Source organism: Crocodylus siamensis, chromosome 2 (assembly GCF_052110815.1).
Source record: "Crocodylus siamensis isolate JL-2025a chromosome 2, ASM5211081v1, whole genome shotgun sequence".
In the NCBI taxonomy this organism is placed as follows: domain Eukaryota; kingdom Metazoa; phylum Chordata; order Crocodylia; family Crocodylidae; genus Crocodylus; species Crocodylus siamensis.
Window position 1 is genome coordinate 260,743,823 of NC_143396.1, and position 72,089 is coordinate 260,815,911.

A 72,089-nucleotide genomic window follows, 5' to 3' on the forward strand; every position below is an offset into this window, starting at 1 on the left:
TCCCAACCTAGCCATTTAAATACTCGGGATAACCACCCTTGTCCAATGCCAGAAACCACATTGACGTCTTGTGAGATTTTTCTAATTTGGGTTATCTGATTTTGTAGAGGGATAGAGACGTTGGGGATGGCTATACAGCACATATCCCTTGACAAATTTAAGTACTGGCACAAACCCCCTTGTTGTATTAACAGAGTATCAAGGGCCAATCGGTTTTGGATCATCATTTTTGACGTGGCCTGCATCTGTTGATCAATTAGTTCAAACCCAGTTGCGGTGTGATTAGCTAACAACTCGACCTGCTCAGACAGCTTGGCAAGGGCTATTCGGGCTTTTGCTATCGCATATCCCCAGAAAAATAACCCTTCGAAGGCCCAACTAAGGCCTTGTGCGGTTCACTCCCCATGTGTAAGTGAGCTTCACACTGGAGTAGTGGAGTGAGCATGGCGATGTAGGGCTGAACTCGGTGGGTGAGCGGTCGAAGCTTGTAATGGTGGGCAAAATGAAACAGAACTTAAAAAACACTGTAACTCCGTAAGTGTGGCCGGCAATGCAGTGTATAGCCTTCCGTCTGAGCACGCCCAGATGAGACCAAACGGTGCCGGCGTGGTTAATTCTGAGCATAGGCCTGGGAATGGAAAGGCGTGCCTTGCTCGTTCAGGCGGGCCAGACTGCCTAACAGGGGTTCTGATGCCATGGCAGGCGGCACTTGATAATATTGCCCGTAAGGTGAGGTAATAAAATCCAAACCACAAATCATTTCCCAAGGGGCCCAGTCGGGTCAAATCAACAGCCAGAGAGGCATCCCACTGAACTAAAGGAGTGGGTTTGATAAGAGGAGACAGGGTGAGTACCAGTACAGTTTTCTCACCATGAGGCATAAGGTCACGGTACCAGGGTGGAGTAATCAGATTAGGATCCCACATTAGCGACATATCGGGCCACGACCAATCGTTACCATGAGGGTGTATTCCCCAGGGGATGGCTGAACAAGCGCAAGGGGCTCCCTTCGCAAAGCAACCCTTACGAGGGGGGTCAGAGGAAAGATCTGCAAGGGTGAAATTACGGGGCCAGGAAAAATTAATGGAAGCAAGACCTCCGCTCATGGACACATTAATGGAAGTCTTCGGGCCTTGCGAGACTTGGGAAAACCAATCAGTTACATTAAATGATGATAGGTACGGGGTAAGGACGGGGTTCTCAATGGATATAGGGACCCGGAGGCATGCGGTTAACCCACTGCCTGTCCCACCATCCCCCGTGGCATTGACCCAGAGTGACAGCAGCTGTAATACTGTGTTTGTTGAGTGACCGGGCTCGGTAACCAGTTTGGCAGATAGCTTGGCAACATATATACAATATATACAGTACACAATCAGAGTCACTCGACTGTCCCTGGTTATCATCATCACGGTGTTTCATCGAGTCTGTTGCCTCCTGTGTTCGGGGTCGATCCAGGTTTCGTGTCGCCTCGAGTTGGACAAGACACGTTGTGGAGCTGATACACCTCCTCCCCGTCTGTGGTCCGACGTAAACCAAGGCTAGAAAATAAAACATAAACAAGACAGAACGGGAACTGTGATATAACTATTTACAAAACTACTCTAAGTGCCTATGGAGCAGCATTGGTGACAGATCGTCTGGCTAGCCAGTTGTGGTGGACTAATATGTTCTGCCCACTTTCTTCTAGCTCTGCCAGGTAAGAGTTCGGGTACTGTTCGGCTGCTTTTATTGTCCCTTTCAAAACTTTAGGATGTTGGTCTTTAGGGTCAGGTAAAGTGACCCAAACGAGTTCCGCTTGTTGAAATTTGGGTTTCCATGATTCGATGGGTTCGATGTCTCATTGATTCCATAATTCCTTCCCTGAGTTTAGAGTTGCCAATACGTCGTGATTAATTTTTGTCCAATTTCTGTAGCTTCCTTTCCCTTTCAAGCGTAGGGCCTCTTTGTATAGACCCACTGCTCTCTCCACCACCCCATTTGATTGGGGGTGGTACGGCAGATGATGGTGCCATTCGATGTTGTACAGTTTTGCGAATCTGTCTATAGCCACTGAGGTGAATGGGGGTCCTCCGTCTGATTGAATAGTGTTAGGAATTTGCCAAACTGCAAACACGCTTGTCAGGGCGGCGATCACAGCAATCGTGTGGGTTTTCTTTAGGGGCACTACTGTAACTTGTCAGATTCTAAGGTCAATGATGATCAATCCTTTGTTTGGGGTTGCGGCTCCAGGTAGGGGCCTAGTAGGTCCACCTGCCAAGATTTTCCAGGTGCGAAGGTCTTTGGATTAAGAGCGCCTTTAAGATTACTTGTTGGGTGGCACTTCTCCTTCACGCAGGCTTCACAGGCCTGTGTCACCCTCCTCCAGTCTACATGGGACCCATACTTTGGGTTGCCTTCTGATCCCTGATGCCACTTTTTATGGCAGACTCGGGGACCTGGGTGGCCCCAGTTCTGGTGAAGCCACATCAAATAAGAGTCCATGTACAGTTCATCACTGATATCTTTTGCGGCAAGCACACAATCAGTGCGGGTCGGATCTTCCAATAATTTATCAATGACATAATGGACAGGGTCCGTGTCGGGCTTATGTGACCGGGTATGCTTTATCAAGGGTAGCACTATAAAAGCAGAAAGTAGATCGTAACTCTCCCGCCATAAATGGACGTTCTCGGTTGGTGAAGCTGTACCTGTGACGATCTTATAGATGTATTGCAAGTCGATTGCCATAACGGGGATGGGAAGGGTCCCATCGTGATGCTTCAGGCAGTGATGCGCTAATTCCCGGAATCTTAGGAGTTCGTTCTTCTGGGCAGAGTCGTACCCAGGGTGGATTCTATAGTGGTGGCATGGTTTTCAATAGAACCCATAACTCCCATTCTCTCGGGTGGTGCCAACAGATGCCATCCACATTGGTGCAGTCGTTCCGTAAAGTGTAATATTCGAAACGTCGGTGGCAGTTGGAACTGGTGGTAAATCCTCGTGCTTCCAATTGTGCCAATGGTACAGATGATTTAACACAAGTGCACTCCATGTCGCTGATTCTCCTTGAAAACCCGGGTCCGGTCGATCATGCACTAATCTTGATAATAACATTGCTCCTATTGATCTTAGCTTTCCCCTTCCGACAGAAAATGATTCGGCTAGCTGAGCGGCCAGAAGAACTTTTCCCACCGTGCCATAGCAGTGTTGCGCGGCTTGAATAGTACGGTGTGCGATGTAAACTAGGTTTCCCTCGGAATTCTTCACTGTGGTGAAGAGATGCTCCTCGGAGAAACCAACCATTACTATCAATTCCGTGACGAGATCGTTGGCACGTAGGGAGGTACTCTTCACGGCAACTAGTAGCTCGTTCAGGGCCTTGGTGTCTCTCAAGGTCCATGGAACCTTTTGTCGTGTTTTTTCTCGGATTTGCTGTTAAATTCGTGCTAGTATTGGTAGGTATTCTGGTGTAATATAGTGTTGGAACCAGTTTAGCTTTCTTAGGAGGGATTGGAAGTCGGCCTTCGTCGATGGGATTTTATTTTCCCAGATGGTAATGTCGACTTTGTTGTGTGCTATCCCATGTCGTGTATCTTTTATGAAAGTCGTTCCTAGGAAATCGATGTTAGTAGATGGTTCAAGTTGAGATTTCTTCATGTTCACTACCCAGCCATCAGTGGTCAAGTGTTCCATGAGGTTTTTAGTGACTCTTTTCACGATGCCTCTTTCTTGCCCCCTGATCGCGATGTCATCAATGTAGCTCCAGATCTTTACTGCTTTGCTCTCTAGATTGTTCTTGGAGAATCTCCTTAAGCTATCGTTTATGGCTCTGGTGGCTAGCGCCAGAGCGTTGCAGTATCCTTGGGGACATACGTTCCACTTAAAGATTCTCCCCCCGATACACAAGTTCAAGTTCCCCTCGGTATCATGGATGGGGATAGAAAAGAACATATCCTTCAGATCTAAGGTGGTGCCCAACCACGGGCTGGCTTGATATTCTGCCATCTCCCAGGTGCTTTGAAGCAACGTGCAAGGTGTAGCTTGTGTTAGGGTTGTGCATCGCTTGTTTACTTCCCGGTAATCGACAAGTAAATGCACTTCGCTTGGTTTTCCTGGTTTCGAAATTCCCCATCCTGGTGATAACCTCATACTTGCGTGGACTGGGGTGATGGATTTCTGATCTATCAGCTGTGTCAGCAGTGCATCCAAAGGTTCACAGAGATGTGCCTCGTGGGAATAGGGGTATAGCTCCACAATGAGGTGGTCTTTAACGTTGGCTTATGCCGATCTTCGTTCGCTATAATGTTAATCGGTAAGGCATCCAAAACTTGATGTTTTAAGTTTAGAGCCCTTATTCCAGGTATTCCGAGGAGGTTAATGCCCCCCTATCACTGCGTCGAGTTGTTTTCTGTAATTCCTTATGAGGAATTTTACCCTACTTGTTGTTGTAACGGCATTCAGACCTTGCACCATCATTACTTTGTTCGTCTTCCTATAAGGGACGGATCGCTTTATGACATTCACTTGGGCTCCTGTATCTAATAGAAATTTCATGGGCATTGTATCGTCTGGTCAATCAGGATCCTGTATTTCGATTGTTGCGTACGGTCTCGGATCATGGTCATTGCCCTTTGTGTCGTTGGCTGCTACGGTGGCATCAACGTTAACATGCGAGCAGCTCGTCTCTAGATCAGTTTCTCAGTTTCTCTCTCTGGTTTCGTCACTTTCCTCCTGCACTTCCGCTTTTTCTCGGTTCAGATCTTCAACTGGTACTTTTCCAAGCATTTTCATTTTCCGTTCATTACATCGTGAGTCAGGGTCCGTTTTTCATTCGTTTCATTCGTTCTTCAGAATCATTAAATGTTAAGTCGCCAGTCACCGGACTGACACTGACAGCAGTTACTGGTTTTTTCGCTTTGTGGCATGTTGGTCAAATCCAAGTGCTCTCGCAAGGGCTTTCTGTCCTTCATCTTTTAGGGACCGGAGTTGTTCTTTTGTTAAACTGGATTTCCTGAGTAGGAATCCAAAAATTGCCCTTTCAGCCAGTGTTCTTTGTAGTGGCGAATATCTAAAGCAAGATGGTGAGCTTCAAGGTTGATGTCTCTGAGTCGGTAGTGAGTTCCGGGTTGGTGGTTGTCATTGATGCAATTGCTGATAATCTCAAGTTTTCGGTTGCTGGCTTGCCCATCGAGGATGAGTAGGAGAGTTCTTGATTGGATAGGCTGACGTTGTACTTGATTCTCCATCGATAACGGGGTACGCCATCTTTGGAGCCTTGGTTTTTATGGCTCCTTGTAGCTTATCCAGTTGACCCAATACATGTGCTACTGGGTCATTGATCAAGGGACTGAATAGTAATCTTGTGGTGATGTTCTGATTTCCTCCATATATTTCTGTTGCTGCTTCAATCGCTTCTAAAAGACAGGGTACGTCTCCAGAATTCGTGAGAAATCTGTGTGGCCAGGCTCCTTGGGCTTGAGCTGGAGTTAAGTTCAAGGCCTGTTGAGCCGGGTTCCAAGAAGCCTGATAACGGCGTAAACGAGGGCATTCACGTTAGCATGATTAGTTGCACCTTCATGCCAAGCATGGATTTTTCGCCGAAGGGCTTCAACCACTAATGCTGGTAACGGGATGGGTCAACAGTAATTCGCAAGAATCGGCGCGGGGTCAACCACTTTTCCCTTGCTCCAAGCTGTATTCCTTATCAGTTGCAAGGCTTCATCCTGGTCGATTGTCTCGTTTCCTGCTTCTACTATTAGCCTTCCTAGCCATACGATCGGTGTCTCATCAGATCGTATTCCTGTTTCTTTTCTTAATTAGTTCATTTCCAAACTTGTTCTGGTTCTTGTGGTTACAGTAATATGTGCTCCTTGGTCTTGAGGACCAGTCACTCTCTTCTGCACTGATATTGGAAGTGCAGTTACTAATTCAGGAGGTTGCTGTTCAGAGGCAGTGGATTTCAATGTGTTTTGTTCCTTTCTTATGGACATTCCTGTATCACTTTCACTGTCATTGTTTTCATTCATCCATACGTCCTCCAGGTGGCACGGTTTTACGTATGGTGGTGGTAACGCCAATGCTGTGGGCGGTGCTGTGGCCAGAGGCGGGCTCCAGGTGGACGGAGCTGACGCTGGCGTCAGCGTGGTTTTCGGCGTGCTCTTCGCTCTGCCAGAGCCGTCTTGTAATGGCGCCGCTGCCAAATTTTCAGCGGCGGCTCGGACAGCAGTTTCAAGCTGTACCACCAAGTCTGCGTTCTCTCTTAGTACCACAGCATATTCTCTAAAAAGGACATTGAGCATCTTGCCCTTTTTTCCATTTCAAGCCAGTCCATTTGGCCTTCCACCCATTAGCCTCCAAATTCTCCCTGAGCTGGATTAGCAGCTCGTGCCCCCTTAATCCCGGCATGAGGCTCGGACAGTTAGACTTGTCCAGAGGGGTGTCTTCTCCTCCCTCCTTCATGTATCTCACACACCAGGAAAATTCCTGGGCCGGGCTAGAACTCACTGCGCCTGAAAATTTCAAGCGGGCCAGGGATATGGACCTGGTCTCCTCCCTTGGGCGATAGACGGCCCGGAGGTCCTGCATAATGCAACCCAGAGATCCGGGGTTGAGCCTGAAGGCCCATTCCTTCCTGCTGGCACCGCAGAGGGACAGGTACCCATTAACCATTTCGGCGGCTGGATTGGTGGCCTGGTGGAACACAATATGTGCCCATAAGTTGTCCGGGTCGTTGTTCGGACAGCCTCCACTGCACCATGGCAGTTTCGTATCAGCTCAGACTCCAAGCCACCCATTGATCCTGTTTGTGACGCCATGTCGGGGAATCGAGCCCCAAGGTCACGGTTGGCCGAGGGTTTGGATCGAACAGGCAGGATTAGTGGCGAGGAGTCAGAGCGGCTCGGGAAACATGCTGGGCATGCTTGTCTGCCCTCTGGGGATTTTCCATGGCCTGTCTGCACATGTCAACGCTTTAACTCTGTGTTATCCAGCATTATATACAAATTGGGTTTTGACACATGTGAGCAGTAGCCCCTTCCCTCCCTTTCTTTCCTCTTCTCCCCACCCTCACTTGACATAGTAATGTAGATTGAAGTAAGCTATATGGGTGAAAGAGTCATGGGATGGCTTATGTTTCCTTTTGTGACACGCTGAGAGGATGAGATTTTATTTAAATATATATTTATGGAAAGCAGGATACATAAATTGCACAAAAGTCTAAGGTTAAGCTCGGGCTTGTTTTATTTTTCTTTATAAATCTTAGGGCTTCTTTTAGCTCCTCTGCAAGTTCACTAATGGAAAGGGAGATGCCAGGTACAAGTAGCCAGACTCTTAGGTCCCTGGAAACTGGTGTGCAGAACACAGTCTTGGAGTTCAAGGGTAATTTCCCTTGATGTAACTTAAATTCCCCCACAAGTTTTTGTGATGACATGCAGAAAATTAGGAGTCAGTTCCTAGTCCCACCCCTACCCCCTATCCATTCGTTACCTGGCACATAGTGAGCTATGGTAGCAGAGAAGATGCTCTTTCTACAGAAGGTGATACAATTCATAAAGTGTTTGTGATCCTTTAAAACATAACTGGAGATGTCCTATGTGATATTTACCATTAAACACTAGAAACTGATTGTAAAGAATTCAGACCCATATTTTCTAAATTTAGGATCTGAGGAATATTTCATCAGCTGAACCCTGGAATTGGAGATCTCAGTCAGAAGTGAGGTGCTCATTATGCTATGCCTATCTAAATACCGCAAAGATGTTCTTGGGAGATATATCAAAATAATGCATGAGAAAGCTTCACACTATTAAAAAGGGCACAGTTTTTTGTCATCTGAGATATGGGCAAGACTACCTATAAAATACAAAATGAATAAAAGCATACATTTTCTTGGCACACCTTTCCCTCTATAAACATAAATTTGGATCCCATTCATTATAATAAAAATGACAGAAGACATACAGAAATCTAGTAAGCTTCATTAATTCATTACATTCTGTTTGGCAATTGGTGTTAGTATTTTAAGTAGCCGTGGGTGGTCTACCATAGTTTAGTTTCAGTTCTCAAAGGCAGCTCTCTGTAGCTAAATTCTTCCAAAGTAAAAGACAACAAATAGATAGATATAGGCATATGCTAATTACAGAAAACAAATATCTAGCTGACGATCCCAAACACTGGAAGGAAAAAAAAATAAAAATAAGACTCAGCCAGTCTAGCATAAAAGGCCACCTAGCTAGAACTGAAGCTTCAGGCACTCTTGTTTCCTTCCTTTTCTTAATCACATCACTGAAGATTTTCTTAGTAAAGCCGTTTTTGGAGTCATTTGCATTCTCTTTGATCTCCTTGATCAATGGGGTTCACAGACTATATTTTTCTATCACCATGTTGTTTATGAATGTTGAATCTAAATGAGCTCAATTCCTGAGAAAATCCTTAGTAACTGATTGGAGTGATTGTAGCCAATACCACAATCATGGGACATTTCAAAGTGTAAATATCTGACAGGCCTTGATTCCATAGAAACTATCACTTAATAAATAACTCTCCTCTTTAGAACTCCAGAACAGGCATATTGGGTATTCAATGTCCACATTTTATAGACTGAATTTAACCAAGTTTGTATTGCCTTTTTAAAAAAATTGCAAAGGGTGCTCCCCACACATCTGGAATGATGGTTTTGATTATGGAAATAGTGCTTCAGCAGTGGGAGACCAAACATAGTTAGGTATTCTGATTAACACTAGGGCATGAAAAAGATCCAGCCCACTCATCCACTCAGAGCATAGGCAGCTGATAAACTATTTTTCTTTGTCTTTCCTGATGCTTAACCCTTTGCTTCTTCACTTCACATCTTTCTATATAGTATTTTGTTTCATGAAGTGATGAATGTATATCTTGGGATAGAAGCAGAATATTATCAAATAAGATGGTATTTTCTGTAAGTGCATATCTGTGTCTTCTAGAATATCGCACAAGTATAGGAGGAAGAAGAAAAATTATCAGGGTGACATTTCTGTACTGGTTGCATATTCCAAGCTAGATTGCCACTGATCTCCTTTGAAACCATTTTGTTTATTGTGATTTTAGAAGTAAACATGAAGATAAATCACCTGTACATTTGACTGAAAATTTTTCATGTACTTGCAGATTCAGTTCAAACTCTGACACACAGCTCAGACACTCAGTCATTAGTGGTATCCAGATCATATATATATATATACACACACACACATATATATATATAACAGCCACAGACTTCCTGTGTGACCATTGCCAACAACCCAAACAAACTCAATGAGAGGGGACAAATTCCCTCAGGTCTGGATACCATCACCTGCACTATTACCACTTCAGCCTATGAACTTATGGTCAACTAATGTGGATTATAAAAGACCAGTAGGGCAAATAATTCCTAGGTCTGAGGACCTTATACTCAAAATACCTTCCAACCATCAAAGATGATCTCTGATTAATCCAGGTCCTAAACCATTTAAGGATACATGGACGAAAATTGCACCTAAAGACAAGGAAGCCAGTACAGGTGATGACATATAGCTGTCACTTTTTTTTCCAAGGAGAGAGGCTGCTCAACAGAAAAGCAGCCTCACTTAACATTAGCTCATTTCCACATGGCTTTTTGCTGCACAGTTCACAGTACAATGACAGGATATTGCGTGACACCATGAATCTAAGGCTTAGGGATAGGGGTCTGTGGCAGTGCACCTTTGGTGCCTGCCACTTTAAGCACTGGAGCAGGCAGCTGGCAGGTGCTTGATTAAGGTGGCCATTTTCAAACTTAGGCAAATGGTGTTGGCTTAGAAATGGTATTTAAATATCTGTATTTTATGGGAATTGGCTTATAGATATATGCATTATCAGGGGTCAAGATAGGCAGCAGTAGTTAAATGGATTTCTTGGGAGATACACACACAGCTTCTCACGGCCCTGAAAGCGGACAGGCTGTCTAGTACATCAAGTCGAACAGATGGACACAGCCTGAGAATCAAGGGAGGCATGCCATAACACGAGATTAAAGCCTTCAAGGCAGACAGGTTGTCTAACACAACAAGGACACACAGTTTAGAAAGCAGCCTGGGAACCAGAAAAGTATGTACCATACTGTCCAAAAACACAAGATAAGTGACACCAGCAACAAGGCCTCAGAGCAGTGGCAGGGCCTGAGTCCCAGTTGTGGGAAAACAAACCCAATTAGGAGAAGACCCAGAATGCTATGTGGATGTGTGACCACACAGAGACAACCAACCAGAGATAGCTACAGTTGAAGTCATCAAGGAGGAAGGAGAATACAAAAGCAGAGACTTGATAGTAACTTGAGAGTCCCTTCCTTCGTCTCATCCTTCCTTATTCCTCCTCCTTCTCCACCCTGAGAGGGGTCCCCATCCCCATCTCCTGGGAAGGGACCCCAAAGCCACCATGGACTACAGGCATACCAGCAGCCCATGTCATGCACCCCATTGGAGGAGAGCTGTGGGCCTCAGCATCCCACCTTCAGACTGCTGACACCTAAGAGAAAGAGCCTCAGAGTAGAGCCTGCATCCTGGCCAGATGTACCTTGACTCTGATGAGAGCCCTAGATTGGGAGATATAAAATTGTTTGATTGTTTGTATTATTGCTTTTTTGTTATTATTCTGTATCAATAAATTCTCCTATTATCAACTGGCAGGTGTTGTGGTCAGTCTGAGGGCTGTACCCACCTGGAACAAAGGCATAAGGGCTGGATTCCCAAAATCCAGTGTCAACAGCAGGCAGAGGCAACAGTTTGCTGCTTGCAGCCGAGGGGTAAGGAGGTCTGGAGGGACTGCCCATGGCAGGTCAGTGTCATTCAAATGCCAGGACTGCTAACCTCCCCAGTGAAAGGTGGGTAGGGGTGCCTTAATATCCCTAGCCCCAACAACATTGGGGGTAAGAGGGCCAGGCATGTCTCTGAACACCTGAGCCCTAGGGGTGCAAGACCCCAGGAGACCCAGTAGCAGGTAGTGGGGCCAGGCATGTCCGTGGACACCTGAGCCCAGGGGGATGTAAAATTCCACATAGGCCAGAGTAAGAGGGCAGGACAGTGGCCCTGGAGAAGGTCAGTAAGATATTTAGTGGGCCTGCACAGAGTAGAGAGTGTCTTTATGAACCAAAGGGCTGTGTGTATGCAAGATGCAGAGTAGGGCTGAAAGCCAATCTGAAGGGCTGCATCGGGGGTGAACTGAGAAGGGCTGAAGGATGGCCAGAAGGGCAGCACACAGGCCAACCCCCACAAGACTGTGTTTTGTATTTGTAGAAGTACCCAGTGAGGGGCTAGGGTGAAATTAGCCCAATGTCTGGTGAATTGGCTGGTCACTACCCAGATGAGGGTCATGGGAGAGGCCCAAAAGGCTGCATGTCAGCCAGTCAAGGAGTGAAACTGATAAGCCTGATTGCCTATGGGAGCCACTCAGAGGAGAAGGGCAGAGTAAAGGAGGCCCACTATGCAGTAGCATGAAAGAGGCCTGGTGAGAGAGGGTGGAGTGCAAGAGGCCCCAGTGAGAGTGGGGTGGTATGAGTGAGGCTCAGAACAAAGCAACGCGTGAGATGCCTGACAGAGGACTAAGTTGGTCTGGCTTTAGGCTGAGAATACAATAAGACTCTGGATGCCAGCTGCGAGGCATGGGCCGCAGTGTAGGGACAGTGTGGAGCCATGCATTGTACCCCCTGGCATTGGGGCATTATAATGGGAGCCTCCTGTTTAGAACACAAGTTTATTAAACCAGCAAGTCATGGCAGGCACGTCTGGGTGGACTGCCCTACTTAGACAAGTAAGATCTTGGCCCTGGGATGACCACCTCTCACAGGACCAGATCCTCAACTAGCATAAATCGTCATCACTTCACAGTGAATGTGAAGTAAATGGATCTGTGCCAGTTTCAACCAGCTGAGAATTTGACACTTGGGATGTACGTGGCATTCAAAATGAAAAGAGCACTTCTGTAGCAGATTGAGCACAGTGTAATCTTATTCAAAGCCTGCAATGTGCAGTGCTGTGCATTTCCCACTGGTACTTGATTTAACAAGAGCTTGGTAAAGCTGCCAGGCTGGAATGGTATCCACTGCACTGTGACGGACATGCACTCCACCATTTGACCTCTTTCCCCCTTTTCCCTTATGTTGTGAACAGGATGCTCTTTATCTTGCTTTACATGATGATTGTTTCTCATCACGTAGCTTCAGAAAGCTGCAGGATGCAAGTGTCTTAAGAGAAGCAGTGCTGAATTGCAGCTGGAAAGTGAGAACAGAATGGTCAGCCTCAGCTATGAATATTATGAATGACTGCACTGGAAACCATGATAAATGGAACCAGCAGTTCACAGCTCTGTAACAGTCTACTCTAAGCCCTTGCACTTACTTGTACAGTAGGTTGGCTGTAGTTTGTATTAAAAAGCCTCTTTACTCCTGTATATATGTTATTAGCTGCATCTTCCAAAGGTACCTTTAATGTACTGAGCTGATTAGACCAATCCTTTGTCAATCTGTGGTTTTGAAAGCATTTCTTTGCTACACTTATTGTTTGACAGAAAGGATATCATTAGATCACTCCATGTTGTTAGGTGTTGATTGGAGTGTGCTTTCCAAGCTTTCCATTTTCCTGCTGAAATTTTACCATTTACAGTCTTAGGGCTTTTAAATCACATTCAGCATTCAAAACCACAAAGCCTGCTACTTTTTTACCAGGCTCTAATCAGTATTTGTCTGGATAATCTGTGGCTCCAAATCATAGCATGTACATGCTAATTACTGAAGGCACTCAGATACCTTGAGTGGGGAGGACATCTGCCCCTTGGTGTACAAGTGAAGGGGTCACTTTTTCCTATGATATATAATTTTTGCTTGAATGCTGACAAAACTTCAATTAATCAGTTGTATAGATACATGGGTCTCACTGGTGTCCGAGGTAAGGAAATGTAGTGTGCATATTCCTCCTCTGTTTTGGGGGGTCTTTTTTTTACAATTACTCCTTATCTGGGACATCCCCCCCCCACCCAATATTATCTTATCTCCTCTTTGTTAAGCTGATTTTCTATACTGTGCTCAGTGCCACAGGATCTAGGTAGGGAACTGAATATATGTAGACTAATAAGCCTCTCTTTATAAAACATGCTGTCTGTGCTTGTTGATATAATAATGTGATGATTTGGAGAATCTATGTAGTTTATGAATTCTGTTTGATACTGGGGATCCTCTCTATGTGTGTCTGCATCAAACTACAAACTGCATTTTGAATGCAAGGCTTAGTTGCCTTCTCTGCTCTCTTTTGCCTTCATATTGAAAGAAAACCCACAGGAAGTACCGTGAGGAATTCTTTCACGCAGCACAGAACTAAAAATACAGGGTCATTAAGTTTTGATTATTATTTGTTTAAATAGAGCAACGTACAACAAATAAATAGCTACACCTCTAGGCTATTTATTTTCCCTAGTCTGAAACATAGGGGGTGGTAACTAAGCAACATATTGTCTGGTAGGGGTTTAATTATCTGCTCCAAGAGTCACTCAACAAAAGAGGATAAAGGTTATAAAAGAAAGGGTCTTGGACGCTATTTCAGAAAGGAAGAGAAGATCAAGAACAGGGAGTTGACTGGAGGAGTGAGATGTCACGATTTGAAGGCGAGGCATGAGCTATAGTAGAGGGGCTTGGACTCCAAGGAACACTCTGAGCTGGGTGGAAACAACACATTAGACTGAGAAGAAAAAGGAGGCAGGAGAATGTAAGTAGGCATTCCTTGTTCTGTCCAGACATAGTTAGAGGAATCCTTCCAAAGCCCATGTGTTTATTTCCAGTGAGGTGAACAATAAATTCAGAATGCCCAAAAGCCCGCAAAAGGATATATTTAAGCTTCTAGAGGGGTCAGCAGTGGTCCTGGAAGCCTAAAGCAGCTGAACCATGAGATCCCATTTTCATGAATGGGTAAGAAGATATGCCACTTGAGAGTAATGGGGGACGCTTAGTTTAATGGGTTCCTAACACAGCAGTCTAGTGACTATCCCACTTGGGGGCTGTGTGACAAGTGAATAGTTATTTGCATTTATGTGAAACATCAAGCTCAGTGCCCTACTGTAAGCTCAAGCTCTCTCCATTTCCAATACCTTTTCTTAGTTGTACCATGAAGTATTGCATCATATTGCTTAGATATTATCATCTGAAATTGACACATGGTGCTGAAAATATTTAACAAAGCATCCTTTTAAACTTGCTGGATTATCCACTTAGAAACACATACCACGGAACCGTTCTGCATGAAAGAATGCAGAAATGTCACAGATACCAAACTCCTAGACTAGGAGAACAGGTATTTCCATAAGCTTGACAGAAGGCCATGTTCTGGGTCAGCCTATTCAAAGCATTTTTCATTGGATGTATAGTACAGTTTACTCTCTATATAAGAATCTTTTCTATTCAGGTAGTGTTGTTATAGCCTAATGGTGCATGAATTACGCAAGATGCAAGGATTTTGGGGGGTGATATCTTTTACTGGACAAACTGTATGGTTGGGATAAAGGCATTCTTCATCAAGCCTCTTTTGGGTGGATGGATACCTGATTGTCCTCCATGAGATAAGGAATATAGCAACACCTACCCTGATAACACATATACACTTCTAACAGGTTTGTGCACATGCATCACCAAAGCATGCCAGAAGTTTCAGGTTAGAATTTGATGCCCGGTTTAAAAGCTCTTATTAGAGTTTGTTAATGCCAGACAAACTTTATGGCAACTTTACAAAATCTGAGTAGTGTTTATTCAGATATTTCGAAGCACAAAAGGATGAATTCTGTAATGAGAATGCAAGACATATTTTCCCATAGTTTAGGAGTGAAGGTTTAGAGTGCTAACATCCAATCGGCATCTATCTCTAGCCTAGTTGAGCTGTGCCCCTTTAGGAACCCATGTCCAGCACCTCAAGCTGTATAACAAGTCACTATGCAGACTAGTCCCCATTTATTTCAACAGGACTAGTCAGAGGGAAAGTGATAAAAATATCACTCAAGGACCCTAAGCTTAATGGGCAATTAGGCTAACACAGTTAATGCATGGTAATTACTATAGCCAACACCTCCCAATGAGCTATATGGCTAACATCACATCTAGTTGTCTTTAATTCTGTAGCCTGAATTATCAGGCACCTATTTGCAGGTGGCCATTTAGAGATGGCCTTCAGCATAAGCCCAAAACAAGACTTACGCCCCTGGAGATACAGCAAAGTGCTCTAACTGCTTTGCTACCGTGGCCCAGCAAAGGAGCTACATGGCAGGGAAAATTTATTCCATTCAGAGTGCCACTGCTGAGGCTCTGGCTAGTGTTCAGAACTGCTGGGAAAATAACATTCAAATATTCAACTAACCTCACAGCTACTGTCCAGACCATTGCCTAAAATAATAGCTGTTCTCTGTTTGCATCAGTTCTGCAATATATTGGGGTCTCTGGAGCTGCATAAAGCCAAACGCCTGATGACTTTCCTAGATCAACCCTGTCCAACCTTTTCCCTCACAGAACTGGAACTCTTGTTCCATTGCAACATAAGAGACACAGGCAATAACAAGTTTTCAGCTGATCCCTGGCAAAGGGGTTTAAGTGTTGCAGTGGGTGATATGACAGTCCCTTACACTGGGGGTCATAGATCATGGATAAGAGGATAACAATAAAATAACCTCCAAGTAAGAGAGGATGTTTTTCTATTAAAATAACATTTGGAGAAAAAGGTTTCATGCTATGCACTGCACACACACAAACAACTAAAAGGCATTCTCTTCCCCAAAGGCTTAGAATCTGTATATATGATGAGATAGCAATAGAAGGATGAAAGAAGCAAACAAATGGATAAGCAGCAGAAGGTAAACGAGGACATAAGTTGTTTATTTACCAGGTTTGATTAAAGTAATTTTCAGGGCTTGATTTTAATCTTGGACCTGTTTCACTCCAGCATAATTTCCTTGGTTTCAGTGGACTTACATGATTTCCACTGATGTAATTGCCAGGCTGGCAGTGGCAGGGGAAGGTGTGCTCCCACGACCCGCTTTGGGGCTCTTCTGGAAACCTAGGCCTGGGCGGCGGGGGGGAGCCAGTGGTGACAGCAGGGTGTTGGGGATATACTTGTCTATGCCTGGCAGCCAATCAGGGTTGGCCTGAGTGCTCAGCTGTACTCAGCAGTCTCTGGCTGCTGGTAGAGCCTGTGGGGCCTACTGGGAAGCATGCAGGAGTGCCCCAACCTAGTAGCCTTGCCCAGTGCAGGCAGTCTGCTTGTCTCCATTCCGCTCATCACAGAGCAAACATGCATTCTGTTCACTCCCAGTTTAACCTACACCACTTCCAGAAGCCTGCATAGGTTTGACTGATTCTGCCTCCGGCTTTATGAATCTCTGTACCAAGCCTTAAAGATGTAATTAACTGTTTAATCACATGACAAGCATAACATTTGCCAGGGGTCTCTGGTTCTTAGAGTGCAAAGGACTTTACCTGGGCATCCTTTTTGAACCCTGTAACCATTTATCTGAAACCCAAATTATAAAGAAAAATCAGCATATCCATTTCTTCTTTTCATTTCTTCCAGGTGCACCAAATGATTTTCTGTGAGTGACATGCACTTCCTTCAAAATACCTGCATTAAAATCACTGTAAAAAGGAAAATAAACAGATAAAAAGAAAAATGCAGTTCTGCAGCATATTTGTCTTGAAGAGTAGATTAAATAAATGGCTTCACTGAAAGCTATCAAGCCTGAGCCATGTAAGACAGTAGAAATGAATATGCGTGTGTACAAAACATTGTGAAATCACACATTTTCCCAGCCACAGTTAGCAAGTACATGAATGGCTTAATTATCTTCCCACTTATACAAAAAGTTTAATAGAAGAGGCACTCAGAAAAATAAAAGTGAAACTCCAGATGCAATTACTAGACTTTATCTTTATCTCTCCAAATTGTAGACTGTTCCACATTGCATTTCCTTTCATCAATACATTAACTCATCACATGTATATTTTGCAAGGATTATATGTACAGAAACCAATCATTTATGCATCTGTTATGCCTCATGAACCACTTAAAATAAAATAAATTGACTTTACTTTAATCTGTGTTCTTAATTCACAAATTTCAAGCAACTTTTACAATCTACAGAACTGTAGAAAACTCAGATATAAAATTTACGTAATTTACATATATATTTTCAGTTATTCTTTTATAATCTATGCAATGTAATTATCAGTGCACTGCTATAGATAATTTCCCCATAATTTTCTTCCTCCTACATCATGCATTATAATCACTTTCATCCTCCATACCATGTGTGCTGGTATCTTCCTGCTCCCCCTCCACCCGGAGCTCAGACAGAAACTAGAATATATTAAATCAAGTGCAGAACTGGTTTTCATTTTTGTGGTAAACGTTTTTTATTACAAAGAAAATAGATTTTCAAGCGTGAACTCTAAGGTCTTGATTTGATTTAGCTTCATCAATTTACTTTCAAAGTCTTATCTTAACCCAAAATCCAGAGTCCAGTGCCCAGCCAGAGTACCCAGATCTATCGTTAGAGGCACAAGTGGATGGAGAGGGAAGCTCTACTGGTTTTATGACCCATGCCACCCCTATACTATATTGGGGGGAGGACAGAAGAATAAAGATAGACTCAGATACTCCACCCCACCTCTATTCCAGTTTGGCTAAACCGAGCGCTGTCCTATCCTTGCTGTTGCACTGTCTGTCCCATTCTGAGTTTCACATCACACAAAGAGTAAGCAACCTGGAAAAGCTTGGAGAGAGTCCAGAGGAGAGCCATGCACATGATCAGAGGGCAGGAGAACAGGCTTTATGATGATCAGCTGGGAGCCATGGGACTCTTCAGCCTGGAAAACCACAGGCTCAGGGAGAACCTGGTGGCTGCTGATAAGTTTATAAGGGGTGTACATTGAGATCCGGGGGAACGTTTGTTCACCAGAGCACCCCAAGGGATGACAAGGTCAAACAGTCACAATCTCCTCTAAGACCAGTTCAGGCAGGACATAAGGAAAAACTTCTTTACTGTCTAAGCCCCCAAGGCCTGAAATAGCTTGTCTCTAGAGGTGGTGCAAGCACCTACTCTGGACACTTTTAAAAAACCTTTGGATGTTTATCTTGCTGGGATCCTCTGACCCCAGATGACTTTCTGCCCCTGGGGCTGGACTCGATGATCTTCTGAGGTCCCTTCCAGGCCTAACATCTATGAAATCTATGAAACCTCTGTGCAGTTCATCATATTTAGTCCCTCAGAGATCCTGTTGACAGGGGACCTTTACATCAATGCATTAAGGGTTAAACTTGTCTGTGGATTTACAGTAGTGTTAGTGAAATGCATTCTTTTTAATAGGGTTACTCTGGATTTACCTCAGAACAATAGAACAGAGTTTGGCTCAATATTTTTCTGCTAAAAACATAAATGAGGTATTGTAGCTAATCAAAGAAATACCTGGGTATATTCATGTAATGTGTTGTCTTTGATTTACGAATATATATTGGTTCCATGAGAAACAACAGTAAAATATCACTTGTGGAGAAAAAGGGATAATAGTATGTTCCAAAATGTGCAGTCAAGTACAGTGTGTGCATAGATATATGTGTATCCCTAAAGCCACCCCATATTTGTGTTTTGCTGTTTTAACTTAAAATTTGCTATCCTCATTTTTTGCTCCTTCTTTGAACTTTTTATCAGTTGAGATCAGGAACAGATTACAGAGGGGTGGTGATAGAGGCCAGCTATGGCCATGCTGTGAGGAGTGGGAAGCAGTAGGGAGGAAGGGAATAACAGAGAACAGAGTGGAGCCAGGGAGGCATATGAGATGGTAGAGACAACGCATAAAGGGCAGTAAAGAGCACTTTGGGCCATGATGGAGTTTCTGGATGACCCATAACAGTTGTCCATGTGCTGGGATACAGGGAGAATTTCTATGCATGGCCAAACTGGCCTATAACAGCTGTACCACCCCAGCACCAGGTGCCTACCCCACCCTAGTGCTGGCAGTCAGCCCTGCTCAATTTAGTCATATTTGTGTCTGTCTGGAACTTAAACAGAACAATACAGCTCTACCTCCCTAGCATGTAAGTAAAACTTCTAGTTTCTTTTAAATTGGAGAAAAGGGTTCTAAGGCACATGGTTGACAGCCCAGAGGTTGCAAGTTTGAGGACATAGCAGAAGTGCTGGCATGGCCCCATCAGATTGCAATGAATCTGCAGATTCTGCTAAATACATGCTAAATACAAGGGCATGAAAAAGGAACCACACCACCTGCACCCCACTTTCAAAATTCAATATCTGCCCATGACTGAGATCACTGAACCTTCCTGTGGGCTACTGAGTTCCCCCTTATTTGTGTTTATAGCCTGATTCCATACTTGGTCTGGTTGGTTTTGTATTTTGATGTCAGTGGTTTATATAGAGAGTTTACTGTATGGGTTTGGATAAGTATTAAATAATTAAACAAATACATTTTTTTCTTCCATTCCCCTTCCATCTTCAGCTTCCCCAAACTACCACCTAACCTACTACAGGAAGGTAAATCTCTATTGGTAAGATCATTTCAAGATCCATTAGTGCACAGTCTTGGTAGAAGCAGCTTTAGGACTGATTAAAGGAGTTGTCTTCAGGAGAGGGTTAGAGTGTCTGAAAGGCTGGGTAGGGCCCTCTTTTTTTTGTCTCAACCCTTCCTGACACAAATGTTGAGGTCTGCAGGCTTCTTTCCTTTGCACTTTTCAGGGCCCATTAGCTGAATAGCTTCAGGCACCAGCCTTTCCCAAGGACAAATGCTGAGTAATGACAGCTGATGTCGACTGTTGTGTCCTTTGTATGTGGTGTTAAGATATCACTCATAGCTAAGGAATTTGACAGAAACTACTTCATTTCTTTTCTGATTTCTAACTGATCAGCACTGTATAGAATGAATTCTGTAAAACAATATGTGGTTGCAATAACCTTGTCTGGAAGCATCTTAAAGGAACAATTCCCTCCTCCACATGCACACCTCCTAAGACGCACGTCTTGTGCATCTATCACAATGTCTTTGTCTAATTGTCCAAATGTAATAGTTAAGAAAAGATTTTAAATGATACTGTTTAAATATATGTATATCCCAAAGGATGTACATACACACAGGCATGTGCAAGAATATTGTACAGAGAAATAATTCCCTTTTTCCCTCAAAAATGTGAAAAGTTAGAAGCTTCTACATTATACTCTCTGAGAGCATAGGATGAAATGTGCTAAATCCTGAATTGCTTCCAGCTTTAAGGTCCGGAATACTATGAGTCACTGGACATGAGAAAGGGCCCTTTAAAAAAGGTAAGATTCACTTCTTACCTCAGTGCATGTTCAACCTTTGCACATAAGCCTAGAAACTCATCATATTTTGGATTTTAAAACTGGCATTATGACTGTATTAAAACCTTGCTTAGGCCATTTTAGAGGTTTCTAATATTGTATTAGTTAAAATTTCCTTCTCTCCATGAGGTTATTGCAGTAATTATAGCACCTGGCCTTTACGGGCAGAGGAGAAAAGTCTTCCAGTCCCCCTTTTTTTTTTTTAAGCCCTTTAACACATTTATAAAATAGTTTTCTTTCTTTCCTGTACCATACATGGCATGTTAAGAATGTACAATCATGTGGTGTGGTATTATAATTGTATCAGTACCCACTTGGGACTGCTTATATATAACTCACTCCTGGTTTTGCCTCTTGTGAATAATACAGAGTGCGTCTACACATGCACCCGACTGTGCAGTTTATACTTGCTAAAGCAAGTACTAAATGACTGCTCAGTAACCACTAGTACTGAACAGTCCTGGCACCACATGGGTCATTTCTGGCCCTACGGTGCAGCAGCTTGTTCCTACTGTGCAGTAGTGGTAGCAACACTGTTCATTACGTTGCCATAGAGATGAGCTATGTTGCCATAGCTCGTAATTATGGCGATGTGGCTTTTCATGTAGCTGCACCCACAATCATCTCAAATTCATGCTGTGAAAGTTCTTGTTCCATATTTACTACATCTTTTACCATATTTACAACCTTATCCATAAGAAAACAGAGGCAGAAGCACAGAAAGAAACCAAAGAAGTAGTAGGGGCAGAGATATAAAATAACAACGAATGCCAGGAGCTAAATTGCTTTCATGAGATGCCTCCAATATAAAGGAACTTTCAACAGTTTGCAGAAGTCCATTTCATCCCAGTTAAGTGATTACTTTAATGGAAAAAGAGAACTTGGAAAGGTTATATTGTTTCAAAAGATGAATGAAGGATTCAAGAGAACCCAGTGAAATAATATTGTGTGTGACTGGTTTTATTATTGCTTCTGGGGAGAAGTTCTGTTTGGTTTGGAGAAGGTATTGCTGCAGACTTGCAGTCTCTGTTCTTTCTATGTATTGTATACACCATCAAAATTGACCAGGGTGCCTGTTATGTGGGACATTCGTCACCACAGAGTTGTGTGCACCACCTGCCTGACACAAAATGTTGTTTTTTTTACTGCAAGTAATTTAGACTAGAAATATTAAATCCTGAAATTGAGGGGACAACAAATTATAAAGTTATGCTAAATAAATGAATCCCTCTCCAATTCAAATGTCCCATAGGCATTTTATACTGTTTAATAAATACTGGGATCTGTGCCCTTTACTTAAGCACCTGCATATCAATAGATGTATGCCAATGATACCAGGCAGAATGGACAATCGGTCTGATCCAGTATGGCATATTTCTCTTCCTGGTACTCTGCCAAATGCATTTGCCTTTGAGCCAGAGAAAGTTCAAGAGTGCACAATATTTGAAGGCAGCCGCCAGCCCAAAAGAGATTGACAGACCTGCTAAAACCCCTTGATAGATTTAACAGGATTTCTCAGTCCCAGGTAGTGCATGGAGGGAGACTCACAGCAACGGTAGAACAGGAAAGGAAGTGCTGCACATTCAGTTATTCTTTGAGAGTTGAGATCAAGACCTAGCTCAGCCACCCATAACTGTCATGAGTAAATCTAACGTCTTCTTTCCTTTTATTCCCATTTGTCAGCTCAGCAGCAGTAATGGAGCTGACTGAAGTCTTGGTCTAGCTATACTGTAACCTTAATCACATAGGGCAAAATTCTGTCCCCTTGCCATGGCTGAATAGCTGAGCTTCATGCAGAGAGCTTTCCCAAAAAAGGATTCCCATAGAGGAAAGGAATACTCTTCAAGTTACAGTGGAGAGCTATGAGACTGAAGTAGGCTGTGCAAATCCTACAGCAGTGAATTACTTACTGCTGAAGCAGCATAGATGGGGAAGTTACTTAACTTTTACATGGGAAACCTGGGCTCTGGCTTTGTTATCAACCTGCTGGGTGACCTTGGACAAATTGCTTCATCTCACTGTGCCTCTCTTGTTTTTGCCATGTATGAAACAGGAACAAAAATAGAAATCTTTACAAAACACCTTGAGGTTCACTGATGGAAAAAGCTATTTAAAAGCTAGGTGTTTATATCATAATAGTTCTACAAATCTGCCTGGCATCTATAAGAAAATGTCTTTTTAAGAGGCTCTGTGATGTGACCCAGTAGAAAGCAGTCATGATGTGATGCAAAGGCTTGTGGTACAACATGTGGATCAGTTAAGACACAGAACTGATCTCAGTTTAAAATGGAATGAAGTAGACGTCTGTTGGACTCCTTGGTTTTGGGTCATTAGTGAACAACACACAATATAAGGATCAGGGCAAATTAAGGAATACCTGGAGTGGACTAATGAAGGAATTTAAAATGCTATCAGAATTGAAATTCTCTGAAACTGTAAAAGAAAGCTAAAGACAATTTAACAAGAGCTGTATTTGATGTCTTCTAGCAATGGGCACCAACAAAAGATACTGTTATTTCTGATAAGAGATGCAGGTGAGGCATCCAATATCCGTAATGCTTTTTTAGTTAACTTAGGCATAAGGAACTACCTATGAAACCACATTATACAAATCTGAGGAACAATTCAGGCAGAACAATGTAGGCAATACAAAAATGAAACGTAGCAAAGTCATATTTTTAATGGGAACCCCCCCCCCAAAAAAAGTTGTTTTACTTTTACTCTTGAAAACATAGAACTAAAGATGATCTGAGGCCGAAGAAGAAATTTTGTAATGTTGGAAAACTGGATCCTTGATGAAAGCAAGTCGTGATTGGAATCTGCAACAAAAATAGTCAGAAATATTACCGTAAGACTTAGAATTAACCCTTAACATACAGTTTGAATGTGTTGGTCAAAGGAAGTCACCCAGTGGAGAGAACAGCATATGGAATTACACATGCTGTGAAAAACAACACAATCCAAAACAATGTAGCATTGGGCTTAACAAAATGCAAGAACTGTAATGGATTATATCATTTAGCAAAAGTTTTCAAATGCTGGCAAGGTAGGAATAAGGCATAAACAAGAGACTGTAGACAACATCATTAGTTCAGAGGAATTTTTCATAGAAGCAAAGGACAAGCTTGCAAGAGAAAATGAATAGAATATTAACCTGAAAGAAAATGGGGCATTTTAAGTAGGACAAAGATGCACAAGACAATGTGATGCTAGAAATAGTGATATTAGTATGCAAGGAAAGGCTCTAAGCAGTAGAAGGTAAACAGCTAAAAGACAGAGCTTGCAGCAGTGAGCTTATTCCCAGAAAGCAAGTATATGAACTCAATATATGAGTAAACACCACACTGGAAAATATACAATTTTGAATAATACCAAAAAAAGGGCTTTAATTGGGTTAAAAACATACCATTCCTTTGTTTTCATTGCTGTCATTAGAGAAGCAGGGGACAGAACAACTGAGAACATATTTGAGGGTGTCGTCTTCTATGGTATAAAGATGGTCTTAATTGTGTGTGGAACAGATTGGAAAAAGTGTATCATACAGGTAAAGCTCCTAGGAAAATTCACTCAACCTGAGGTGAAGAGACAGGTAGAAAAGAGTTTCATACATTTATTTATAGGCTGATCTAGATAAAATTTGCCATAAACCATTTCTTGATATTGGCAACATAGACCTATCAAACCTATTGTAATGGAAGAACTGGAGACCTATTAGCTATTGTAATGGAGGAACTGGGGGGCAGTCTGCAGAGCTGTGCTGACTGTTGATTTGGACTGCAAGTCCATGAAACCCCCAGGGGGGCGAAAGGGGAAAAGCAAAAGGAAGCTTGAGGCTTAAGTAAAAGGGAAGAGCAGTGTGCACGGGGAACCTGGGCAGCTCTACACAGAGAAGCGCACAGTGGAGCTGGAGATCTCACTGGCTCAGTCAGCCAGGGCTGTGGACTAAAGGAACTGAACTTGGATTTAGGGGCAGCTGCAGGCTGCTGTTTGAGCACTCTAGAGACTACTTGTTTGGGGACATCTCTGGAGACGTGGGGAGGAAATTAAGGTGCTGAGAGTATGTTACCACAAGGTTGATGTTTCTTTATCTTTTACCTGTTCCCTTCCCTCCCTTATACCCTTTGGCTTGTGACCCTAATCCCTATGTTTTTTATATAAAAGTGGAAATTTCCTATTGCTTCTTGTGCCAGTTTCTGGGGCTGCAGGGTTGGCACACTATAAATGGAGGATATGTAAACTGAATACTAACAAGGGAGAAATAAAGTCATTACGAAAAACTTACTAAAGCATTTGGCAAAAGAGAAGTATAACAAAGTCCATATCTAAGTCATGTACATGTAAAGCCAGGAGTACAGAATATTTTCCTGTCTGAGGTGAGATACAGCCTGTGCCTGTGATTATCAGAGTTGCTGCTGAGGATGAAAACCTTCAAAAGTAATTATGGTTATAGTACAGGGTGCTTTGAACACCAGATGCCCAGGATCTGTTATCAGTTTAAGAGGAGTTCTTAGTATAGTTTAAGAGGAGGTCTTGTGTTAGATTTTGTTTTAAATATCCCAAGATGGTAAGTCCTAAAGTGTTATAAAAACCCATTTAGAGGGATATATAACTATCATTTTTAGATTGCTAAAATCTAAGAGATGTTTTATACAGATCTCAGTGATTTTGAGGATTCTGTTAAGGACTGTTATGCATCCCAAAAATAAAAGTCAAGCATAGGTCAAATCAAGTGAAAGAAACCCACATCAATAGTATAGGAAAAACTGGTACCCTAGAGCACAGTAGGAATATACTTATTCATGTTGGCAGAACCCCGCCCCCCGAAAAAACTTGTATAGACTATTATTCTTACTTCCCTGAGATAACCTTACTAAATGCTTTGAGAGCTATCAAATCTGTGTTTTCTCCTAGGCACACTATACCAGATAAGAAAAAATAGTTCCCTAGGACATGCAATGAAGTACGGGATGTAGACATATAATTGATAGTACTAATTGTTCTCAATCCAAAGAAATGGTATTCAAATAATAAAACTCCTACTTAAAAGACTTTGAAATCAGACATTGCTCCATATTTAGCACTGTTAAATTATAGAACATCACTAATGAAGTATGGGCTGTTGCCTGCTGATATTTTGTTAAACAAACAAATAAAAAGCAAAATGCCTGATGTCAGTGTTACTGGGGACTTACCAATATATTATGAGACAAATAAATAAAAACAATACTCCATAGGGTTTAGATCCATTGGAGCTGCTAGTATTTCATGAGAGTGGAAAACAACTGTTGCAGGTGTGTCACTGAATCATTAGAGGAGAACTTAGGGTCATAGGAAAATAGTGCTGGAAGAGACATCATTTACTCTGACACCACATCCAAGGCAGGATCATCCCAGGCAAGTGTATATCTAACCAGCTCTTGAAAATTTCCCCAGCTTCTCTATGTACCCTGTTCAGTGCTTAACCACTCTCATAGTCAGAAAGTTCTTCCTACTATGCAATCAAATTATTTTCTGTAGCAGTTGAGGCCACCGATCTTAGTCCTGCAGCCACAGAAAACAGTCTATCACTATCCACTTTACAGTCACCCTTGAAGCATTTGACCACTGATATGAAATCCTCCTTCAGTTTTCTCTTATCCACACAAAGAAGCTTTTCTTCCTAAGTGATATTTCCCAGGCCTCTGAACACTTTTGTCATAGAAATCATAAAAAAGTAAGACTGGAAGGGACCTCCATAGCTTATTTAGTCCAATTCATTGCCTCAGGCAGGATTAATCCCTCTATCAGTCTCTACTGGATTATTTCCAAACTGTCCACATCTTTCTTGAAGTGTGGGACCCAAAACTAGACACAATACTCCAGGCAAGGCCTCACCAGTGTTGACTAGAAAGGAAGAATCACTTCTCTTGACTTGCAAGAGACACTCAGGTAAATGAAACCCAACACACTGTTGGCTCATTCAGTTTACAGTACACTGTAATTCCCAGGTCCTTCTAGGATTGCCAGCTCTCTTGAATCTTTCCAGAACACCAGCGTGCCCACAACACACAACATGAACATGTCTGTGTGTTTGCGTATCTCAGTTACAGATTACGGTGTGCAGAATTATGTCAGGAAGGCAAATGTGCATTACTATTACATTTTAAAAAACTCACTGGGCCACTGTATAAATTGGATTCAAATGTTTAATATGTATTTTAATGAATGCTTAATATTCATCTCCTGGGTGACTTTCAGTAGTCTTCTGGAGATTTATATCTAATTCCTGGAGACTCCAGGGCAAACCTGGAGGGTTGGCAACCCTAAGTAGGGCTCCGTGAAACGGCACTGTTCCATCTCAACTTCAGTTTCAAGGTTTGAATAGAACAGTGTTTTGTTTCAAATTTCATTTTGAGTTGAAACAGCCTCACCGTTTCAACATTTCACCTGGCCATTTGATTTTGCTGTTTTGAGCTCAAAATGAGTTGAAACAGTGTTGAATCGAAACAGCCGGTGAAATTTCACACAGCCCTAATCCTAAATCCTTCTCTGCAGTACTGCAGCCTAGCCAATCATTCCCCAGTGTGCATTCCTACATGCAATTATTCCATCCCAAGTGCATGACTTGGCACTTGTTCTTGTTGAATTGATTTTGGACCATTTCTTCAGATCATTCTAGATCCTACCTTTTGAAATATCTGCAACTCAACCCAACTTGATGTCTGTGACAGGGTGGCCAAGACACCCTGCCACAGTCAAGTAAAGAAACGAAACTTACCGGAGGACTCTGAAGAAACCAAGCCAAGCTGAGGAGGGAAAGATGCCATGTCCCATCTAATTAAAGGAACCGGCTGGGGCTGTGGCAATTCAAAGGCTGCCACGGCAAGCCCAGCTGCTAGAGTTTGAGTCTGGGTGAAGGAAAATGGCACAGCAGACAGAAAAGAGAAAAACCACGTTGAAAAAGAAAAACAGCTGTGTCCAGAAGACAGTGAATCAGATGCTGCCATGGGGGACAAGGTGGGGAAGAAAGGGAATTTAAAGAGACACTGAAGGGACATCTGGGGTCAGCCCAGAGAAAAGGAGAGAGAGGTACAGATAAAAAGGACACCGAGAGAAGACAAGAATAGGAACCAATGCTGAGGTTTGGAGGAAAGCCTTGGTCCCCAGACTTATCTGAGGAGAGCCAGTGAAGTGATGGAGGTCACCACCCTGCTACTCGGTCCAGTCCCAAGTTGTAAAGAGAACTGCTTCGGGACCCTAGAAGGAAGAATAGATATGAATGAGATTACACCTCCAGGAGAGATGAGTCCATTTCAGGAATGAAGGTAAGGATGGGATAGAGAGACAGCTGTTTTGGGATCCGTGTGGGGAAGAATGGAGCAAGCAGCCAACTTAGCAGGAGACCCCCAACTAGGGGGCTCACAGGACTAAGACCAGACTCTCTGTCTAGTAGGCAAACAACAACAAGGCCGGAGGCTCTGGTGTGGTTAGGGCAGGGTTTGGGAATAGTGGAGCCCTGAAAATACAAGTGGACCTCTTGAGACTTTAACCAAGCTTTTGTCTCCCAAAGTGTTTAGTACCTCTCCAACCATCAAAGGCATGGCAGGACATGTTAAAGAGCAGAACATGATTGTTACAACAGAGACACAACTCGGCTCCAGGGAGCACAACCCTGCTCCCTTACAATGCCATATGCAAATTTGTTAAGTGTATACCAAATCTCACTGTCCAGATCATTAATGGTTTAGAATCATAAAAAGTTAGGGTTGGAAGGGACCTCAGGAGGTCATCTAGTCCATCCCCCTGCTCAAAGCAGGACTATCCCCAACTAGATCATCCCAGCCAAAGCTTTGTCTAGCTGGGTTTTGAAAACCTCCAATGATGGAGCTTCCACCACCTCTCTGGATCACCCAATCTAGGATTTTACTACCCTCCTAGTGAAAATATTCTTCCTAAAATCCAACCTAAACTTCCCTTGCAACAACTTGAAACCATTTCTTTTTGTTCTGTTAACTGCCATTACTGAGAATAGTCTAGCTCCATTCTCTTTCAAATGCCACTTCAGGTAGTTGAAGGCTGCTATTCAGTCCCATCTCAGTCTCCTCTTCCCCAGACTACATAAGCCCAGTTCCCTCAGTCTTTTTTCATAAGTCACGTCCCCCAGCATCCTCACCATTTTTGTTGCCCTACGCTGGACTCTAATATGTCCATATCCTTTCTGTAGTAGGGGCCCAAAACTGAACATAGTACTCCAGATGTGACCTCACCAGTGCTGAATAGAGGGGAATAATCACTTCCTTTTGTCTCCTAGCCTTCTGGGGAAGCCCACATAATACCTTATCCCTACTAGACATTTGAGTCATTGATGACTACTCTTTGAGTATCATCCAGCCAGTTATGTATTCATCCTTAGAGTACTTTTCTCGAGTATCTATTTCCTTAGCTTATTAAATGAGAATTTGGTGGGAGATAGCATTGAAAGCCTTGCTAAAGTCAAGGTACGCCACATGTCCTGCTCTTCATCTATCCACAGAGCCCATCACCTTATTAAAAAGGGAAATCTATTTGGTCAGACTTGCTTGGGACCCTAGCCGTACACAATCTATTGGAGTACCCTATGAACCACACCTAGGCATAACTTCTAGAGTGAGCGCCTGGTTTCTTAGATTCTGAGGTCTGGCCTTTTAGTCCCTGACACTCCTCCTATCCCCATTATCCATACTCACTTCAGAAACCTACTTCTGGCCTAGCTGCTGAAGAGAGACTTTTCCTCTTAAAGGGGATTTAGGGTACGCAGTGAAGCAGGCAGCTCTTTCTAAACAAAAACAGTATTTGTTAATCAATAGTAATACAGTGGACCACAATACCTAGATTAACTCCTAGATAGTCACTGTCAGGTAAATAGCTCCAACTGTTCTCTCAAGAGTCTCAGGCTCCTCTTGTCCTACCTTCCCTCTCTCCCCCCACTTCCTTTAAGACCATCAGTTTAGACAGCACTACCCTAAATCTTCAACTGCTTGGTCTTGAATCCATTGTCTGTTGGTGTATGCAGATCGGTTTGTTGCTTACAGGATGGTTCATTTTCCCTTAGGTGAGCAATTAGGCAGATCCTCCTAAGTCTGCTTCAAAGCACTCCAGCTCATCCAGGGAAACTGAAACTTAACATAACAGTTGAAATCATTATTTTAATATAATAAAAGCCTTATCATTCCCACCTGTCTGTCCATAATGCTCTGGGCCAACTGCTCATGAGCGTCTTGGAGCCTTAAGACAGACAGAAAGACAGGCAGAGGCAGAGGTGGGGGCAGCTCCCTGCTGCGCTCCCCGCTGTGCTCCCCACTCCGCTCCCCACTCCAGGCTGTGCTCCCCACTGTGGTGCGCACTGGGGGACCAGCTGTGTGGAGGTGTGGTTTGCTGCTGTGGGAGTGAGGTGCATGGCTGTGCAGGGGGGGCATAGAGCATGACAGCAGGGAGCCCCAAGAAGAGCGGGCATGGGGGCATGGACAATATGGCAGCAATACATGGCTGCAGGATGGGGCACCACTGCTACCCACTCCCTGCATGGTACCCTGTGGCAGCATGCAATGCCCCCTCTGGCACCACACCCCCTCCCTCCTCACATGGCTGCAAGTCACACCAACCCACACAGGGAGCACTAGCTAGCTGCTGCTGTGTGGGGTTGTGGTGTGTGGGCATACAGCCACAAGGTGCCACACAGGAAGCCATGGTGGGGAGCATGCCGCGCACAGCTCCAGGGGGCCATGAGGACAGTAGGCAGGGAGGATTGGGCAGCACACACCGGCTGCAGCATGCAGCCGCGGGGCATGGCACATTCTCCTGCTCTCCCCTTATGTGGAACCCTGTGCCCACACACCATGTCCTCCCACACAGAGCCACAAGCCATGCCCCCCATGTGCCATGCCCATGTCCACCCTGCACTGGGAGCACCTGCAAGGCTGTGGGTGGCAGGGTGTGCAGGAAGAGGGTGGGGCATGGTGTGCAGCTGCAGGGTGCTGCGTGGGGAGGGGTCATGTGGGATGCAGCTGCTGGACAGGGTGCACCCCCCCACCAGCCGGTTACAGACCATCAGGGGACATGGCATGCAGTTGCAGACAGCCCTGAGGGGAGTGAGCAGGGTGGTGCGGGCATCACCCACTGGCTGCAGCACATGGCCATGGGGTGGGGCATGGCCCCGATCTGCTCTATGCATGCCACACCGTCCCTGCGCTCCATGGCCCCCCCACATGGGGAGCACCTGCCAGTTGCAGCCGCAGGGTGCACACCGGACAATGGCAGTGCATGTGGCCACAGGCTGCCACAAGGGGAGCGGGCGTGGCTGTGCAGAGGTGTGGGTGGCTGCCGTAGGGGTGTGGTGCATGGTGCACAACAGCAGGGAGCCCCAAAAGGAGTGGGCACGGGGGGTGGAGACAACGCAGCAGCAACATATGGCTGTGGGGTGGGGCACCCCCCCCCCCACTCCCTACACAGTACCCTGCGGTAAAGCACAATGGCCCCTCTGGCATCACACTGAGCGTGGGCAGTGTCTGCCAGTTGTAGCACACTGCTGTGGAGTGAGGCCCTTCCTCACATGCCCAATCCCTGCACAGCTCCCTGCAGCTGTACACCACCGTCCCCTGAATGCCACGCTCCCATGCACCCTCTGCCACACTCCAGGGCCATGCCACATGTCAAATGGCTGCAGCTGGCAGGTGCTCTACATGCCTTGGCTGCTCCCTGTGCCAATCACCCCCTGCACCATGCATCCATTCACCACATCCCCTGTACACCCAGTGCCACCCCAGGGCCAAGCCCCACACTCCCCCCGCTGTGGACACTCCCCCTGCTGTGGACACTCCCCATTCCAGGTCCCCAGCCATGCACTGCCCTATGTGTCAGCAGGCACTCCCCACATCATAAGCTGCGGCCATGCAACACCCCCCACCCCCTGCACCACACCCCAGAGCCTCTCCTAATACAACATAGCCATCAAGTGTTCTCTGCACCATGGCCACTCGCCATGTCACACCTCGTAGCCATTCGCTATCTCACCCCCATGCAGCCTTGCACCAAGCCCCCTTGCTGGTCTCTGTCCCTGGCCCCCCTCTACCCCATCATTCATGACAGGCATTTTGCTAGTTGTAACTTAAACACATTTAACTCATAAATATGGTAACTAGTACCACAGTCTGTCACAAGGTGTATCATAAACCCCAGAGGCATACATGGTCATCTTCACAGTAGACATTTCACGTGGAAAAGCAGCTTGTCCTATCTCCACATTCCAGAAGTGAGGGAGTTAAAAGGACCAAGTCATCCATTATACCCAAGAAGGTATGAGAGATGGGTGGGCTGCCAGGACATGACACAGCCAGAAATAATAGGATTACTAGTAATAATAGGATTACTAATCGGAAAACATAGTGAAGATCCTTTTAGTAAAGTCCATACAATCATGCAAGGCATCTCAGAAAGTAATGTCTGTTAGTTTAGTTACTACACTAGTTATAAATTACTGAGTAACAGAGAATAAGTAATTCTGTATTATCCTAATAGTAATGGTTAATTTTTCATGTTGTGCTAGTGTAAGACTGAGATTGTACCCACAATGGTCCAGAAATTATGTGAGAGGCAACAATTTCTTTGGATAATATTGGAAAAGTTATATAGTTGGTTGAATAAAAGATATTACCCTAAGAAATTCTTGCCTGGGTTACTTTTTAGTATCTTTATATTTGTCTGAGGCCAAAAGGTATGGAGAACAGCATGCCGGAAAGAGTCTAGCTTGAGTCAGTTGGAACCAGCTGTTGGATTCTGTGGGAACTTGTGTTTTGCAGTGATGATCCATTCAGAAACTAAATGAAGCAGATCTCCATCAAACTCCTTGGATCTGATTAATTTCTAAACTGGCAACTGAATTTCTATCAAAGTAGAAGGGTAGTTGCAAGAAGGATTGGAGGGGAGGGTGATATTTTCTTTCAGAAGCAGATTTCTGGGTATGACACCCACACCTCTATGATTAATTAATGCTGATCCTCGGGAGAGGGTTGCCCATTATAGAAAAGTTTGGGCAAAAATCTTCAGTCCAGCTGATAAAAGCATTATACCTTCCTGAGCGCTCCAGCCTCTACTAGTGCTAACAGGCATCTGGAGTGCAGGTTGTGTTTTGCAGCCTCCTTCTGTCAATCATATCCAAGGTGTTTCCTTTCATTTATAGGAACAAAATTACTTATAAGAACGATCTTTATTTTCACAATAACTTTGAGAACAGTATAAACAAAAAGTGTTTCAAAATTGCCCAGCTGCTACAAAATATTCCATTGGCATTTAGAGAAAAAAATCTTGTTACTTCCTTTTGCCCAGCATCTGTAATAATATTTCAGTATGGTGCTGTTGATTCCAGACAACACTTGGTCTCATGGCCAGTTCTGCCATCCTTTCCTGAGATACCCTTGAGATGCTACACTAGTCTGAACCCGTATGGTCCTGGCAATTATCAGGCCTCTGATATACTGTGGGCAGTTCTACATGTGAAATTAGTGTGCCTGAATAAACTCTGTTACAGTTTGCACCTGAGTTTATTGCTCCTGGAAGCAACATTTACACATGTGCTCAGGACTTCAGCACATTGAGCTGAGGTGGTGCAGCCCCAGCTGGTAGGAGGCCAGAAGGTTCAGCCTGCCATCATGGAGCTGCTCCTGCCTCGCTTAATGTGTTACAGAGAGGCTGGCTGGGGCAAGCAGCCCCTGTACTGTAGCACCCTCATGCCCCAACCAGCCCTAGCAATGTGTACACATACATTGTGGTAGAGTAAATAACTCTGCTGTAGGATAGTACTTGTGTCAGGCAGCGTTATCCTGTGGTGGAGTTAATTAATCAACTCTGCAGAAAATAGCATGCGTAGATGCCACCAGTTGCACTTTATGCTTCCCTCTTAAAAGGATTAAAATAGGGCTACTTCTCAAGGAGCCAACAATATGTAGGTCAACTTTTGAATTAATATTGCAAAATGTGAAACACACAAGTCATTTGGAAATAAATATAACTTTACAAAATAGTTATTATTACTAGACAATTCCCTGTCAAGAATGATGGGGGGTGGGGGCTAGAGGCAGCTGGGGACAGGCTCGCTGTGCCTCTCCCCCACTGCTTCGGGACTGGGGCTGGGCTGCCCACCCTCTATCTGCTGGCCCTGCACCTCCATCGGCTTGGTTGCTGCTGCCTGCAGGGTCAGGGGGCCAGGGCTAGTGGCCCTGGCCTTGCCACAGGGGGGGCAGGTTTAGCGCACTGACTGGTTTGCCTCATCACCTACTGGAGGCAGGAGGGGCAGTTGGGGACAAATGCCAGGCTCACTCCTCCCACCCTGGCCCTTACTGCTTCAGGGCCAGGGATGATTCCCCCAACCGCGCCATGGGCCCAATGAAAGTACCTGGCATGCTGGATCTGGCCCATGGGCCATATTTTACCTGCCCCTGAGTTAGGCTCTTGCTCTGTTCTGGGGTCTTTTTGTTCTCTTTAGCATTTTTAGTATCTGAAAAGGTTTACTGAAGAACCAAAAAATAAAATTAAAAGATGTGAAATTCCTTCCCTCCTATCTCCTTTCATTAGTTTTCCAAGCATTTGATTAGATTGCCATCTCACTTATCTTAGAGCTGAACTGTACATTTCCTACCTATAGTTATAAAAAGAAACCTAAAAATTTCTGTGATCATAAAAATAGAAATGTTATTTCTTTTCCCTGTGTACATATTGCTAAATGCAGACTTTTAGTCTAAAATAGCATGCATTTTAGATGGATGAAAGATATTAAGAAAGGAAGATAGACTTTTGACTTTTTAGACCTTCATTGTATAAAAATAGAAAGGGATAAAAGTACATAACCCCACAGGAAGCTAGGCAGAAAAAAATGGATGTGGATCAGAAAGAAAGAATACAAGGTCTTCAGGTGAGATCAAAAAGTTACCCCTGTGTAATATATCTGAGAAATAACTGCCATCTCTGTAGAGTTCTTAGAAAATAAGACCTGCAGTACACAGAAAAGGTAAGATATACACATTTCAAGCTTCATATCCCATGACCTGAACCTGTGTGTGGTTCTGACGATCAGAATGCTAAATACAATTCATCCAGTATCTCTTGCTTAGTTTTAACTCCCCAAATGAATCCCAGTCATATACATACATATAACTGATGTACAGTTTTATTATGAATATTATATAATGTAACTGTATACAGTAAATGTATGTGTGTATATAATATATATTTTCTTGTTTAGATTTCAGTATAGTTGCAAATTTCTACTCCAAATACCAGCTTAATAGTGGTAGTTTAAGAGTACTCAAGAATGGTAAATTAATATGAAGATTAAAAAGATGTTTTTCACTTAATTAGTACATTAGTAAAGCCATAATTGCTCATCATCTGAGCTTTTTGCTTTTTATCGTCCTACTTTCACCTGCAGAATCTTACCTTCATCTCCATCTGTGAAAGATGCATTTAATCCTGGGAAACAGTCCGTGCTGTGTTTCACTGGTTGCTTTATGTAACATTAGGATCTACAGCAAAATGACCTACTGGACCTAGCAACTGGACCTACCTGGAACATTCAGCAGTACACTTGTTCTTTCTATTTGACCATACCTAGAACATCTGGCAGCACAGTAGGAACCTGCTTTCTTAATATACCTGAGTTTTAGCAGAACATCAGTTCTGTTTTGCTTGATTGTACCCAGAAAATTCAGCATGCAACAGATGTATTCAACCTGGATATCCAGGATATCCAGGCTGTGAAAAAAATCACCAGAAGCCACATTGTATTTGGATACTCTTGGCGCACTCTGTAGCACAGATGGCATGTTCCTCTTGGATGTACCTCGAACACTCAGCAGCACAGCAGGAGCACTCTACCTGTCTACATGGTGCATTCAGCAGCAATCAAATGGTTCAAAAAGTCTAAAAGTGCCCATCTCTCCTGTAGTATTTCTTTCAAGTTGTCAGCTTGTTATTTTGGACAATTTAGAATTATTTCTCCTGCATAAGAATGGCAGAGCCAAGCCAGACCAAACACTCAGTGCCAGCATGGTAGCAGTGTTTCATTAAAATGGAAATCTACAGGAGAAATAACAGTGGGATTTAGAGGGGCTGGTTTACCAGAAACCAGAAACTATTACAAATATTGCCTTGCAGCTCCACTGAAGAATAACATTATTTGTTGTCGCTCCATTTCTTTCATGTACTTATTTTACAACAGAAACAAAAAGGGAAGGGCAATTCTTAATAGACCTTATTATTATTATTATTATTATTGTTATTATTATTATTTCTACTTAGATAAATCCTGGGGTCCTAGCAAAACTGGCTGGCAACACAGTAGGACATGCATATATTAACATGGTAATCAGAAAGTGAGTGACACTCCAATTCAAATAACAGGATATTTGCCTAATTGATTTATTATTTAGGTGTACCCTTGGACATGCAAAAACTCCTATCTACCTGGTCTTTTTCTATTACATAGAAACATAAAGAAGTAAGGCTGGAAGAAACCTCCAGAAGATACCTAGTCTAACCCCCTGCCTGAGGCAAGATCATCTCTATCCAAACCATCCTGTACAAATCCATTATCTAATTTCTTAGCAAAACTTCATAGTCAACCCTGACACAGCACAAGACATAAACCCCTAAAACACTAAAGGTAAAGCATGGGGACCATAGTAGTCAATGCCTTGCTGCTGTAAAGGTTGCTAAAACAGATGCTCAAGAGATCCCAGAAATTACATTCTGAGGATACTTTTTTTCCAAAGCACCAAAGTGACTTGGAAGCCAGAGTGCAATCTGTGGAAGTGTGTTTGACACTATGGCAACATCTAGACAAGCACGGCCATTGATTTATCCAGGGGCAAGTAGCAATGGCACACTTTGTACCAGATACCACATGTCCATGCTCATCTGGACACAGACTTAGGAGCCACTTAAGGCTTGTCTACATGAGAAAATTATCTGGAATAGCTATCTGCAGTAGCTCTCCATATGGAAAATTTAATTCCAAATGAAAAGCAACTTAATCCCATAAATGTCCAAAAAAGCAAGTTATTTTATTCTAAATGAATTATACCAGAATGGCTATGCCAGGCAATTTCCCCCATGTAGATAAGCTCTAACTCACATGGAAAGTCAAAGTGTTTAGATTCCTTAATGCCTAAAATAACTTGAAGATGACAACTGGATTATTTTGACTTTGTTTTCTCTCTTTCGGTTTCTCACTTTTCTGAAGACAGACAGACTCCCACATTACATATCTTATGTGCTCTCTGTAATAGCAGTTGGCACAGAAATCCATTGTACAAGTCTCCTAAAGTCTCTGTGGCTCTTGTTTTGACCAGAATTGAGCACAGACCATGATTATGGGAATTAGTAGAAGCTGTGGGTGCTCAGCACATCTGAAAGTGACCCCCATGGATCTGGAAGTGCTGCTGGATTAAAAGGCATCATGTTTCCCCATGGCCAATGTTAGCCTTGTAGTATAATGGTCTAATCCTCACACACAACTGAAAGACAGACAACATTATGTGTTGGATACTATTCCCCTCCATCTCTGTGCACTTATTTGTCTGTTCTTACATTTTGATCCTTATATTTATTTTCAATGTTTTACCTAAATACCAAAAACAAAGAATCAGACCACAAAAACAAAATTAAACTAAAGCATTGACAATTTTGAAAATAAAACATTTTCTTATCCTTTTTCCACCAAGAAGAGACCTGGATTTTTTACCTAGCTTCATTTGGAATCCTAGGTTCATTCAATGAAATATGAGCTAGAAATCAATCAAAAAAGATTTTCATATGAAACTGTTCCCCCTCACCCCTCCCTCCCTTTTTCCAGTCAGTCCTGAAATGCTTTAACTGAGAAAAGGCTTCCTCGTGGGAGTTTGGCACTTCTGTTTCCAGCATCAAAACCCTTAAGAACAATTTTAAAATGTAGTTGACTATTTTAACCTTTTCCCCTCTTTTGTTTGGTTTTTACTAGCTTTGAATTCTGACCCAATATTGAGGTTAGTCCTTAATTTAATTGACATGACTCTTACTCCTAAAAGAACTCAACTTTCAACAAGGATCCAAGACAAAAAAAAAAGTCAGTGACCCAGAAATAGTTAACCATGAAAGGAATTAGCACCTGAATTTTGTTACCATATGTTTATCCTTATGTTTCCACAGCAATGCTATCAGCAGCATGGGACTTGTGTAATTTGAAGAGTGGAGGGTGATGAAAACAACACCTTTCTGTCCCTGGGACTATATTATCAACAAAGCACTTTGTAGGAAAAAAAATGAGACCCCTCTGACTAATCTGAATCCATTTAGCTATCACAAGAGAAAAAGAAATAAAGCTGTAAACAATCTCACAGACCATATACAAGTGATCTGTCTTCAAGGAGCTTAGATGACAAGACCCTATCTCATGAAGGCCAAATATTTTTGCTAGAACACACAGGCAAGCCTGTATATTCAAGTGCACTCATGGTTGTGTCTTTTCAGTCTCTCCAAGGTTGAGTCAATGCAAGCCTGTTAACTTCAAAGCCTATAACTGGTGTGAGTCATCTTTAGCAGAGCACTGAGTGTGGGAAATGCATACCAATGAGAGAAAATGGAGGAAAAGGGAAGGAAGTGGCTTGCTGCTAGAAATGGAGGCTTGTGACTGTGACTTTGGAAGACAGAGAAGGGTATAGTACAAATTGGAACATGAAGCTTGACAACGAAAATAGTTGCCTTTATTCACCAGCTTTCATTTAATCAAACACTAAGTGGCAATTACTGAGATGCAATAGGTACATTCAGTCTTTGACAACCCTCCTCCCCCTTCCAAACACTGTTTTTATATTCCATTTGTCTTGAAACACCTGATGCCTTTGTCACGTGAAACAACTATTACACCATATTATGTAACACAGTATGAAACAATCAAGTGTGCCATGAATGACTCCTTTATTTCCTGGTAATTTAAGATAGCTTTATTCAAACTCTCTAATATGTGCATGTGTGCGTGCACATACGCACACATACATACATGTGCTCTCCTCTCTCTCTCTCTATATATATATATATATTTTTTTTTTTTTTTCCAGAGAGACTGGTTCCATTATACTTGCAGCTACTGGTGATGTTATGTAGTATGAATATTTTCCAAACACCATGCAATTGATAACTGTCAAATCACCAGACTAATGTGTTTAGTTTATATGATACTTTTCCACTGAAATCATTCTGTCACTATATACAAGCATCATTTCAGTAGCCTTATCTGGAACAGAACTTTACTTGTAATACTTCAAAGTACACAGCAATACTATTCAGCCGATTAGGATAAGAAGTGAAGGATTGTTTTTTCCCCTACAGAAAGAGTGAAGGAAAGGCAGAAGGTAAAATTAACAAATTAGAAGCTGGCCATGATCATAGTGTTAAGCCCCCACCCCACTTTTATTACCAGTGTAAGGGGCTTTTTAATTGCCAGAGATGACTAGCACTTCAGAAAGATAGGAGTATAGGAGTGGGTGGAATGGGGTCATCAGGTGTAGTTCTCTGCTGTTGCAGATAACCATTCTATGTAAGTGCTTTCATGAACTGATTAAGCTACATTTTAAAATAAATTATTTTGTTTACAGTCACTCCTGGATGGATCCAAGATTTTCTAAAGGGGGTACAGAACATTGCCCCTTAGACCATGGGGGGGATGAGAGCAAGGTGTGGCTGGAGCACCCAGGTGAGTGGTGGACACTAGAGAGCTGGACAGGGAACAGGAGCATAAAGGAGGGCAGGGACTGGCCCCGCACCCCCTGTCAACACTGCTGCCTTTGTGCCTAACTGACCCAGGAGTAGGGGTGAGCAGGCAGAACCACTCCTGCTCTGCTCTTGCTATGAGCTGTGGAGAGCTGGGCTTGGTTGAAGACAGCAGCAGCAGCACTTAACTTCCTTCTTCCAGCCCCTGTTCACTGCTGCTCCCCCTCATTCCCCCTGTGTTCCCTATGTCTGGGAGCAGATGCTGGAGAGAGAAACTTGTACATTCCTGCTACTGAGCCCAGCTTCTTGCATAGACTCTCCCTGCAGCATGGGGCAGGCACAGAGCAGGAGCAGCTCTGGGGTTCCCTTGTATCCCTTAGCCTGGGATAGTGGTGGTGGTACATTTCCTCCTGGCCAACGGAGAGGAAAACTAAGTGAGAGAGGCAGAAGAGATCTGTGCATTGCTGTCTCTATCTTCAGTTGAGCAACAGAATGGGGCAAGGGTGCATCTGCACTGCTACACCTTTCCTGAATCTGCCCCTGCTCCTAATAGTACTTCACTGCTAAGATAATTACTTAATTTAGTTTCACTTTGACATCTTAGCAGAGAAAGCATTGCACTTCAAGCACTTATTCAGTAATACCTCCTGTTAAAGGTACCATATACTGTGTAATAAAGTGATTTCTCCATGTTGCCAGAACAGGTTCTTACACAAGAGAATAATTAAGCACATATTGGCACTGCAGCTAGCATCAAACAATGTGAAAACAAACTGCCCTTCCGAGTCTTAATATTCTGTCTCTAAGTGCTCCCTAGGTGTATTAACGTGTAATTAATATGCATATCATGCTGGAGCTATTAGTCCTGGGCACCTCAATAGAACGTGCACCCGGGACGGAGCACATTGAGCCAGGTCAGAGTAGCCCCAGCTGGCACAGGTCCCCAGGGGTCAGCCTGCCAGCCTGGAGCTGCTCTGACAAGATTCATCGTGCTGCAGAAGGGCTGGCTGGGGCCCAAGGGTGCTATGATGTGGACTTTGTGCCCTAGCCAGCCCTGTCAGTGTCTACACCTGCATTGCTGTACACTCAAGAACTCCCTACTAAGATAGTGCTTGGCCTTACAAGTACTATCCTATGATAGAGCTTATTAGTTTCCTGTGGCCTAAGAGGGCTGCACATGCACATGCACATGCTGAAATGTTTACTGTGGAGCTAATTAATTAGCTCTGCAGTAATCATCTTATGTAGGCCTGCCCCTTCTACTAATTTATAAATTACACCTCCTGTACTATCCTGTTTTGTACATAGGTCCTATCCAAAACCTAACCCAGCTTAGGCTGCATCATGACATAGAATTGCTTCTGCTTAATATATCCTGTGGTTCTTGAGACTTACTTTTCAAAATAAAAAGAAATCCTTCACCATTTCTCTCATTCTTATTAATCAGTCCTCAAGCCCCCAAATACTGACTAACTGCTCAAGTCAAAAGGAACAATATAATAATGCAATGTAACAAAATACAATAATAGTAAAAAAGGTTGAAACAAAATGCTTGTATTATATTTTTGAGCAGATTTCCCAGTAGATGTCAGCTACTGTTTGGTTAAGTGAATAGGGGAAACTGAATGGGGAAATTGTTTTCTTATGTCTCAGCGACATTACAGGGGCAGTATAGAAAGTAACTGCTTGCTTGAAAGTGGTTGTTTTCAGAGGGTTGTTTCAGAGGGTTGTTTTCCAGAATCATATATTTGGGCCTTTGTGTTCCTAATATTGTGCCTAATCTTTAAATTTTTTACTGAGGCAAAACCGCCTATGAAATTTATTGCATAACCTTTCATTGGTGGTTTATCTTTTTGCATATTTATATGGAATATAGAAGTGATTACAGAGTCACATTCCTGACATTTCTATAATTTATTGTAGACTATTTTTTTGCACCAACCAAGGCCCAGATATTTCTTAGCATATAGTCTATGATATGTATCATAGTGCTACATTACTCACCTCTATCTTTCAAGAGTAGGTGGTATAGCAATGCCTAAGCATGAACTTTAAACGGTTCACTGGAGGGAATCACTGTGATATTGAAATTTTAACTGTACCAGACAGGGCTTGAGCAAGTGTGTGTTATTTATGGATTGAGAAACCAAGATCAAAAGAAAGCTGTACAGAATGTTAAATACTTGCCAGTTTGCTACTGCTATAGCCTGCACACTCATTTACTAAAGACTGCCCATTTCAGAACTGGACAAATGCATCTTTTACTTATGGTAGTTCTTAAGCCTCAATAAATGTGTTTTTAATTATCAGGTGGTATTTGAAAGGAAAAGTATTGTTAAATCTAGGCAAGATAAGAAAAAAATGCTTAAAAGGACTTTTAAAATTTCTTTTTAAGTTTAATGTGCCTGACTGACTCTTTCTAACCACAAAACAAATACTTTTCTCACATAGCTCTCTACTATTGTTCATCAATACCTACTCAAAAAAAGACATTTCAAAGGGGTGAAAGAGTAATATAATCTCTTGCCACTGGATATGGGAAGGAAATGATATTCCTATCCTGTGAGAACCCTCAAGATTACAAAAAAATCCCCTGCTTGAATAGGGATGAAATGTTGAAATATCCAAAATCTCCATGAGGCAGAACTGAATAAATAATGTAAAACATATTTTGTTCAATAACTTTAATATTTCTGCTACGATTTCAAATCTATTTGCATTATTTTATTATAAATTAATTTAAGCTATTACATGAGAAGTGATTTTTATTCCCAAACTAGAAATGTAGTTTTCTACTTAAAACTGTTAACATGGGATAATTTTGACCCCCTCCCCTTTTGCAGGAAATACACTGACCCCCACAATTTTCTATGCAAAGTTCAATTGTTTTATGCATTGGTATTTTCTGAAAAAAAAAGTTAGCAAAAAAGTCCTGAATACCTCTGTTAGTCAAATATGCCTGAGAAGTGGGTGAGTGGTCCAGTTGGGTTAGAATCATTAGACCATGATTTTAAACACAACTGTGAGCAGTGAATGATACACAACCCATGTCAAACCAAAAGTAACATGAGTAGGTATGAACCTGCTGATGGCTTGTTAACATGAAGAAGTTTGTGCACAGTTAGATCAGAGATGACTATATAGCACACCAACTATTACATACTAAATTTCTAGGTGCAGTAAATGCAAGGTAGTTCACTCTACTTTTTAAATTAATTGAAAAAAAATGATTAAAAGTTACCAGGGATAGCATAAGAACTGCCATTTAGCAGCTCAGACTATACATCGCATCTTGCCCAGTATCCTGTGTCACACTGTAGCAGAGGGTGGATGCTTAAAGGCAGAGTGAAGAGGTTATGACCAGGGTATTTTCCCTACTCCTCTCCCACGTGTGGCCTCCACTATTTAATATGCAGGAAGTTCTGGTTCAGAGGGTCCACCCCTAACTCCCAGGTTTAATAACTCCTGATGCAACTTTTCTCCAAGAATTTGTCCAATCCTTTTTAAAACCTGGTTAAACTATCAGCTTTCACAGTGTCATGTGGAAATTGTTCCATACCTTAATTACATCCTGAGTGAAAAATAACTTTATTTTGTTAGTTTTAAACATAATCTCTACTAGTTTAATTTTGTGATTCCCTAGTTCTTTTATTGTGAGAGACAGTGGGCACAACTACACATAGGCAGAGGGAATTTTGCGGTGGGGGAGCTGAGCATGTGTGAGCTCCATGCTGGTAAGTCAGTGGGGGGTGGGGAGAAGGAGTAGCGCTGGGGCTGCGGTGGAGGGGAAGGGAAAGGGGTCATGTGAAGGAGGGAGTTGGGCTGGGGTTGGGGCAGGCCCTGTATAGTTAGGGCAGTGCGGGGCATGGAACAGAGCTGTGCCTCATCTGGGGGATGCAGGGATGGGGTGGTGGCTGTCACTGCTGCATGCACCCTGGGACAGCACAGGGCTATGTGCTCCCAGATCTGCACAGGGCAGGGCAAGCTCCCACTGTGGGCTGGGGCTGCACCAGACTCTTTCTGGAGGGAGCTGGGCTGCACTGTGCTCGGGTTGGGCAACAGTGGCACTGGGAGGGGGCTGAGGGAGGCTACAAAGAATTTTGGGGTGGCTGAAACTTCCCCCAATAACCCCCCTCCCAGTGCTGCAGCCGCCCACCCCAAGTGCAGACTGGCCCAGCCCCCTGCCAGAAAGAGCCAAGCATTGCCCATCCCCAGCCTGCAGTAGCAGCCTACCCTACCCCGCATTGATCTGGGGCACATGCCCTCCCATGCCACCCAGGGTGTGCATAGCAGCAGGAATCATGCCCCTTGGATGAGCTGCTCGTGGCTCAGTCCTGAACCCTGCCCCACTGCAGCTGTGCAGTTACTGCCCCTGCCCTAGCCCCACTCCATCTCTCCCTGCTAGGCACATGCCCCTCCCCATCCCTGCTGCACATGGCCAGAATACCTTATGACCCTACTGCTGTCCCATATTTGGGGGAGCTAAGCCTCATTAACCCCCCTGCCTTCCACCACCTATGCATCTGCATGAGACTTTTACTGTGGAGTTGCCTAATTAGCTCCACAATGAATTTTCCACATCTAAATTTGTGGCCCTATTTAGTCACAGTAAACTAATAAATGCCACCATAGGTTAGAACTTGTACATACAAGTACTATCTTGCAGCAACATTATTCACTATAAATCCCTATATACTTCAATATTTAGTATTTTGTAAATGCTTAACCTGTCTGCCCTCTTTTCTAAACTGAATCAACCCAGTCTATTTAGTCTTTCCTGATATGTAAGCCCTTTCATTCCACAAATATCTTTGTTGCCCTTCACTGTACCTTCTCCTGTTCTACATCCTTTTTGAGGTGTGGAGACAATAAGTGGGCATAGTCTTCAAGATATGGATACACCCTGGATTTATAAAGGGACACAATAATACATTCTGTTTTGTTGACACAGGGCTTGTCTACATGTTCTTTAAAGTGCAGTAGTTACTGAACATTTAATTTAGTACTTGCTTAATGAAGTACTAACTAAATGAGCAGTAACTCACACTATTGCAGAGCAGCACCACAGCATGGGATTTTAGTGATATTTACTTTGCAGTAGCTTAATACTACTGTGCAATAATGTATTAACACAGTTTTTGCCTGCCATGCTACTGTGCAGTGTTATTTGGCTAGTGCACATTAAGTGTCCCATGTAGATGCATCCAGTAAGCACAGCAGTGCACATACTGTTAGTGTACCTGCTTTTAAGAACAACAAAATAAAAAATGTGGGTGTTTATACACATGGTCCAGCAGTGGGGGAGGGGTACTCCAAGAGCCATTCTAATTAAAGTAGTGAAGAAACCTTTCTGCATGTGTATAGCTGCCCTTTGAAAACAAATTAAATTATCTCCATTTAATACACATTATAAATATTTACCTGAAGAGATAATATAGCATAGCTACTGTGCTGTAAATTCACATTGTGTCTTAGAACATACTAATTGCTCCATGGGGAAATTTAATTCCTCTACCTCATTTTCCTTAAACCTGGCATGAGATGTAGAAATAAGAAATGTTTTGCAATTAACAAGTGATATCACCTCTCCTGCCTGCCCAGATGTCTAACCAATAATTTGTGGTAAGGAAACCAATAGTGTATCTGTTCCCCAACCACCTATATGTTTTCCCTACCTATATGCTTTTTGGCAGAGAAAACAAGGGGAACAGTGCTTGCTTATCTCTAAATTCCTGAAATCACCATCCAAGATGCTCACGCTAGAGAAAAAAGGGGCATGGAGTTTAGATTACAGTGGGTGTGTCTACGTGTGCATTTACACTGGCTTAAATTTACTGCACAGTAAGCAGGAATAGGCCAACATCTACATGTGCAAGTGGCCTGGGACTAAATTTAGGCTTAGGTCAAAGCAGTTGCCATGTGCCGCTGTGGCCACCATGGGGGGGGGGGGAGGGAGGGGGGCAAGAGCTCCAGGCTCCAACCACATGGCTGCCAGCCCTTGAAACTAACTTTAGTCTTAAGCTGGATCCAGGAGAGGTGACCAACCAGGACCCCTGGGAATGGGCTTAGGCCAGCCCCCTTGTGGTTGGGCAGAACCAGCAGGGGAGCCCCCTGGGTTACTGCTCAGTAACATGTCTACATGTGCATTACTGAGAAGTGACTAACAGGCATATATTTGATACTTGCATGGGGCAAGTATCAAATTTATGCTCAAGTTGGCATAAGCTGCCATATTTACTGCAGAGTATGAGTGTGCATGTGTAGACTCATGCTTGTACTGCTCAGTAACTTTGGTTACTGTGAAATAAACAAACATGTGTCCAGTTTCACCTATTGCATACCTTTGGACTCCAGAGCCTGGATCTGCTCCCTTTGCCAAGAGGATTGATTACTAAATAAGGTACTATTCACTGTGAGCATGGAAAGCAGGCTCCAGCCTTAAAGCACTAATGAAAAATATAACATTCATCACTCACAGTTATTGAAGATAAGGTCATTTCTTAATGGAGATTGAGCTAACAGAGATGGCCAAAATGGCACCCAAAAAAACCCCTTAATTTTTTTGCCATAAGTTGTGCATTCAAGCTCTTCCCTCCCTCCCATTCCCACTCCCCAATCCCCCCTACATCTCTCAGTCCCCTTTACACTTCAATATACTTAAAAGCAAGCTAAGTTCCTATTATATGTTCCTTAGTAAAGTTTAAAACAGCTTATATAAATACATTTTCAAAAATTCAGATTTTTACCTACTATGGCAACAACAATACAAAACAAAACAAAATCAAGGTGGGCTCTTTGATCATTGCAGACATACACAATCATTTTTCCTGCTCTTGAATTGCACTGCACTTCATGAGTCTAAAATACACTGCATGTTAAAAAATTCAGAAGAAAGATTTCTGCGCAGATAATACCCAGCAAGGCCCATGGAGGAAAACAGGTATTTTGATATCCTTGCAAGTTGTAGGCAATAGGTGAAAGATATTCTGGGTAGACTTGGTTGCTGAACACAGTCCTATAATCCAAATCTACATTCTTCGTGTGTAAATTGTTTACATTGAAATAGGGTTTCAAGTCACTGCTTCTGGAGTGTATGGGTAACACAGCTCTAGTAGACAGAATAAAAGGCAGAATCACAGTCACTAAGCAACAAAGGATATATCAAGGGTTTCCTTTTTAGATAGATTCCACCAGATAGTACTTATTACACATTGCATGCCAACCCATTCCTTAACTCTAAAGGGCAGTATATTCTATTGAAAATGAGTCCTTGGATCCCTTACAAAAATATAGGGATCCATCACTTGGGAAAGCTACATATGGTAGTTAGAGCAGGTGAGTGTTAGGATTTCTTCAGTTTAGTTCAGGTTGTTCTTGCTGCGCATCCTCAGATAGAACGTGTGGTTCTATCTAGGCTGTAGTAAACCAAACTCTTCTCTATGGCTATGAATTTAGGGTGACCTAAAGGGACCACCTGAAAAGCAGGGAATGCCTTCACCAGCACTACCTCCAGAAGATCCTTGGCATAAAGTGGGAGGTTCATCACACAAATGCCAATATCCTTACTGACAGTATCACCACCATTATGGAACCATTAATTATTCAACATCAGCTGAGGCATTGTGTGTGTATACCTGATATATGTTACCAAAAAAACTGCTATACTCCCAATGCAACCAGGGACAAAGGACATGTTGGGGCCAAAGAGGAAATGCTTCAAGGGCATCCTCAAGTTTCCACATAAAGAAGTGTGGACTTGGCATCACAATTTGGGAAAAAACTAACCTGGGACTGGACTACATAGTGATGCCTCATGAAAGAAGGTATGTCTTACTTTGAGGAAAACCTCACCCTAGAGGCAGAAAAATGACAGAAATGGAAGGAAAGGAAACAAGAGGGAGAAATGCATGGCCCAACCCTCCCTTTACCATCCCCTGTGGTGTCTGCCAGGCTGTAGCATCAGCCTTCTTTGCCATCAATGGACTTGTCTACTACCTTTTACTTGACCCATGGGACTGATCATCCTTGACCCTGAGGGTTTCCTCATGATGAGAAAAAGGTGTAACATCTTTATCCTCAACTTTTTCATCTGTAAAATAAGATGAATGTTTATCCACTAAAAGGCTTTCATTTATATTATGCACTACTACTCAGTGAGGTAAACTGCTTTAGTTACCCACTATTTACCACTATTCAAAAACATGATAAAGGAACTAAATAGTATGTTACCTCTCCATGGTCATTCATGCATACTATTTATTTTTTAAAAGGAGATCAAAGGTAAGTATCTATGGATAGACTGAGGCTTGCTCCTGCCTACTCAACTTTCAAGATGATCCACAAAAAAGAAACACTTACAACACTTCAGTGATACTTAGAATGATACTAACAACTAAGGTATAGTTTGAGCTGTAGGAGTCCTTGGGAGACAATGAAGTATAGGTAGCTTAAATACTTTGATGATTTAATGTGAGCTAGACCCATGCATAAAATGGAAGTTCCCTCTCTGCTGTTAGGATCTAGGATAAATTGCATTCCATTTCTTTCCTTTGCCTCCATCCCTCCTAATTGTTAGCTTTTCCTATGGATATTTTTAAGTATCTTGTTCATCTACATGCATTTTTGTACAAAAGGTGCACTTGTGATCTATGAATCTATCTTATGTTACCACAGAAAGGGTTTATACTGCATAGAGTATTCATGAACTCTACGCTTCTGGAAAATGCAATATAATTTATTTTCTTAAGCCCCCAAAATGCACCTCAGGAAACATTAAACATCTTTGAATATTTCACTTAGTATTTGAATTCTCTATACTCCCATGTTCTTTTTTTTTTTTTCCAGTTCTAAAAATGTTTCATTATTGGAATGAATTTGCTGTTCCTAATGCAATATGTAAAATGCAGGCTTAAAATGTATTACTAAGAGAGCTTTAGGAGCTTCTCTGGCTATTTACAGTAACTACCTTCACAGTTCATTGTCACTAGGTCAGGAACGAGGCATATTGGCAGCATGAGAAAAATGCACCTCCTCTGCTCATAGAGGACTTTTTTTTATTAGAACAGAGGACTTCGGCCTCCATAGCTATCAGACCTTCATTTTTCATCAGTACTAAAATTCTTATGTAGTAAATATATAATGGATTAACACAAGAAGAGACATACTATGCTCTAGGGAAACAATAACATTGCAGATTTTTCCATTCCTTTGGAAGAAGCATATGGTTCTCCTTAGCCCACACTTTTCTAGTGGCAGACAGATATTCAGATGGAAGCCTTGTATCAGTTCAATGAAGATTTTGACCCTTGAGACTTCCTAGCAAAATTAACACCCCTGTTAATGTCCCCTGAATACGACAATGGGAAAGTAGTGAGACAAGGAAAACTTGAGGAAACACCAACTTTCATTGATTTATTAGCACATTGGTTGTGTACTCAGAATAGACAGACAATGCACCTGCATCTACCACTTACCCCTTCCCTATGAACAGATCCCAAATACTTGACTCCGCAGAGTGACATTTGTGGCAAAGCAATAGGTAGAGACACAAGTCCATAAAAGTGTTAGAACTATTCATTCTCAGTGCAAGAGAAAACTTTATATGTAGAGTCTCAGTTACACCTGGTTCCTATATGATTTTGTCTTCTATTCATTCCACAAAGCATTGATGTATGTTAATATAGTTACTTTAAGAGATAAAAGTGATGGTGCTTGCATGAAAAGTGCTCTATTTTAACAATACAAGTGTTTTGACAGGAAATTATTAGGCCTGTGTGAATCTTTGGGTGCTGATTCGATTTGGAGGAGATTCGGCCTGATTTGGTGGCCAAATCTCTGAATCTGAATTTGGAAAATCAAATCAGGGGACCAGTTAAAAGGTCCAAATTGATGTGAAGCTCTCTGAATTGGTTTGGAAAAGATTCAGAGAGCTTTGGCAATTTGGGCAGCAGGAAGCTGGACCCAGACTCCCTGTTGGTAAATAGGGTGTGGGGGAGGCGGTGCGGGAGGAGGGGGGAGGGGACCATGAGGGGACCTCTTGCAGGCCCCAACCCCTGCCTGCTCTCCCAGCCCCCATGTGCCTCCACAACCCCCGCCCGCTCTCCCTTGCCCCACCCCCCCCCCACCATGGCTGCCCTGCCTAGCCCTAGCTCCCAGTTGTTTCAAAAAGCCCCAACTCACAGGCTGCTGCCAGGTGGTGGGGTGATCTCTGATGCCCCCTTCTGTCCCACACTGTGTGGGGGGCTCTGCCATGAGCCCCCGACCACTCTCCCAGCCCTCCCTATGGCTACCCAACTTGCCCCAGCTCCTGACCCTTTAAAAAGAAAACAACAACAAAAAACTTTGAACTCGCCAGCTGCTGCAGCAGCCTTGGGGCTTCTGGGGGCTCATGGAAGAGCACCCCTTGCAGTGCAGGTCAGTAGGGGGGCAGCAGGGATCACCCCCCTGCCGGGCAGGAGCAGGTGAGTCAGGGCACTTTAAAATTTTTTTTTAAAGGGTGGGAGCTGGGATGGGTGGGACAGCCATGGGTGGGGAGAGCAGGCAGGGGTCAGGGGGCTCATGGCAAAGGCCCCCATGCGGCGTGGGGCAGTGGGGAGCAGCGAGGATCACCCTCCTGCCTGGCAGCAGCCTGTGAATGGGGGCTTTTTTTTTGTTTCAAAGAGCTGGGAACTGGGATGGATAGGGCTGGGAGAGCAGGCAGGGTATGGTGCCTGTGTGTTTCAGAGATTCAGCTGATTTGGAAGGAGCCGAATCTCTGAATTAGATTTGGCCTAATCAATTCAGGGCAGTGATTCAAATCACCGCATTGAATAACCATCCCCCAAACTGGCCAAATCTGAATCCGAATCCAAAATGAATACTAGCCACTTTGCACAGGCCTAGAAATTATGAATGCAAAACAAAGAAGTGATAAAAATAGAAAATGTGCTATGTTCACATGTGTTTGTGTAGGTTAGCCATTTTCTACAAATACACACCAAATTGTAAGCCTCAAAAGTCTTGCACTCTACCCTAAAATTATTGCAATCAGATGCCTATGGAGGATTGAGAGTGGGAAAACCCTGTACAATCTAAATAATTATGTTTCTTCCTTCTGATAAATATGCTGCTTTACTATCACTGAAGAAATCACCATAGGTAGAATATCTATGGCCACTTGTCACTTTAGAACCTGTCAAAATAAAAATGGATAAAACTCTGAATCCACATCTGATGCCAGGCAAAGTCAATGAGAATTTTTCTCATTGATGTCTAGAGGCAATGAATCAAGCCTGTAGTTATGCCCCAGAAATCACACTAAAGACAGATACTTCATACAGAAAATGGAGAGAGGTAAGTGTCTCCAAAAAGTGATTTTGAAAGCTCAGAGTTACCAAGAGGTAATCAATAGAAACTGCTAAACCACTGCTGTCTTTGAACACCTGGCCCTCTAAGGAACTTTGGAGCCTGATTCAAGTTTATCCACTAGGTGCCTTCATTTATTTCTATTCACAATGCTTAGCTACAACTTTGATACATTCCTTTTCACTTTTCTGTTTGTTTTACAGCAGACTGTAGGCTCCAGATTTGAATTTTGAATATAAATACAATAATAAACAAAATATTTTTTAACCAAAATTTGATAACAATACCAAAGTTTCTTATATTTTTCTTGTTTTAAAAACAATGGCAGGGGGTCGGACTAGATGACCTACTCAGGTCCCTTCTGACCCTAGAAACTATGAAACTATGAAATGTAAATATTCTATTGCAATGTTGCAAAATTGAACACAATAGCAAAAGAGGAGAAGCATAAAATGAAAACATTGCTTTTGTATTTAAGCATGACAGTTTTTAAAGCCAGAAATTAATGTAAAATACATGTTTATGTCACTTCAGTTTAAATATGCTTACATGTTTTGTTGAATCAGGCATGAATACAGTAGAACTGATTGGCCTTGTTTCATGCCTATGTTTGTAAAAATGTTGAAAAAAATGGGATTGAAGAATAGGGAAAAAGTAGGAATGTCAGGGTTCTGAAAAATAAAATCTTTTTTTGAAAGAAATAGAAAAGAGCATTGGTATAATTTAAATTGTGATTATTCTGCATGTTCAATGACATTTTTATCACAACATCAGCAAAACATTATTTGGATTTTGTGACAGAAAAATTATCCTAAAACATCTTTAAGTCAGAGTAGAGGAAAAAACATCTGAATGGTATTTTTTCAAGTGAAATAATTCATCAACATCTGTAATAACATGACAGTCTTTACCAAACAGTTACTAAGTTTCAAACAGATATTTCAACAATGTCCTAAGAAAGAATCAAGACACTTAGCATCAAAAATAATATTATCATTCTTTCTATTTTAATAATTAAAGTGTGCTCAAATATGGCATTCTTGTCTTATTAGCTTTCCTTTGGCTAGATAGCATTATTTCCAGAGTTGTAATAGCATTGGCTTATATATATTGGTTTATTCTTAAGAAATGTTACCAACCTAATGATGTTGCTGAAGGAAGAGACATTTAACCAGCAGCATAAATTCAAGTAAAACCCCTAGCACAGACAAGTAATAACAGTATAAGATGCTTTATTCTGTTTTATTAAACTGGAATAAGTTAGACAGGCATAATACTTTCATACCAGTTTAAATACAGTTAAACCCATTTTTATTTGTTTGGGTTAACTATGCTGGCATAGTTAGAAAAGCTAAAAAAAATTAAGTTAGACAAGGCTTTAGATTCTAAGTTCTCAGGGGAGATAATCATAACTGTGTTCTATGCTTTTATAATGCTTAGCCCAGTGGCATCCTAGACTGTTACTAGAGCTTCTAGTCATGACTTCAAAACAAATAACTTATAATACTAATATAGTAATCAGCAGATGAGGTTGAAAACAAAAATGATATGATAAGATGTGATATAAATTGGAATTGTTATTGCTTTTACAACAAAACAGCCACCATTCTGTCAGGTTCAATCAAAGTGAGGGAAGCAAAATGTCAATGCTTACCAAATAGAAAAACATGTTTCAAACCTGCAACTTGAATCTATAAATAATAGGGATTGGGAAAAAAAAGTAAAAGATATAAAACTAGTTGGAAACCTCTCTTTTAAACAAAAGATATAAGATGTTTGAGGGAAAAAAAAATGTTTTTGAATTAAACTATGAGGACTTGTGTATTTTTCTAATTTATTCCAAGCAAAGTATATTTAAAGTGGTGCCAGAGAGCTGAATTCCTCTAAAAAAGGTCTCTCTGACATCAGTGAGCTAGGGATATGCTTCAAAGAAACTTAAAAAATGAAACAGTTAAAAAGCATTCTTAGATGTATGCTACGCTATTTTAGTTAGCATTTATTTATTTATTTTTCTCTTTGTGCAGCATATTTTCTGCACATCTGGGCTATTTTATTATTAACACGTGCCAGTCTGAACCAAATTCTGAACTTTTTGGAGCCTCTTTCATCTCATATAAAATAGCTTTCCTTCCATAGCCTCTCAAACAAACAAACAAACAAAAGAAAACAAAAGCACAAACAAAACAACAACAAAAAGCCTCCTGAAAAAAATTGAAATGTTGAAAGCAAAAGCCTCCAAAATCTACTATTAGTAATTGTAATCAAGTTTCTTTCAGGATGCTTAGAGCCCATGCTAGCCTAAGTGCTGTGTGCAATAGCTGGTTAGAAAAATGTTAGGCACATTACACATTAATAGGAAACACTGTTCAGAGCAAAATGAAATATTCCCTATTTGATCCTACATGGCAGAGAGGTAGCAAAGAGGGGAAACCCCATTCATCATACCCTGATAAGGGCATCAATCGTCATTGCACTGTGCCTCATATAGTGAAAGCTGAAGGCCAGGAAACAAACAGAAACCGTTTCAGAAAATTTTGTCCCCCTCCAGTAACCGATGTTCAGGATCACATATATCTTAGACCAACATTACCATTTTTGCTTCCCAGCATAGCAGTTAAAATGACGTATTAGCTCATATTGGATTTTGTTTAGGAAAATATGAAATATTTAGGCAGCAGAGGCTTTCTACAACTGCTAAAAAATTACCTTATGGACTCTAGGCAACAAGGAAATGCAATAGGTCCTGTTACCACCACATACATGCATTAGATTCCCTAAAAATCAAGACATTTAACCTGCATTTATATCCTCAATATACCACACTACTGAATAGTCTGCCTCTACTTCATAAACCATATTCATGGGCAGGTGTTCCCAGGACCCATTCTATGATCATGCATCTTACTTTAAGCCATGTGATCATAGATTGGGTCCTCACTTGTGCACCCATTTGCAGGTTCCAAGAGTCAAGGTGGGAGTGCTATTTAAATTAAGTTGGGGGTCATGTGGGATCAGGGGGTCATGTGGGGTGAGGGAGCCAGAGGGCTAAAAATAGCCTGGTCAGGATGGGGAAGAGTTTGGAAAAGTGCAGCCCCAGGGCTGTGGCAAGCAACTGGGGGTTTTTTAGCCCCCAGACTACACTCTGAACTTTTACGCACATGCGGTTAGCTTGTGTATGGGTTAACCCAATCTGCATAGTGCACCTTCTCAAGGGAACTAAATTAGATCAGGCCAGCCATTTTTTGCCCAATCTAAACTCCCCAAAGATATAGTCAATCTAAGTGTCATGTCTGCATGTACCCTTAGACTATAACGGACGTTACAATGCACATTTTAAGAAAGTTCAAATGGCAATATATATATATACACATATTTCAGTTAGATATGGGTCCTCATGATATTTGAAATAGGAATTCAACTTCATCCAAACTTTTCCACATTGCAGGAGATTTTAAGTTGGTGTCTAAAAGGCCCCCTGTACACACACAGGCAAAGGCACAATGTGATCTAATGCACAAGTCATATAATCATGCCTCCTGCCATTCCACATATACAAGGCAGGAGGTGAAACTGTCCAATTGCAAATCAGATCACATTACTACTTAAATGATTGCTGGAAGAAGCAAGTTCTCATGGCAGAGAGCCCCCCTCAGTTGACAGGCTCCCAGCTGTGGAAGCACTCCATGCACTCCTGGGGCCAGAGATTCACAACAGGGGTGATTTCCCTACCCCAGAGGGATCCCAGAGGGATCACCATGATCCTCCAACCCTGGGAATTTCTGTGGTCCAGACCCCAGACCCTGATGTATCACAGCAGGCAAGATCCCCAGGGTCCGGGGGCTTCATGCACCCACAAGCACTAGGAATAATATCAGCATGATCCCCAGGGTCTGGGTGTTTCATGCACCCCCCAAGCCCTGGGGTTTGCAGCAGTTGTGATTCCTTGGGCTCAGGGACTTTACGCTTGGCATGGTGCATCCCTGAGGCTGGAAGCCCTGTCAGCTGATAGGGTTCCTAGCTGCAAGGATAGATTCAGTTGCATGTGCAAATCAAAGCTCAATAGCAAACAGCTATAAAGTTAGTACACATTTTCAAGGTCTAACTTTATAGCTGGTTGGGGCATTTCTGTGGCATGATAGGTACTTTGCTTGCACTTGTATCTGGTCTCCAGGTAATTGTGCAATTAACAAGTTAATTTTTAAATACTTGTAACATATATAGGGGGCCTTTATTTTGCTAATCATAAAACCCTAAATAATAATATTGGTCTCTGATTATGGCTTAGGCTGCGAGTGTCCCATTCATTCTAACCGAGGTCCATTTTGCCAGTTTGGGTATCACACACACCTTTTTCATAATTATTCAGGAGAGTTCCAATTGTAACAGTTGTCCACATACACTGAGTTCATGTAACATTAAAAATATTTGACACAGCAGCTATATGCTTGAAAACAGCAAGGATGCAACACTGACTCAAACAGCAGGTCAGAAAACCAATTTCCAAAAGCTGAGTGTGAAATACTATGAGAATTGCTTTTCTAGTGGTATTTCATGATTAGTGTTGCATAGATGTGTAAGTGGGTTTCTTAGCCTACTAGTTTTTGTAGGGGAATTTACTCCAGAGGAGCTCATCATCCAGCTGTTTAAAGCAAAGTCCAATCTTTTAAGCAAACAAACAAACAAAACAAAGTAAAACAAAACCCCTCTGCCCTGTCCCGGACACTAGAGGGGAGACCCTTCCGCTCTGGTCCCAGCACAGCAGACTGACCCCTACTTAAAGCTTGCTTTCTCCTTTTTACTTACTATTCTGGGACCTTTAAAATTGGGACACTCTCTGCTTACTTAAATGACCCACAGCTGGGCTTTCTTAACGGGTCTGATTGTTCCTCCTTAAAGGGACAGACCACCCTGTTACAATATCTTTATTGCAAAATAAAACAAAAACACATAGAAATTTGGCCTTGTGTTTCATTATAAACACTTACAGATGCATCAAGAGGCACCCTGAGGTTCCTGGATCTTTGAATCAAATCCAGGTCTAGTTGGGATTGAAGCTGGGGATAATTTGTGGTCCTATGTCAAAAACAGGTCAGACTCGGTCTTTTTCTGGCTGTATCTAGCTTTATGAATTGTTTCTCCCCAGAAACAATTTACCCTACTGTATAAAATAGTCTGTGTATGTTGTTTAAAGAAATAACCCCAAATGTGCATTTATCAAAAAGAGTGAAATTTTCGTAGAGAGGCAACTGTTTATATTTTTTCTGTGACCCAAATTCCATATGAACTTGGATGTGGTCTCAACAGGATTGTGGCCACATTCTTTCTTCTGTGTATGGAATCAAAATCTATTTCTTATTAGAAAACAGTGACCCAGATGCCATGAATTCAGACTCTTTTATTATTATTATGATTATTATTATTAGTTTTAAATGCATTCAACTCAGGCTTCCCAACCCTTTGTAATTTCCTATGTTCAAACACACTCCCTGACCTCACCCTCCTTGGATAGAATGTTTGGAGCCAAATGTGGCAGCTGGTTAATCCAAGTTTTAAATGAAGCTCATTGCAAACATTTGCAGCCGTAAACTTATCAGGTTTGATCAATGAGGGTCTTTTCCTGCATAATTTTAAATATTCTGGACAAGTGCTAGGAATATTTCAGGCTTGGGGTATGGTTTCACTTAAGAATTTGGAAGGGGTGGGGTGCGCTCAAATGGGCAAACTCTGGTATGATGAACGTTTTCCATGGAGGAAAGAATTAGAAGTGAAACAGAAAAAAATAAGAAGCTGCAAACTTGGTGTCAATATAAGGCTTAAGGATATTTCTTTGAGGCACATACCTAGTTTGTAATTTGCTTCTTTCCTCTCCAAAAGCCATAAGATCTGCAAACACAACCTGGGATACTTCTTCAGTTGTATGCATAATAAACCCTCTCTCCTTCTCTCCAAGGGATCTGAGTGTCTTGTTTACTTCATAATGCCTGGAAGACAGTAACAAACAAGACTCTTTATTAGGACTTGGAAAATGTTTTACGGGCCATAATTGGTCAGCAGCTGTCAGGCCTTTTCTTACTACATCATGGAACAGCTGATCATTCTCTTTTGTTTCTGAGTAGCCCGTCCTTTCACACTTACTCATAAGGGTGCTCTCTTTGTTTAGTTTCTCCGCCCCCACCACCTTCATCTGTCTGTCTGCAGGCTAACCAAGTAAGTTGAAATCGTCTCAGTAAAAACTCACAGTTATTCTGATCATGTTTAAATAATTAAGAGAAGATTCTCAAAGATATCAGAGTCTAAACTTTCAGATAGCAATTTGAAGCTGGTCTAAAACACTTTGCCTGTTGAATCAGTGGAAATCTCAAAAACACAAACTTTCTATAATGCGTGCAGTCCTTCCTGGTTTCATATGACATGTAAATAAAATATAACCAAGAACAATATCCTTATGATAATTACATACTTTAACTCCAATTTTCAGGAAAAAAAAACCCGACAACAACCAGGAAATAGCAGTTACTTGGGGGCTGGGTAATTTATTGAGTCTTATATTTGGAGATAGAGCACCATCTCCAAATCCTTATCAAAGCTAGTAAGAAACACCGAAAGTTGGATTTCCTCATTTTTGGTTATGGACAATTGTTCCTTGGCTTCCACTCTTGTCTTCCACATCTGTGTAAAAAAGGTCAGTGTAAGTTGCAGAGTTGTACAAAGAGGTGCTGAATTGTTTTGGTTTAGTTTGGTTTGAAAACAAGGAAGAATAGTTTTCCTCCATAGAGCCCCTGCCAGCTGGGACCCTGTACCTGTCTGGGCCCCACTAGTGCTGGCCCTGGATCACTGGTGTGGGCCCCACATTCCTACTGGCTCCCATGCCTGCTCACTCCCAGTGCCGCCCTTAGCCCCACAGTACAGGTGGGGGGCAGTATGTAGACCTGACCCTGTGCTCACTGGCAGGGAACTAGCTGGTGCTGAGCATGGAGGAAAAGCAGCCTCACCCCCACCCTGTGGCCGGCACTCCCTGCTGCAGCTGCTCGCAGCCCACATGGGGCTGTTTCGAGCAGGCACAGGAAGCTTCACATGGGCTGTGAATGGCTGCAGCACAGGGCACCGGCCGTGGGAGGGGCCACTTTTCCCCATGCTCAGCACCAGCTTGTAACCCACCCCTGCTGCCAGCCTGGGCCCCATGCTAGCTCTGGGCATGCCCATCAGGGCTGTGCCATGGCAGCAGCAGCTGCACCCCCGCTGCTTGCAGCAGGGAGTGCCAGGCACGGGGTAGGGGAGGGGCTGCTTTCCTGCTGCAACTCAGCACCAATTCATTCACTGCCCTTCCCACCCCCGACCTGAGTTTCCCATGCTTTTGCAGCCAAGGAGCCTCATGGTCCCTGGGGGGCAGGGCATGGTCCCTGCGGGGAAAAGCCTAAGAAATGTTCTGACAGTTACTGACCCAATATTTTCTCCATATTTAAAACAAGATATACATTTAAGTAAAGACACCAGCCTGCGGACAGACATGCAAGAAGTGAGATTTTCTTGAACTTCCACTTTTTAAGATTAATAAAGTACTCTTGTGGCATAGAAAACATACCTATCTGAATTTAAACCACAAACAACAAGAGGACATTACTAGACTGTGATTTAATTTAATGAGATCTGCAGTTGTCATCCACAGTTGGTGTTGAAACCCATATTAGGACAGGACGTGTTCTTGTGGGAAGAATGAGATGGATGACTTAAATCATTATTTGTGGGCTTGTTAAGTCTTTGAAGAAATAAGAGGGAAATGGATCTCTCCATTACTGGAAAATGATAAATATTGGGCTAATGAAAACCAGTTTGGCTCCTCTCTAGCAACTTTTTAGCTGTCCTACATTCTCTAGGTGTTTTGTGCTACTTGCACAAGGAATAAGGGCCAAAATCACATGGAATTACCTGTTTTAATTGCTTATTTTATTAAGTTATAATGCTTCCTTTTATCTATTTTTCTATCATCAGTGTTCACATTTAATTTTACTTGCATTTATTTTAGTAGAATGTTTAATCTCATTTTAAGCTTTTACCAGTAACCACAAATTATGTAATTTTATTATTATACAATATATAATTTCTTTATTAATTTTATTGTGTTGTTTTAGCAAAAGCCATGTAGTGTTCTCGGATAGAGAAGAAAACTGAACCTTAGTCTCCTGCATTCAAAGTAATGTTCAAAACAATGAGATCTTGATTCAAAGGAAATAATAAAGCACAGCACAGTACAAGCAGTTACTGCACCATTCATGCGACACATGAATAGATTTCCCCGTTACACTGCTGTAGCAGCGCACTATACCAGGGGAGCGTGCCACTATGGTAACATAGCTAGTGATCAATCATTTGTAGGCCCAAATAATCACTATGTCATCATAGCGTGCCATATGGTGACATAGCATATCACTACATCACCATAGGGTGATGTGTAGATGCACCCAATGAAAAGTAATGTATGGAATAAGAATTGTCCATAACAAACTCTGAACAAAAACGTTATCATTCCCTTGTGTTTTGTAACAAGTAGTTATTTCAGGTACCTGGAAGTGGGTTCAGGACTGGAAATCCCAATCTACTGTCCACATTAAGGCACTACAGCTCTGGAGGGGTTGGCTTTGAACTGCAGGCTGTCAAGAATTTCAGTCACTTACAGACCTGTAGGACACTGCCTGCTGCCAATCGACTAGGGTGTTACTGATTCTAATTGGTGATCTACATGCCCATGTTTCGCCTGCCGTGACTTGATGTTTAAGGAGTTTGTTCATTACCTGTATGTTTAGTTCCATTAGTAGTCTCACTGTTGTCCTGCGGGTTCCTACGTTCCTGAGGGCTCGGCCACCCCTACACTTTTGCCCGTTCCACTCGGTTCTGACCAGCCAGTTGTTTTTGCAATGTGACCTTGTTTACAATCAAAAAAACCCAACAAAAGACAGGAAAACAAGAAAACAAAGGCGGCACTCCTGGCCTGGGTTATTGTTCGTGCTGTTATTAGCCAAGATCAAAACAAATTGACCTTTGTGAGGTCAGTCCCTCTTTGGTGGCTCTCTCTTGCTCTCTGGGCCTCTTGTTGAGGTTGCCATGATTCCTTTTAGTGCATTAAGTCCACCTGTGACACCATCTTATTGGCTTGTGCCACTTTTACATGCTTTACGGTACCACAAAAATCTATAGTGCCCCTCTATTGGGGTATTATGGTACAATTCTCTCTGCCAGGCTCGCCAGCTCCCGGCATGTAAACAAACAGTTCTGCGCCCCACCAGGTCAGTAGTCTTGGCTCTAAGTCCCTGCTGTGGGGCTTACTCTCTGCAAGAGTCTCCTACCAGCTTTCTATGTCACTTTTAGAGATCCCTGCAGCCTGTGTCGGTGCGCTCCTCATCCTTCTCCTGCGTTCCTCCCTCTTTCCTGTGCTGGGCTCTTCTTTATACTGGCATGGGAGTTCTCTGTCCCTCCCCTCCCCTCCCGAAACACCTGGGTAAGGCAGATTTCTGCCAGACTCCTTGGGACTGTGGACCTGGGGTCACTGAGCCTTTGTTTAGCTTTGGAGCACGATGGCTCCTTCTCTCTCTCACACATCCCGCCCCTCAGGATGCTGCAAGGCGCTTCACCTTCTTGCCGTACTATGTTCTCATTCTATTTGCTGCCTTCTTCTTCTTCCTCTCTCCTTTTCCCCTCATTCGGGCCATCTTCATCACAATCCAATAGGAAATCTGCCACTGTATTCACCTTTCCTGGCCTGTATGCAATGCAGAATCAAAAAGGTTGGAGAGCCAATGTCCACCTCATTATGCAGGCATTATCCATTTTTGCAGTGTTTAACCATCTCAAAGGGGCATGGTCAGTTATCAACTTAAATTTGCGGCCCAACAGGTAATAACAAAAATAGTCCACCCCCCAATGGATAGCGAGACATTCACATTCCACAGTGGAATACCTTTTCTCATGTTCATTCAATTTCTGACTAATGTAGGCTGCTGGCTGCTCCACTCCATTGATGTCCTGAGATAAAACTGCTCCAAGCGCGAAAGCCAAAGCGTTGGTCTGAAGAGTGAAGGGCAATGCAAAACTGGGGGGTATGGAGAATTACCTCTTGGCACAAGGCCTGCTTAAGATCTTCAAAGGCTTTCTGTCAATCCATGTTCCATTCAATGCCATACGACTTTCTGCCCTTAGTAGTCTCGACTAAAGGGGTTGCTATCTCTGCAAACTTAGGTAAACCTCCAGTAGTAACTTGCAAGCCCTAAGAAGGTCCTTATTTTCTTCTTCATCGTAGGAGCAGGATATTCTCTAATAGCTCTCACTTTGTCAGTGAGGGATCTAACTTGTCCTTGCCCCACTAAAAATCCTAAAAATTTGGTTTCCCTCTTTCCCAGCACACACTTCTTTGGGTTTGCTATCAGTCCTGCTTGCCTGAGCTCAAGTAAGATGGCCCTTAAAGCCCTTAGATGTTGTTCCTATGATTCTGAGTAAATTACGATATCATCAATATACGCTGAGGCATAACCTTGATGTGGACTGAGTACCCAATCAATCAGCCTCTGGAAAGTGGCTGCCGCCACATTAAGCCCAAGCGGCATTCTTTTAAATGTAAAAAGACCCGATGGTGTACTGAAGGCAGCCTTGGGTTGGTCTTCCTTTCTCAAATGCACTTGCCAATAGCCTTTGGATAAATCTAGCGTTGATATAAGCTTCGCCTGACCTATACACTCTACTAATTCACTCACCTGAGGCATGGGAAATGCATCAAATTGTGTCAGAGTGTTTAGTTTATGAAAATCTATGGATATCCGCAGACTCCCATTGGGTTTTGTAATGGCTACTAATGGACTACGCCATGGGCTGCATGATGGTGTGATAATCCCCTGAGCTAATATCCTTTCCAGCTCCTCTTTAATAGGTTGATACCTATGGTGGCTCCTTCTCTTTTTTACAGTAGGCAAAATACAAACTGGGGGCTGTATCTGGCCTGCTAGACCATTCTATCCAGTCCAAAGGGCCCCTAAAAAAAATTAGAAAATTAATATTTATCTGTCCTTGGTTCCTGTCAAAGATGTCAGGAACCAGGGGCAGCAGGACGCAGGGAAGTCCCGGTAGGCTCCATTTGTCTGGACAATAGTACAAATGTTATTTAAGCATCTGAATGGTAGTTTATATGGAAGAGAGAAGGCTTCCAAAATGCACTGCTTAGGGTATCTCTAAGAGGTAAAAGCTTTAGGTTTTATCCAGTCATTTAGAATTCTTAACTGAGCTAAAGTTCTCACAATAAACTATGCTATTTCAGGTTATATAGAATAGAGTATAGTAGAAATAAAAACTGCCTTAAAATTAATTATATTTTTTTTACCGTTTTGGAATGAACCTATGAGGTCAGCATCCCATAGTTTTGCTCCATACAATAAAATGGTCTCTACCTTAGATCCGTAAGTGTTTAGTGCTGTCAGTAACTTTTACTGGTCTTATTGTAAAAGGATAAAAGTCCACCCAAAGTTACTTTTATTTTAATGCCTACATTTCCACTGTGTTTATTCTGGCTCAAATTTTTATTTTAATTCTGAAGTATTTAAATGAGGACACCACCTCTAATTTATCTTCCTGTAAAAACAAAACAAAATGACCCCCCTCCCCCCTCTCCCAGAAAAACTTGGTTCTTCCTTTTGCTCCCCAAAAACAATACCTTAGATTGTGATGATTTCCAAGCTATCTGAGACACCATATTATTGAAAAGCATCTAATAACCTTTGCAAGCCTATGTGGAATTGTGACATAAATTGTGCATCACCTTCAAAACACAAGACAATGATAGCATTATTTAATACCGGGGGTGCATGGAACTGATTCCCTGTTAGCACGTGTTTTAGATCATTCAGGAATAGATCAAAACATATCAGAGCAAGAAGATATCTTAGTCTTAATTGAGAAACTACTGAACAGGGAACCACCATTTGCAAAATGCCCTGTATACACTGTATCTGAATAATAAGCCATCGTTAATTTTATCGACTGATGTTACTGGCAGTTTCTTCCATAATTTTAATTGGCTTATGGAATCAAAAGATCTATGAAGACTATCTATAAATGATTTTGTCTTGTCACATAACTTGATGCCAAATAATAGAACACCAAGCAGTGGTCTATGCAAGAATAGCTTTCCCTGAAACTAGCCTGCTCTTTTCCCAGAACATTATTTTCAGAGATCTATGTTTGCAGATGAGAAAGTATGTGTCTTCCAAATATTTTGGCTGGAATACACATAAGACATGGGATGATATGCTGCAGGATCTCTTTTATCACCATTTTTAGATAGGGTAGGTATATTTTCATTCCAATACTTAGGATAGATGCCTCCTAAAATAATTTTGTTAAAATTAGAGATCACCAATGGTTAAATTCCTTGAAGATTTCTGGGAGAAAAAAATCTTTATTCAGTAAGGATATTATGATCTTACTTGGGTTTCAGTGGTGAAGTAACAATCTTCTTGTGATTTAATAGATAACATTTCCTTCAGCAAGCAGTCATCACTGCCCTCACCAGCTGCAATTAAGTTGTTAAACTTATTTTACCCATGTTTCTTCAGGAATATATGCATCAGGGATTGAGCTAATTTTTTTTGTCCCTTTGGCTATAATATCCTAAAAATAACTATTATCTTTATTTCTCCCTGTGGCTATCATTTCTTCCCACAGCTTTATTTGATACTGTTTCTTCTTTCTAGCTATTAGTTTTCTATAATTTAATTTGATCTTCTTGATCTGTTGGAAACTGGCACAATTATTTTTAGATTTGTATTCCTTCAAGGCTCCTATTACAGGTCTTTTGCTTTACAGCAGTCCTCATCAAGCCATAGTTTGTGCCACTAGTGCCTACTTCCTACAAAGACACTCTTTTGTGAAAACATTTTCAGATGTTGAAGAACTGATCCGTATTGAGTAATTGCTTCTTGGGGTTCTTTTTCTTTGAGAATGTGACATGAGTGGCTAGAGACACTATCTTTGAAAAGAGCAACACATTTCTCTCTTAACACATTGTTTCATTTAATTCTCTTCTCATTGATTACTTTTAAACCGGAAACTAATTGCATTGTTTGTAGGAAAGACTATTCATAACACTGTAATGGAAAAGGACACTGTATATGAGATGAATATTCTAACCAAAAGCCTTAATGGTGTCCTTGGTTGGGATTCTGTCAATCTTTACTGCTGGAGCTGTTCTATTTGCAGAACATCATTAAATTTTCATGGGTCCAGAAAGCCTGATGAGCATTCTTTAGCCTAATGGCTAGGGCACAAAGCTGAGCAAATGAGGAAATGGATTCCATATCTTGTTCCAATTAATACTTAATAGTTATTGGATGAGATTGATACAGAATGTGTGTGTGTGTGTGTGTGTGTGTGTACGTGTTGGTGGGGGGGGTGCCTTCCTCTATAGCAGGGGGAAGGAGAAGGAGGAAGGGGATGGCCCTCTACCCAGGATGTCTTGAGCATCTTTTGACATTTCATAGGAACAGGATATTGGTTGCAATACTTCTCCTGCTTTTCTTGTGTCAATTTAAGGCATTAAGTCTGTGTTGTGCCAAGGTTGACTATACATAATGTCTTATGTGAACATTAGGCCATGTTTTTCATGGGATGATTTGTAAAGGGATGATCCTGCCTCAGGCAGGGGCTGGACTCCTTCCAGCACTTCTCTATGACTCTATGACAATGACTCAAGGGTTGGACCTAGGTTTCCCCTTTCCTAGGTGTATGCCGTAATCACTGGACTAAAGATAGAGACTGTCTGCCTGCCTGCCTCTCTCTCTCTCTCTCTCTCCCTGGTCAGACCAATTAATTTTTTCATGCAATCAATGTGGAACAGGACAAACAGAAGGAATGGCAGAATCTTAACCCCATATGTAGGTAGTCTGATGATTAGAGCATTCACATAGAAGTATGTTCAAGTCCCATCACCAAAGAAGGACATTGAACCTTGGTCTCCTATACAATATAAATGCTTTAATCACTGAGTTTTTGTATTGCAAAGAATAATAGTAACACCATACAGATCATAGAATCATAGAAAATTAGGATTGGAAGAGATTCGGGATTTCATCTAATCCAACCCCCTGCTCAAAGCAGGACCGTCCCCAACTAGATTATCCCAGCCAAGGATTTGTGTAGCTGGGTCTTAAAAACCTCCAAGGATGGAGATTCCACAACCTCTCTGGGGAACCTGTTCCAGTGCTTCACTACCTTCCTAGTGAAAGAGTTTTTTCTTAATAGGTAACCTAAACTTCACTTACTGCAACTTGATACCATTGCTCCTTGTTCTGCCATCTGTCACTATTGAGAACAGTCTCTATCTCCTTTGGAACCTCCCTTCAAGTAGTTGAAGGCTGCTATTAAATCCCCCCTCAATTTTCTCTTCTCCAGACTAAATAAGCCTATTTCCCTCAGGATCTCCTCATAAGCCATGTGTCCCAGCACTATAACCATTTTTGTTGACCTCCACTGGACTCTGTCCATACCTTGTCTGTAGTGAGAGGGCCCAAAATTGAATGCAGGACTTCAGATGTGGCCTCACCAATGCCAAAGAGAGGGGAATAATCACTTCCCTCAATCTTCTGGCAACATTCCTACCAATGCAAAGCAGTATGCCGTTGGCCTTTTTGGCAACCAGGAGACACTATTGGCTCGTATTCAACTTCTTGTGCACTATTATTCCCAGGTCTTTTTCTGCAGAGCTGCTGCTCAGCTAGTCAGTCCCCAGTCTGAACCTGTGCATGGGATTGTTCCATCTTAAGTGCAGAATTTTGTACTTGTCCTTTTTGAACCTCGTAAGATTTCTTTTGGTCCAACCCTACAATTTGTTGAGGTATCTTTGAAACCTAGTCCTACCCTCCAGCGTAACTGCTTCTTGTCAGAGCTTGGTGTCATCTGCAAACTTGCTGAGGGTGCACTCCATCCTATCTTCAAAGTCACTGATGAAAATATTGAACAAAACTGGGCCCAGTGCCAACTCTGATACCAGCTGCCAGCTAGATGTCAAGCCATTGATCACTATGCTCTAAAACAGATGATCCAGCTAGTTTTCTATCCACTTTACAATCCATTCATCCAGCTCGTACTTCCTTAGCTTCCTTACAAGAATGTTGTGGGAGACTGTACCAAAAGCCTTGCTAAAGTCAAGGTATATCACATCCACTGGTCTCCCCACATCCACAGAGCCAATAATTTCATCCTAGAAGGCAATCAGGTTGTTTAGTCATGATTTGCCTTTGGTGACTGTTCCTAATCACCTTCTTTTCCTCCAAATGCTTAGAAATGGATTTATTGAGGATCTGTTGCATGATTTTTCCAGGGACTAAGGTAAGGCTAACAGATCTGTAGTTCCCTGGATCCTTCTTTTTTCCTTTCTTAAGGATGGGCCTATATTTGCTTTTTTCCAAATATAATGCCAATATATTGGCTTTTTTTCCAGGGCCCCTCCCAATCACCCCAAATTTTCAAACCCAAATTTTCAAAGATGGTGGCCAGTGGCTCTACAATCATATCAGCCAAGACCCTCAGCACCCTCATGTACATCTCGTCCAGCCCCATGGATTTGTACAAATTCAGCTTTTCTAAATAGTCCCTAACCTGTTATTTTGTCACTGTCAGCTGCTCACCTTCTCCCCAGCCTGTACTGCCAAGTGCAGTAGTCTGGGAGCTGACCTTGTCTGTGAAGACTGAGATGAAAAAAGGTATTGAGTCTTTTCCCTCCAGTCTTTTCTGCATCTTCTGTCACTAGGTTGCCTTCCCAAGTGTGAGGGATTCGCACTTTCCTGATCTTCCTTTTGTTGCTGATATACGTAGAGAAATACTTCTCGTTACCTTTTACATCCTTTGCTAGCTGCAACTCCAACTGTGCTTTGGCTTTCCTGATTTCATCCTTCCATGCCTGAGCAATAACTGTTATACTCCTCCCTAGTTGTTTGTCCAAGTTCCCACTTCTCATAAACTCCATTTTTTTTGTTTTAGCTCACTGTTTTTGCCCTGCAAAGCCAAGCTGGTCTTCTTCTATACTTGCTAGTCTTCCTGTACATCAGGATTGTTCATTCCTGCACCCTCAATAAGGTTTCTTTAAAGTAGAGGCAGCCTCCTGGACTGCTGCATGTGGTCTCCTTCATAAAGTTTTGAGTGGAGTCAGAACAGGCATTTGTCCTCTGGGAATGCATACAGGGTCAAGTGGTAGAGGAATACCTAGGTTTAGATGCCTGACAGCTCAGTATTATCAAAACTTATGTCATCTTTGAATACCCATAAACCAACCTATAGGCAGGATTTTAATCCATGATTTATTTAGCCTTCAAGGCAGATAATCTTTATCTATCACAGTCATTAGTTCTTTACTTTTCTACTGAGTTTCACTGTATTACTTCCAGTCTCAGAAATCTGATGCAAACTTCTATATTTTCACATCTGAGTTGAAATAGCTCTTGTATGGTGTCTGCTTTCCTATGTATCTGCATAGCTAACTCTCATGTGCAGACTTTCATTACCTCAGTTCCATTACTGCAACAACCTTCTCTCAGGCAGACAAATAGATGGCACTTTGACATCTATATATAATGCTGCAGCAAAGATCACTTTCCTACCTAGCATTTGACCAGCTCTGTGCATACCTCTATTGGGTCCCCTGTTCTCTCCTGCTGCATCAAACACAAACAATTTGTTTCCATGTTCATAGTGTTTCACTGCCAATACTTAACCTACCTATTATCTCTCATACAATATCAAAATATAAACACAAGGTCACTTCTTCCTGCTGATTGGATATGATGCCAGTTGCCATTATCCACTTTTGAGACTTTTCAAACAAGTGCTTTTAAGTTTTCTCCCATGCTGCCTCTCATGCTGTGGAAGAATTCTTTGTAAATAGTCAAAAAGCTACTTCATTATCCTCTGTCAAATCCCTCTTTAAACTGTTATCTTTAGCAGTGGATTCATAAAGTTTGACAGCAGTTATGCTATCAGAATGTTAGGAGTGCTAGCCACTACTGCCTCACTGTTACCTTGCTCTGCCTTGTTTGTCTCTATTTGTTGTCTGCTGTCTTATACTTATATTAGGTATTTGGAGCACATATTTTCTGTTCCTTCTATTCTTCTACAGTGCCTGGGGTCCTAGCAAATGGGTAGGATTCCTTGGTGCTACAGTAACAGAAATAATAAAAAGAACTAATAAATAATAAAACTATCCTGACCAACGACCCTCTTTCTATCCAACCTCTAGACTTGTATGCTTGTCTGTGAATTTCCTGCACTCCCTTTTTCTCTAGTTCTAAGCCTCCCTTAAGCCAACTATCAGCCAAGTGAAAATTTTAAGATGAAAATATATGTTCACAGTGGAATAAATGAAGCAGTTTCCTTTCTGGCCAGAGCAAGAGCTTAGTTCATAATTAATGTACAGAATAGGCTTGAGGATTGTTGGAATTAGAAAGCCTCCAATTTCATATTGCTGGCTATGGGGTTGTTTACTTGCTTTGCAGGTTCTCTGGTCTTAAATACATTTTAAAAAACCCTCATAAGTGCAGGATTTTTCATGGTAATAATGATGTACAGTCATTGATGACGCTTCTTGGAATGATTGGTGATTTTGTACTTAGATGATTCCTTTTAAATGGAAAGCACTAACCATTACTATTAATGATTAATAATGATGATTTTAATGCATTAGTTTACTATGTCCAGAAGTGTATTCTGTGCTTCTTATCAATAGTGAGACATGGCCACTGCTCTGAATAACTTAATATCTTTTATTAAATTAGTAGCTACTATTTCTATCAGCTCACTGGGAGAACTCTCTGACCTGTGCTAAGCGTCAAGCCAAACTAGATGATCATGGTGGTCCCTGCTGTCCACAAAATCAATGACTATTTGATAGAATCGGTTAAAAAACAATAGTCGGGGATTTGGGTGAAGGAGGGCAAGGAATTCCAGTTAGCTCAAACTCTTACTCAGGGTAGCTACACATTTCAGTAAAAGCTGCTTTTCTAACCTACATCCCCAGGAATTAATGTTGACTCATTTTACAAGTCGTGAGGCTTAAGAAGAACTCTGATTGAAAAGTGGAAAAGCAGCCTGGTGGATCACAGTTGGGGGAGCCAGTTATAGTCAGCAACATCTAAAAAGGCATTGACAGTGGGAGAGCAGATTGAAAGGACATTGCTATACATAGGTATTAATTGTATAATCTGTGTTAATTTAACATTTGTGTATATTTCCACTACGCATTTAACCATTACTGATATTCATGGATGTAGTGCTTTTGCCTTCTGTTTATTTTCACCAGTTCTAAAGCATAGCTTTCCTTAAGTGGCCTGTGAGTGGACTACTTATTTGACCTAGAAGGAAAGCTCACTACTATTTATCATTGTATGGAAAAGGGCACTTTTTCTGTGACTATGACAGCTAGTGGAAAGGAAGAATAAGAGTGCTGCTGCTGTGGAGAGTAGTTAAATGGGGTCAGCAGGCTAGCCACATAGGATGCACATACATGTGCAAATAAGAACAATTAAATTTTATGTGCATTAACTTAATGTGTATTAAGAGATTTTTGGCAGAAGTCTACATGTGCATGAACTTGAAACTATAGTCCCAAGTCCCTTCAGTCCTGCCATGTGCCTCTGTGGCCACTGGGGGGGAGTTCCACCCTCCAGCCACATAGCTTCCAGCACTTGTCAGCCATCTTGAAGCCAGACCCAGGTGCCAGCCCTTGGTAGCAATATTGGAAACTGTCATCCCTGCCCAGCCTCTTCCTTGCCCAGGAGCCATGTGCCCCATGCAGGGGCAGCATGCACCAGATCCCTCCTTGCCCACTGTGCCTCCCCATGCCAGAGCTGCCCCTGCCCCTGCCAGTGACACCAGCACCCCACTGCTCCATCCTGCCTCTTGCCAGTGATGACCAGTGCTCCGTGCTCCTGCTGGCCATGATGCTGGCACCTGCTGGCCCCAACAGGCACCTCCCACCCAAGTCCCAGAACAGCAGGGGCCAGGGCACCAGGTGCAGAAAGCCCTAGTAGACCACATCCTCCTGCACTCTGCACTTCAGATCACCTGCCTTGCCACCCACATACCCCTACCACCTGGCCACCCCCAGCACTACTCTTAGAACATGTACATGGGTGAAACAAAAGCAAAATTATTAGCATCACAACACCCATCCCATCCCATCCCCCCACTCCCTGTCAACAAATAGAACCCCTTCTCCCTTCCCCGTTTAACCAACAGTACTCCTCCATCACCCCCCACCCCACCCAGCAACAATAAAAAAAACCTTTACAAGTGGAGGACTATATACAAATGGGAAACTATATACAGTAATTTGGGTCTACAAACCCAGAGTGGGAGACCATGGGGAGGGGCAGAGACCAGGGCAGGGGTCTGGTGGGCAGGAGGCACACAAGGACCTCCTCCCAGGGCCAGGCAGGAGCTTGCTGTTGAGTGGCAGATAGAACCCAGGGACCCTGTGGGACCATGGGCAGGAACTAGGCAATGGGGGAAATGTACACAATGGCCAGGGCCAGAAGGGTGTCCATGGTCAGGAGGTTAGTATCCTGATGCCAGAGCTGTTTTAAGTGATAAGGCACCAAAGCCTCCCTATGGGCTCCATGGTCCCACTGTGCCCGATCCTTCACCTCCACCTAGGCGATATTCTCCACCCACCAGGCATGCTCACATGCCTCCCACTCCTCTGCTAACACTACCAGCTGTTGAAGCAGGAGGGTCTGGTCCCTGGTGAGCCACTGGTGTAGCCAGGGCATTTGGGCAGTCCAGCAGTGGGTGGCAGTGACCCAGATCTCTTATCCTTTCTGGAGCTGGTAGTCTCTCTCCCACATCCAGATATTAGCCATGCAGGGCCAAGAGAAGCCTTTTGTGAGAGTTTGCAACATATCAGAGACAAGATGCTCTTCAGCAAGGGCCATGTACTGCCCAGCCTCAGATAGATCAGGGGTTGGCTGCGCATGGGCTCCCAGGGTCATAGTAAGCTGGTCAGACAGACCTAGGCCCAGGCAGTTGCCTCCTGAGCTGCTGTCCCTGCTTGCTCCTCTGGGGCCAGTGGCCTGCTCAGTGCTGGCTGCAGGGTCCCTGACTCCCCTGCCACTTCCCAAGGTGGGACAGGCTAGGCTGAAGGAAGGCATCAGGAAACAGCTTGATCTCTTGTATAATACAGTCCATGTGCTGGCTGCCATGTGTGACCTGAGGGTGAAAGGCAGTTTATGCATCAGCCAGAGCCTGAATCAGTGAATGGAGGTGCTGGTGAAGATAGGGAGGCACAATGGTGGAGGTAGGGGGATGTGGAAGAGGGAGATCTACTGTCCCATGCTAGCATGCCATCCACCAGCCAGTCTCTTCATCCACCACAGGCACTGCCAATGGGCATGGATTCCATGGTGTAGTCCAGAGGCACCAGACCCCACCATTAGGCAGGTAGCACTTAGGCCTTGGTGGCTGCCTATCTTGCCAAGGATGTGGGGCTGTTGGTGTGTGACCCCTTGGCCTACCGGGCAAGCCACAGCCAGATGTGGTTGAATCTGGCCATGGTTGCCCATGAACACCTGTCCTGTCCACCAACCAGTGTTCCAAGTGAGAGGATGTACAGCATTGCTGGGGATGTAGTGACACCCCACCACACCTGCTTGGACTCTGGTTTGGTGGAGTAGTTGGTGTTCCTGAAGATGTACGCCACACTGCTGGTATTCCCCAAGCTCTAGGTGCACACAGAGTGAATGCCATCCTCCCCACTCTGTCTACACCTATTTCCTTTTTTCATTTTTTAAAAGGCATTTAATGCTTTGCTGTCAGAGCTGAAGGGGGCACTCACTGCATCACCAGCCAGCAGGGAAAGAAGATATCCCTACTGAGCTTCCATGTCAGGATGAACTTGGAGATATGGACTCTGGCAATGGGGAAGGAGGAGGCCCCAGGTCCTGGGCATGATCACTAAAACTGCACACTGCCAGAGTAGGGAGGCCTGATGGGACTGCTGGCAGTGTGGCATCCCTGTAAATGCTGGAACCAATGATCCCCTGGTGAAAGGTGGGTAGGAGGCTCCATAACTTTCAGCTAATGCACACATACATAGAGTCCTGGATGGGGAAAGCACAGACCTGTTACGTCTTTGACAGGCCTGAGGCTTACTGGTTATAGTGGAGTTGTGAGGCTCCAGGTGAGCTCAGCTTAGCTGCCTGTGATACCAGATTTTGGGTTGAAAAACCCTTTGTCAGGCTGAGGAAGCACCTGCAGTTTATGTATGTGCTGTTCCTGGATGGAAGGAATAGTAAACCAGAGGCTGGCATGCAATGCAGGCAAGAAAGTCAGTTAATGAAAATGGAAATCTAGGCATCAGAGGGTGAGGGACATGTTGTGGTGGGGAGGGAAGTGGGGTGTAGCAGCACAGAAAAAAAGTGGACAGGTACGGGAGTCAGATGTCCAGCAGTGTATCAGAATTCCACTGTCTATATTTAGTCCTATGTTTATATTTTCTTGAATCTGGTTTCTCCAGGAATGCGCACACACACAGATCAACTGCAAGTGCTTTTGCAGCCTGACAAAGGGTTTTTCAACCCAAAACCTCATTAAAATATATTTCT

General features: G+C 42.7%; 1 long non-coding RNA gene across 1 annotated transcript; it reads right to left on the reverse strand.

Moving 5' to 3' along the window:
• Positions 1 to 22,906: 22,906 nt before the first annotated feature.
• Positions 22,907 to 56,435, reverse strand: LOC149872105 (uncharacterized). The gene is made up of 4 exons (XR_016440582.1): positions 56,304 to 56,435; positions 27,125 to 27,603; positions 23,774 to 23,939; positions 22,907 to 23,186 (listed from the first exon to the last, which is right to left on the reverse strand). It is a non-coding gene; the product is annotated as an uncharacterized LOC149872105 (long non-coding RNA).
• Positions 56,436 to 72,089: the final 15,654 nt, after the last annotated feature.